Here is a 70381-nt window from a genome sequence, read left to right as displayed (position 1 = left end):
GTTCGTCACAATCTCCCACAGATTTCCCTCACAAGGGGGTGGTTGTACTTGGTCGAGGCAGTTGCACTGCAAGATTGATAATTTTGGGAGACTTGTTACTGTTGCTATATTTCATTGTGCACCCAGCAATGTTCTTTAAGTTGTCTTGTTCCCTCCAAGCAAGCCCTGAACGTGTTAAAACCTAAATTTGTTCTCTCTTTAGGTAACTGCCTGGGAGGGTGGTTCCTGAAGGCCCTTAGAGGTCTGCGGTGACAGACCTCTGTGGGGGTAAATCCTAACAAGGCTCCATGTCCTCCTGGTGTCGTTGGGGTTTCCCTTGGGTGACACAGTGCTGGTGCTTCTGCCTGGTGGTCTGGGAAGTGAAAGGAAGGTCTAATGGCTGCGTGTCTTGGGCTCCATTGGGATGTCTGAGCAAATTCTGGTTTGAAAACTGCTTTGAATCGCACTTGGGAACTGAAACTGAAGCTGCCCGTGTCGGTGGCTGGCAGCTCGCCTGGCTCAGATCAGCTGGCAGCTTTGTAGGCAGCAGGGATGCGTCTGGACCAGCACCCGCACCTGCCTGCTGCTGTCCCGGGGGGGGGGGCCGTGCGGGGGGGGGGCCGTGCGGCGCTAGGGGGCGCTGTGGCGCCGCGGAGCGCGAGTGGGGCCCACGCGGGGGTGGGGCACGTGGGTCCCAGCTGCGCTGCCCCGGGCCCGGAACTTTGAAGCTGATTTTAACAAGCTTTATTCTTTTGCACTTATTAGAGCTCTGGTACAAATCTGGGGTTCCCCTTCGCTCCCCCCGTCGCTGGGGGTGACCTGAGCGGCTGGGCAGCTGGCGCTGTGGTGCATGCTCCAGCTGGGCTGGTGGAACTCACAGGGCTGGGGCAAAGCACCGCCTGCCTTCTCCCAGGAGCCAGGCCGCTGCAGCCTGCTACGGAGCCGTGCCCAGGAGGCACAGCACCCCTGGGTGCCTGGTGGGTGCAGGTACGTGTGGCTCTGAAATATGTGCTCTGGCCTTTCTGCCCTCCAGTGTCCTTTCGTCTGGTCTCAGGGAGCCTCCCTGGAGCCTGCAGCCCCCTTGGGTGGCTGACCTCCCTCTTTGTCCTCTGTAGGTAAAGCCAGCTGCTCAGCTGCAGGCATTGATCCCATTAGCTTTGTTCCTGTTCCTCCCTTGGGTTGTGCTACTGCCATTGCTCCCGCCAGGGATGACTGTTCTGCACGCTGTTTGCAGAGGTGATTCTCCAGTTATTCGTCCTGTCCTATAAATTTCACATAGGCCTTGGTGGCTGGGGAGGTAGTGGCACTTGGACACTTCTCTTCGATACACAGAATTAACGTACTACATAATAATGTTGGGGATTTTGCTGGGGGTTATTGTTGGTTCCCACTTGCCTGTCCCTGAAGTAATACTGGCTGCGGAGGAGCTGCGTGGGCAGCGGTTGAGAGCCCTCCTGTTGCCTGGGGATCTTGGGCAAGTCCTTTGGCCTTCCTCCTTTTGCTGTTTTTGAAATAGGAAGGCTATTACTCGCCTTTTTTAAATACTGGGAGGGCTGTGGATAGAATGTGGATAAAAATATTTGTAGGAGTTGGGAGTGATTATATGTTATATAATGAGAGAGAAGAATTAAGAAAAATATATGAAAAGAAGGAATGTCTCTGTTTACATGCACTCACATAGGATAACCTGGGCTGTCGTCAATAAAAGGGCCTGGAGAGATCGATTTATGAATGTTGTTTATTTCTCAGTTTTTCTGTCAAAGTGACTGTAAAATTATTTTGCTTATGAGCATCCTTTCAATTTTATTCTGAGGTCAATGTGAGAAGTTGCTTGCCTGGAGGGGCAGTATCTTTGCATCACTGGTGATGTGGAACTTGGTATTGTTGTTTTCATATTTTTGTTGTCTTGTGAATCTGAATTAGCTCTAAATGCCACATGGATCTCTTTATAGAGATGTTGCTTGTGTTGGTGGTTTAAGCCTGATTTAGCACAATTCCTCTATATCCCCCAGTAGTTCATACTTCAACAAAGTAATTGTCTTGTGGTATGCCTCCAGTCCTTAAAGAACAAATATAATGACCATATCTTTACATTGGAAATTCAGCCAGACTGGATAGTTTAGTTTCAGATTTAGTCTGATTGTCATACATGGAGTACCTTTTTGTGCAGATAGGCTTTCAAAGTAATCAAGGTGTTGCCCAGTGTAGCAATTAGACAGTTTATGTATAATGAGATATTATGAGACATTGAAGAGGAGAGAGAGATCCAGAAGTCATGTGCAGTGATGCCATTTCTGAACAATTGGCTACTGTCAAAAGGTCCATGAAGAGTCAGGATCCTTAAAGCAGGAGGATGCCTTTACAGCTTGGGCTTTCAGTGTAATGTGGAGCCAGGTAATGCCATGAAAGTTCCTGTATTATCAGGATCTTAGTCCATTATATAATGTTGGTGTTTCTAGACAGTCCTTTTCTCTGGTCTCTGCCACCTGGACTGTTTTCAAACAAGGATATATTTGAAATAATGTTTTTTTGATTGTGCTTGTAATACCCATGAAACTGAAGTTTCGCGTTAGCTGCTATCCAGGCTTAGTGGAGGCATTTCTGCTGTTTAATCAGAGCTGAAGTTGATTACAACAGGAGGTGATGAGCTCATACACTCACAGGAGTGGTGAACTGCGTATTTGATTTTTTTTTAGTTGTTTTTTTTTTCCATTTGATCCAAGTGCTTTAAATTTAAGTGTGGTTATCTAGGTACCATCTCCTTTCAAGCTACCTCGCAAGAATTGACTATGATATAGGAACATCACTGTGGTGAACATCTTTCCCTTTTGCAAAAGAGTGTTTTGATTATTTTGTGAGCAATTAGTGGGGTTTTCCTGACTCCCCTGGTTCCTTGCATTTTTTCAAATAATATTTTGTCCTGCTCTTAAATTGCTTTGTAGGGGAAGAAACTGGTTTGAAGTTTCAAACTACTGTTTGAGGATCCAGGTGAAGGTTTTTATCTCTTTTCTGCTTCCTGCAAAGGGTTTGTTTAACCTGGGCCTCTAGAGCATGCTCCCAGCACCTGGATGTGTTGGTTTGCAGCAGTGTTAACTCAGCTAAGGTGAATCTTTTTACTCTCCTCACAGGAATTAGAGGTATTTCGGAAGAGACAACCACTGGAGTTCACAACCTGTACAAGATGAAGGCTAATGGGACCCTGAAAGTGCCAGCTATCAATGTTAACGACTCTGTCACCAAGGTAGTGCAGCCAGACCCCTTCTGCTGTTCTGCTGTCTGACTGGATTGGTTTCGGGTTGTTGTCAGTCCCATGCAAGTATTCCTCCTCTTGCTGAGCTATTCTTGACCTGGTGCTGAACAGATTTTCACCTTATCCTTGAAGTGAGCCCGTGATATCTAATGGGAGATGCCATTGTAAATACCCTGTTTTCAGAACATAAAGGACTTTTTTGTGTGTAAGGACATGCATTCTTCTGCATTTTAATAATGTGAAAACACCCTTCCAAGTCATGGCTCCTGGGATACAGCCAATTCCTGTGGCAAGGAGCATGTCCTCACTCTGAGTAGCTTAAAGCTCACAGGTAGGTGGCAGGTACCAGCTGGAAAAGAGAGCATGACCTACACGAGCTTGTGGCTGTTAAAAGGGTGGTTGATCTGGCAAGGTATCTCTGCAAGCAGCAGTTGCAAAGGATGGGGAAGGAGCTATTTATTCCTTGTGCAGCTATATTACTGCTTGTGAGACAAATTCTGGTGAACTGAGGGATGAAGGGGAATGGTGTTTAACGGGTGCTGGCGATTTTTGGATGCAGGTGAATTATAGTGGGGATTTCAGGTGTACTTAAGGTTTATGCATCTAGATGTTTTTAAAATCTAGTTGCTAAATCTATTTCAAGTTACCATGCTAGCATTATCCTATTGGACATGGAAGTTCTCACTGACTCTTTGGTCTGCTTTCTCTGCAGTTTGCTATCTGAAGAGTATCTCCTTTCTGTTCACAAAAATGCATCTGGCATTTTTATTTCATAGCTAGTGGGCTGCAATCCAGTTGGTCTTGGAAGAAGCTTGTTTCTTTGCATCTTTTCACCTAGATTTGTGCCTCCTGCATAATAACTATTAGTTTAATAGATTTGGTAATTCAGATGTTTCTAAAAAAGCCTCTTGGGTTGACCTCACTTATTCTAGTGCCAAACAAGTGCTTATTTTCAAGTACTGTTTGGTATCTATGTAGTAAAAGATTTGTACAATCCACAGTTACAGATCTCCAGGATGACATGCAACTGAGATGACACATTCTGCTCTCCCAGGCTGATATTTTCAGTTGGCATTAGGTTCCTATCCTAGTACTTGGAGAGACAGGGAGGCAGCATCCAGGTCAGCACTTCCCTCCTGCCACCCAAATATGTTTTGGGTGGTACAGATATCTGCATCTGGCACTCTGCTACCTTGCATGGGAATACAATGGTGTCTGAAAGGCTCCAATTGCAACTGTGGGGTTTGGTGAATAGGAATCAAATCTGACCATGCTGTTTTCCTCCATTAGAAGGCATGTAACGCAAGGAAAATCTGCTGGAGGACTAGAAAAGAGGATTACCAACAGGCACTAACTTTGGAATTTGGAGGACTGGCAACACAAATATTCTGAAATATTAATGGCAGATAGGCCTGTGATAACTTAGAGGCACTGAGTCATGAACGTCTGGAGCTGAAGTATAACTTCTTACACATTAGTCCTTGGCCACCTTCTGAGGCTGGGAGCAATGTGCTGCTTACCTTGTAACTTGCTGAGATAATGCATTGGGAGTCATAGCTGCAACATTTTTATACATAGACTTCTGCATTTTATATTATACAAATTTTACTGTTGTAAGCTATAGGCTGAAACCAAACTGTAACATCACCTTACAGAAGCTAGATGGTACCAGTCATAGCTGCAAGGTAGGTCCCATTTGTGCCCCTACTCACATCTAGGTACACAGTCTTAAGATTGCTTATAGCAGACAGTGCTATCTGTGTTAAGTGAAAGCAAGAGTGATTGGTGACCTAAAGCTGTAGAAAGCACAGAGCAGGCTTTGAGACCAGAATTTTGCTGTAAATGGTGAGTTCTTTATACCCATGCCTTGGGGAAGCATAGCACAACTTGTGTAGTCAGACTTTTTTTTCATTTTTAAATTTTTTTTAGATTCTTGGCTTCTGTAACTCTTCAGATAATCAAAACTGTTTATACAGCCCATCTTCCTGGTCAAAACAAAGGGCCCAAGGAGAAAAAGAAGGAGCATTCCAAAAATCAGTACAGCAATATGTGTTTGTGAGTTTAGGAAGATGTTCAAGTGGAATACTGTTTAACATCTGACTTGGCAGGGGAATTTTGCTTTGGAGATTGGGCTGTTAAGCTCATGTTAAATGTTACAGTAGAGGATGCTGTGTGATGGGGTGTTAGGAGCTGAAATCCAGGGGTTCTTGGCTGCAGTGACTAGTATTGTGAATGGCTTCTTGCTGGATTTTTCTAGATCTGAGCAGTGGTGAGGTCTGGCAGTGTTAGTGTAACTCAACCTGGAGGAAGATGCAATTTTCATCTTCCTGGGCTTCAGGAACCAATTTCTCATGGTTGATGTGGGCAACTTGCTGCTTCTGCAGGGTGCATGTGTCTTGCAAAAATAAGAATGCGTGCTAATCATTTGGCCAGCAGTTCTGGTGCTGTCTTGCCTGCCTGTGGCACTTGGCTCAGTTCATTGTCTGATAAACAGCAGCAGAGAACTGGTGATCATCTGGTTAAGGAACTTAAGACCTACCTACCTGTGTATGCAAGAATTGTTTGTGCTTTTATTTGATAAATTCAGATTACCTCTAACAAGCTTTTAACATGTACAAGCCCTAGTCAGTAGACACAACATATATACGAAATACTTCTCATGGGTGTGTGCTGAAGCCCATATCTAGTATAAATAACTATAGAGATAGAAACTGGATACGTAAAAATATCAAACCAGGTTATTTTTCCATCCCTCACTGTGGTTAAAGTATTTAGCTGGCTGTCAGTCTCCTGGTTTGTAGTACTGATATACAAGTCTGTTTTGTTTCTCTAAGGAATTTTTACTTGAGTGACTTTCATCTGTTTGAAACAGCTCCATTTTCTTCCTCAGAGCAAGTTTGATAACCTGTATGGGTGCAGAGAGTCCCTCATCGATGGCATCAAGCGTGCTACAGATGTCATGATTGCTGGAAAAGTAGCAGTCGTGGCAGGTTACGGTGATGTGGGCAAAGGCTGTGCTCAGGCTCTGCGAGGCTTTGGAGCTAGAGTCATCATCACTGAAATTGATCCCATCAATGCACTGCAGGCAGCCATGGAAGGTGAGAACTGAAGGAGATGCAGAAATTCATTCATCTGGCGGGGGTCTCTGTGTGTCAGTGTGGAGCAATACATGGTAGTTGGCTGAGAAAGTTTCAGTGGGCTTCAGCCCTGTCCCTGTTGAGGTGAAGGTGATTCCAGTTCAGCTGCAGGAATTCTTTTCCTGTTAGTGAAGGATTTTATTAGTGTATAGACCTAGAAGATGTGTTTGGGGTCAAGGATATAGAGACCATAGAGGGTAAGGCTCCAATTTCATAGTGCTGAAAGCCTGGTTTTGAACGGGTTCATTATCTTCAAGTTGTGCAGCTCTAACCTCCAGTGTGGGTTGTGACTTCACGAGAATATCTCTGCAGTGAAACATCAGGCTTGCCTTCAGTAGGTGTTCTTGGAGAGCAATGCCGTGTGCTCTGCCTTTCCAGCTGTGCTCATAGTGTGCTTTGGCAGCTGTGCTCCTTCTCTCATCTGGGTGCCTCATGTAATTGTGCTCCTTAGTACCAGTTTATCCCATTTCTATTCATACCTGACTAGAACCTGGAGGTGTTGTGTGTGCACTTCCCTTTGAAAACTTGACCTCCTGAATCCAGTCTGAGTGCTGTGGGAGATACTACACCTATGGACAGAAGAGGTTGAATGTGTAAATCTATGGATTGGAAACAGCTGAGGGATAGATATTTTTGTGCTAAGTTGGTATTCAGTAAGGCAGGTATGCCCACTACCTTGCATCCTCCATAGGTCAGGTGCTGGCACAGATTTCTCTCATGCATTCTTTCTCTGTACTTTTCTTCTTGTAATATTGTATCTGATTTCTATAAAGTGCTGGTGGTTGGATGGAGGAATAACTTTTTTCTCTTTTTCAGGTTATGAAGTTACAACCATGGAGGAGGCCTGTAAAGAAGGCAATATCTTTGTTACCACCACTGGCTGCACTGACATTGTTCAGGGCAGGTATGGTCTAGCCACTTGCTTTAGTGAAAGCATCCCTGTACAGTTACCTTTTTTTTTTTTTTTTTTTTTAAATACAGTCATAACTTGTCAGCAGTATGGTGAGGGTTAACACACAAATTCTGGACACCAGGGTTTAACATCATTTTAGTGAAAATGGGGCTTTGGCCTTTCAGTTCTGTTGGGTGTTGGCACATTGCAATTGCTCCTGCCTTAGTGTCTGATGATGGAGAAACAAAAGGTGTAGAGGGATATATAAACTTTAGAGAATGAGAGCATCAGGGCTAAATTTGTGTTAGGGCAGATAAATGTGAACAGAAGAGGTAGGTGAAGGTTGAAAGTGATTCTGTCTGTGAGTACGTGTAGCAGACTTGAAACTAGTCTGTTCTCAATAAACTGCCCTGCTGGTTTTTTGGTTGCCACTTCTTAGATCTCAATTTATAACCCCTCCACTCTTCACAAACTGATTCCTGTCTTTGCCATTATGACTCCCCATGTCGTAGTGGAAGATCAGATTAAGTGGGAGCAAGTAAGGCCATTAGTCTCCAGAGATGTAGAACTGCTGAAAACTTTAAAATCATGAAGAAAAATTTCTTTTGTTTAGGGCAGAGAATAACTGCAGATATTTCATTTTTTAATCAATTAAACAAAATAGCTTTACTTTCCATACTGGGAAGATATTTCCTCTCCAATAACCTCTTTATGTTCCTTGGGAAGTGTCCTTCCTCTAGAAGCTTGAGAGGTTATTTTCCAGTAGACTTCACGTGCCTGGAAGATTACCAGACCCACACATCTTGTGAGAGTCAAATGCAGTCGGTGAGCCAGGCACTTTTCATTTCTCCTTGAGCAGGGCTATGGACCAGAGAATCTTCTGGTGCTGAAGAAAAAAAATTTTGTGCGTTAACTTCTGATATGCTTTTTTTTTTTCTTTTTGCAGGCACTTTGAGCAGATGAAGGATGATGCCATAGTGTGTAATATTGGTCATTTTGATGTGGAAGTTGATGCAAAGTGGCTGAATGAAAATGCAGTAGAGGCGGTGAATGTTAAACCTCAGGTGAGACAGCCCTTGCACAAGCTCTCCTGCTAGAAAGAAGCAATAGCTAATCCGTGTCCCTTTCCAGAAAGGGAGTTATTTCTCTTCAGGTACTCTGTGTTTCTAGCTCTCTGGGAAGCCAGTGTTGCTCTGGGCTGATCAGAGTGGAGATTCTGCTCTGCTCTTCCCCAGTTAACCCGGAACAAGCTGCATGTTGTATTCTTGTGTTCGTATTAAAGCAACCGGTTCCAGCCAGTACCCAAGTGTACAATGTGTTCTCTGAGAGGCACCTGGTATGGATGCATCTTTCTCCGTGTGTTTCTTGTTCCTACTTCCTTGGCAAACAGGAGCCTACCCCTTACTGGTGGTTGTGTAGACAATTAATTACACCAAGTTCATTCCTTACAGGAAGCCAGCTTTGATATTTGGGGTATGGTGAGGAGGTATGGCAATATGCTTTCTTTGTTAGCCCCCAGTTGAAAACAATGCCATAACTCAATTTCAAAAAGCAAGTTGGATGATGAATACAGAACAGACCATTAGAGTCTGCATAAAACTTAAGAACAGAGCCCATAGGCTGCCTGGCAGCTGATCTGAATTTCCTCTCAGCAAGATGCTTGCTCGTGTGCTGCTCTGCACCAGAACAGTCTTGGTCCTGGTGCAGGGGATCAGGATTAGAGTGAATCTCAAGGGAATGTCTTTTGGTATTTTGTCAAGGTTTGAAAAAATTCACACCTCATTATTTTCAAAATGTTTATTTTTACTTGGAGACTGAAGCCTCAGGAAAGCCTATCTGGAGCTCTGCCAAGCTGAGACTTCTTTCCCAGACTTAGTGGCTTCATTTTAGAAACCTGTATAGACCAGAAGTCTTTGTGTGGGCAGACAAGACGAGATGTGTTATCCTTGCTTAGCTTGCATTCCCACCATGTGTTTACGTCAAGCTGTGGCTGTAGGTACACAGGAAAGTAGGGATCTAAAAACTTCAGCTCTTCAGCAGAAAAAGCAGAGAAACAAAATGAAACTGAATTAAAGCTGGTTTGTAACACCAGCAATGGGGGAAGAACATCATAAAGCAAATCAGGCTTTGTCTGACTTGGCATGGGGCTTCCAGTTACCTTTTCAAGAGGGAGCGTGCTTACCAGCAGCAGGATTCTGGGACAGGTTTTCTACTTTTTTAAAAACACCACACCCAAGCATACATCTTAGATCTCAGTCTGGTCTTCCAATTTTCATAACTCCCCTGTGGCTTATTGGCCACCCACATCAAACTCTTCCTAAGCAGTTGTGAGAGTATTTTCAATATTCTGTTTGCTGCTAGGACACTATGTGGGCTCAGCTAGTTATGAAGTTATACCCTCAAGTTCTCACTACATTCAAGTCTGCTCTTGCCCATGACCTTAGGGTGGAGCTGACTTTACTCAGCAGCTCTTGTCCTAGAGGAGCCTGTAGCTAGCTGCTTGCTTGCTGGTAGCTTGGATTTTAAAACTAAAACTGGACTGCTCAAAAAGTAAATGTTTTTGAAGGCTAAATTGGATGTTAATATGGTAACATGCAAACTACCTGCACGTGGCCATTCAATGTGGCTCTTAAAAGTCCATATGAAAAATTGTCACTGTTGGCAGAGTAGTCCCTTTTTCTTCATTTACCTTCATATTGAATGTGCCTGTCTGTCACAGATGTAATGGGCACAACGAGATGTAGTCTAATCCAAGGTATGAAAACTCTTAACAAGTTTATGATTAAAACTAGTGTATTACCTTTCAAAAAGGGTGGAATTGGGGTCAAGGTTATCCATATGGTTTAATGCTGAAGACCTACCTACCTTCTGACCTGAACTCTCTGATCTATTATATAAACTGCTGGTGTCACAAGCAGGATGTTCAGAGTGATGCAAAGGAGATACCAGCTCACAGAGCAAAAGCTGTGAAAATAGCTGCTCAGCGTGATGTAGGTGCCGCGAGTGTGTTTGCCTGGAAGTCATTAGCTAAAGTTTGTAAAAGGTGTCTGACAGCCCAGAGTGGACTACCTCTGTCTCAGCCTGATGCACAGTTAGCTGAAGCTAAGAGGATTTGCTGGTGGAAATAGCACTTCACCCAGGGGCTGTTCTGGTACTTTTCCTTACCCACCTACTGGTTGCCACTGGAGCTGGGTTGTGCCTGGAGGTAAATCTGATCTTACATGGCCATGCAACATGTTCAAAGCTTTACTGAAGTGAGTATGGCTTATGGATGTGTACATTGCTAAGCCAAATAAAAGCTGGTCTGTGACTCAGGTTAGTTCTTGAGTTTTGTTGACTTCTAGCAGTGAATCTGAAGCAGCGTTTGAATCTCCAGTTGGATTCTTAGGGGTGTACTTGATGCTGTAGGTAGCTACACTGTGCTAGTGGTATACCCCTCTGCTCCATTTTGTGTCTGCTTCAATTTCTTGTCACTGAACACTTCAGACCTGCATGATGAGTTAAAGAAGTACCTGCTGAGCAGGTGTGATGTGAACAAGTTGTGTGTAAAAGCTTCATTATTTTCATTCTCTGTGCCTAGTAGCTATGGATGCTGGGCAGTTGAGCAGGAGTGGACTAATACATATCATAAAAGCTCACTTGTTTCAGAAGGTGGAGAGGCAGGGACTGGGCAGCAAAATGTGACTTTAGAGCCCCAAATTCCATGCTTGAAACAAATTAAAAAGGATTGAGTAGATGTTTTCTGCAATGCGTGTTCTGGAAGAGTTAGGCAATAACTAGGTTTAGAAGCAAGCTCCCAGGAGGTATTCTGCAGCTTCCACCACCTGCATGGGCATTTGTCTGCATGTGCTAAGACCTTTCTCTGGGCAGTGGTGATGAGTCATTACAATAATTGATAGAGTTGTTCTTATACTGAAATCTGGGAAGGAAACAGCTGGTGTGCCACTTAGGCTGTTACTCCTTTCTCAGATTCATTGAAGGGACACTTAGGTTGTCATCTTGTCTTGTGGGGGCCTCCAGGGGAGGTCAGTGCTGTTTTAAAGGTGTGAAATCTTGCACTTACCTTTAGTGGAACACAGTTTTTTCACATCAGTGTTGTGGGTGTGGTATCCTATGTTTTGTAATATCAAGTACTAAAAATATTAAAATTTTTGCTAAGACCTGGCAGCTTTTTTTTCTATATCCTGTAGGAGGGGGCAGAATATAGTACAGGAACAAAAATCTCTAACCTCCTATGAAGACATCTGTCTCTTGCTCAGAGGATTAATACCAGAGCTGAGAAGTGCTAGGCTTCAGCTAGAGGTACCGAGTAACTGTGTAAGTGTCCAACATGGTAGTTTTCAGTACCATATGGTCTCCATTTACAAGTGGTGAGCTGGTGTAAGTAATGTTTAATACTTGGGAAAGGAAAACATCTTACTGTGCCATTCTCACTCATCTGTTGCTTTCCAAGTACAGTTAAGGAGGAAATAAGTTTTACTGAAATGCTGGCAGGTTGTTTTGAATATGGGTTTGCACTGCAGTCCTGCTTACCTGTGTTCTGGTGTTAGAGAGACTGATGTATAGCACAAGCTCAGCCCTAGAGGGGAAGAAAAGGTCAGGGTGGGATCAATGGGCTTTGGTTGTGAAAACAAATTATTTGTGTAGCAAGGTGTGGAGGGAAGTGTAAAACAGCCAGAAAGTGCAGAGCAAGCTAAATGCTGATGGGGAAAGGGATGAGGCATTTGTATAAGTGTGGAGATGAACTTAATACTTGGATAACTTGAATTCTACTTCTGTAGCAATTTCTTGATTTATGAATCAGCCCGTTTATGTACCTGTAGATGAAATGTGTTTCCATGGTGCTGACTTAAGCCTCTGCTGGTGCCTCTTCTACTTTTCTGTGCAAAGACATTAATCTGCATTTTCTACATTACCCTGTACACTGAATGACTCGTCAGCAGATTGCCAAACATATGCGGTTCTATGCACAAGCCAGCAGCTGTGCATGTGCAAATTGTGTGGATATTGTATGGATATAATATTTTGACACCTAAACCACCCAATTCAGACTTCAGAACTGAAATGCTACTTAACTGCTACCTTGTAGTAGTTTTAATCTGTAATATAATATTCAATATAAGTAGTGTTCTGCTTTTTGGCTGCTTTCTTCTTTCTTTCTTTGCTTCCACAATCTTAAGATAGCCCATATGATTTTTGCGGGACTGAGAGCACTGCCACTGGTGGTCCACAATGGAGAATCGGCGTCCATAAGAAATATTGCAGCTGCTCAGTGGAGAGCATTCTTATTAACCCTCCCTTGCTGTACTGCTCTTAGGAGATATTAAGAATGTTATTTAGGGCTTCTGTTTGAGGTGGTTACTGTCTGCATATGAAAACACAATCTGTTGTATGAACCCAAGAAGTAGAAAATAGTGCTGTGATTGAAGCATAGCTGGAGAAGGCAGGTGGAGGCACAGACCTTCTCTTAAGGCAAAATACCTGTTCTTAATGAAATGGTTTGTGTTGGTTTACTTGTTAAATCTCTGCTAAGGACTTGCACTAAGATGTTTTGTTAGGAGGTGCTGGTGTTAGAATTAAAGCTTCATCCCCTGTAGCTTTTAACTTACAGGCCAAAGCTTTAAGAATAAAACAGTAAATGAAGTGTGTTTTACTTCATATTAATATTGACTTCATATTAAAAAAACTTTTGAGACTAAAAGTATAAATACAGCTGTGGGGAGGGACCCTTGTAGGTCTTTCACAGTTGCTGTGCTATGACAGCATAAGGTAAATGGTTGAAAGCATTAACCTTTGTCAGAGTTGGTCGTTGATTATCTTAAGTCTTACCAAAGGTTTGCTTTGCTCCCCTGTGCTTGGTGTGACACGAGCCATAAATACCAGTGGACACTGAATATTCTTGTAACTCCTAGGGTGTATTGTCATTTCATTCTGGGTTTCAGTATTGTAACCTCCTGCATGGGTGAAAGCAGGGGAAAGAAGAGCTAGTGGGGACTGGAAAGGAGAAGCAGAGTTAACTTTAACACTGCAGGATCCCAATCTGGCCCAGACAGCTGAGGCACATGTTAAGTGACAATATCTCCTGAGCTGTGTGGGACTCTCACACAGAAGAAGGCCTGTCTCCTTAGCTCACCTGAGACTTGATCTTGTGTGCAGAGTCCTGTTGTCCCCAGCATAGCTTGGTAGTCAGCCCGAGTGGAGGACCGTGCCTTTGGTCCCCTGAGAGCAAAGAAGAATATGCCAGAAGCTGGGACAGCTGTTTATTATACTGTAAAGCGTTGGCCTTACGAAGTGGGAAGAGTTACAGGGGAGCAGTTTCAGCAGGCTGAGGACTCTGGCTCTTACCCATTAGATGCAAAGGCTCTGGGCGGTTGCATGCAGAGGTGTTTCTTCTCTCCTGTCTCTCCCCACCAGTTTCAATTAGGCATATATTGAACGGCATTTTACTGCTAGCAGCATGTGCCCCACCACAGCTATCTGAGACGACATGCATATGGGAAAGCCAGAAGAACTGGATAGCTGGTTAAATATGAAACAGATGCTAAGATTTATGTTGTGTGAAGCCCAGAATAGCTACAGGATTTGCAAACACTGGCTGGGAATTGAGGGAGGGGTGTCTCAGTTGTAATCAAAGTCTGTGTGGCAAGCCCTTTGCTGAATTGTTGATGTGGGAGGAAAGCCCACAAAGCTTTGCATGATTTAAAATGCTTTTCATCCTGGCATTGCACCGCTCTTGCTTTTTTCCCACCCAGGTGGATCGCTATACCCTGCGCAACGGTCGTCACATTATATTGCTAGCAGAAGGCCGACTGGTCAACTTGGGCTGTGCCATGGGTCACCCTAGCTTCGTCATGAGCAACTCCTTCACCAACCAGGTGCTGGCGCAGATCGAGCTGTGGACCCATAGTGACAAATATGCTGTCGGAGTCCATTTCCTGCCGAAGAAGGTGAGCTAGAGCAGCAGGAAGATGCAAGCTTTAAGGAATCCAGCTTCAGGTGTGATCGTGTAGATTTGTTTTATTGGTGCCTGAGTTAATTTTGCTACTGAATGTTGTTGTTGCAGGGAGCTTCTGTCCCTCTGAATGCTTGGCTTTGGTGATGCTGAGTCAAAGTGGGCTGTTTCTTGGGGTTAATCTGTTGTGGAGAACTGGGACTTGTCTGTCCTGTGATAGGAGTGTCCAGTTACCTTATAGCTTGATCTGGGGCTCTTCCCTAAGGTGGTGGGAAACCCTGTACTGCCTCAAGGTATTCGGGGAGCTTCTCCCAACCAACTTGTTCCTTCTGCTGAATGTCAGCTTCACAGCAAGCTTCACATGCCTGTCCAGCAGCCTCAAGTTGAGGGGCAGAGTTGAGTGTGGAGTGAATCTAGGAACCGCTTTTACTGTGGTTGATCATCTGGGTCCCATTTGCACCTAGGCAGAGCTTATCACAAACTGGTCCTAATAGATCCATTAAATACTAATGACAGTTCCCTCAGGTTTCCCTTTAAACTTGTCTCTGCATTCTTTGTTCTTGGAAAAATCTGGATCATGTCACAACTCGCAGCTGCCTTTTAAAAAACTAACCTGGTTTTAGTTTTCCAAAACAAGCCTGAGAATTTGAGATACGGTCATTGAAAAGGATGCTGGACTTAAATCCCACTGCCTTGGAGTGCAACCAGGTGTGAGACTAAATGTGGAAATATTTTCGTTTGGGAAGTAAAATGTGTATGTCTGGGCTCTTTTATGAAGTGTTTGCTGAAGGACTTAAGATTCCAAAACCATCTGTTAATGATCAAGCAAAGCACACCAGAAATACAACGTAGGAGTTGATCAGCAAGCTGACACACAGTCATCTTCAAAGGAAAAGTTTTGTTGACAATTATCTCCAAAATGATAGTCCAATGTTGCTAATAAAATGTAGCTTCATCCTCTTCCTAAATAACAACTTTTAGTAAGGACACTTGATCTGGAAATGAGAAGTAATACCCAGGTCAGTTAGTTACAAATGGAGTTGCATGTTAGTGGAGCATATGGCAGTGGTCCCTTCAGGTTCATATACTGTGACAAAATGCTTTTTTTGCCATCTGTGCTCCATAGAAAATTTCAAAGAATAAAGCAGTTGCCTTGTCAGAACTAACAAAATATGGGCAGAGGAGCTTTCTCTGGTAATTTTCTGGCTAGTACCTTTCCGTTTTCTGTGTAGTAGCTTTGAGGTACAAATGAAGAATTGAAGAATTACCAAGTACCTTACATTGCACTTTCTTTGACTGCAAGGATATCACTTTGATGATCAGCTATTACAAACATGCACATGTTTCTGCAATGTGTGTTCCCAGAAATCTGGGCAAATTGTTGTGTCCATGTTTTGGACTAAATCTGTCCATCCTTATACTCGGCTATCTGATTTTAAGGTAAGAATGTCAGCTTACCTTCATCTAAATTTACGTACCTTTTTATCTAAATCTTGAAGTTCCCAAGGTGAAGCAGTTGTGAAACATCTGTGCTGCAGTTTGAGAACCTGATTTGGGAAGTGTCGGGACTCTGCTCCTTTTCAAGTGGTGTGTTGGGAGAGGGGTCCGCTGGAGTCAAGAAATTACTCAATATGAGTTATGTATCTTGCTCATCCTTATTAGCTTCTAACACTTCTTATATAGACTCGATACACAAGCATGTTCCCAAAGCAAACATATAATTGGTTATTAGCCCCTAAGCACACGCTGCTCTCACACCACTAATTATCATGATTAGAACAAGCATTCTGTCCATGCAGCTACTTGAGTTAGCTATGTTTTAGCCTTGCGGTTTGTTACTCCCTTTATTCCCATTCCGCTCCCTATCTCCCTTGGCCTTGCACCTGTCTTCCCTAACAGCTGCAGCTTGTTACAGCCACAGCCTGTTAGCACAACAAAGTTACTTGGTCTCAGGATTCAAGAATAGATCAAGGCCACTTTCTTGTTAACTTCAGCACAACAACTTCAGCACAATTCTAATTCCAGGCCTGGATTGTGCAGATCTTTAGGGATTCTGTGGCCACGCTTCTGCAGCCATTCTTCTACATGGGTGCAATCTGTCTTAAACTTGCTGGAAACACAGCTATCAGATCTTCACGTGTCAGTCTAGTCAACCAGATACATATTCAATTTTTAACCCTCCTGGGTTTTTTCTGTCAGGATCTACTAAGCTTAAATACTTGTTTCCCTTTGAAACACAGTCCTTCCAGTTAGCTTTTCTTTCATGATTTTTCTGACACTTACGTAGCATTTAGTAGCTTTCATGGTTCACTTCCACATTCTTCAACCACTTCATCTTATGTTTTTAATTTTGTCTTGTACATCTCTGGCTGTGTTGGCTCTCACAAGATGTTGGCAGTTCCATGTTACTTACTGTGAGCAGGCTGAGCTGTGGTGACTTATGCGCTGTGTAGATGTAGCTTTTACCTGGCTCGTTACAGTGGGATTACTTCAGAGTAGTTCTTACCACGCTCCCTTTGAGTAGGAAATCTAGCACTAATTATTGAATCATTTAGGATGCGCTGATTCACACAAGCTGAAGATCTGGCCCTTGAATATTTTGTTGATTTATTGCCCTTCAAACATGCAACCTTTCACATCTATTGATTTACTATGGGGGAAATATTGCCAGTCTTTCCCATGCTGCTGGAATTTAGATTTACCTTGTATCTGTTTCCTTAGCAAGGATTACTTGTATTTTGCAGTAATTACAAATGGTGGTCACGCTTGTTGTTCTGTTGTAACTTGGGAGCACCCAATCCCTTCTTGCTGGTGTCCTTTCTATCTTTGAATAGCCTGTATGGCTGCACGTTCCCCTCTGACATAGCAGCTAGTTTGCCATTTTACTGTTCGTGTTCTGACTTTTCTGTACCTATCTCTTGTAGCACTTAACTGTCTTGTAACTTCACACTTCTTTCAATCCCTTGAGTTTGCATGTCTGCCTGACATCTCTGGGATAAAGCGAGTATATCAACATTTCTGAGCTGGTGTCCTGCAGCCCACCTTGTCTTTATTCTTCATGACAGTGCGAATAGATACTAGTGTTCTTGCTGATTTACTGATTCTTCATACATGTACCCCTAAGATAGGATATCTGGAAAAGAGATGCTTTTTTCCCCCCAGTATTAGAACTTACCTGAAATTGTAAAGATTATAGTCTAGTATGTCCAGGTGTCTTTTGTAGTGGAAAAATGACTAGGCTTTACCATTCTACTACACTGGATATTATCTCTGATAGTTTGATCTCCATTCTTGTTGGATGGATGTGCATGTGTAAATGAGATTGAAATGAGCTTGATTATGTAAAGTTGTCTGTCTCATTAAGCTAGACTGACTCCCTCAAAAGTATGGGGCTTTTCCATCTGAACATAATTCTGTGCTCAAAGCAGATGCTGATGTGCCCAAGCAAGTGAGGGATGCTGGCAGGAAAAGAGCGGTCGGTCTGTTCGTCTGTGTCAGCCTAAGCTTTCCTTAGGGCTGCTCTTGGTTTTCACATACTTATTTCTCGCTATTGACCATGACTTGCTGAACTAATAGGATTCTGTTCTGCTAATGTTCCTGTCTCAATATTTTGTTTTCTAGTTGGATGAAGCCGTGGCTGCTGCTCATCTGGATAAACTGTGTGTGAAGCTGACGAAGCTGAGTGACAAGCAGGCCAAATACCTAGGCTTATCAAGAGATGGGCCATTCAAGCCAGACCACTACCGATACTGAGCAGGTGGCACTACCCAAGACCAAAGTGCAGGGATACAACCTTCCAAAGCTCTTGTGGTGCTGGGCGTCCGAGAACATGCCCTTTGCTGTACCCCTCTCAGTGCTGCAGAAACCCCTCCCCTTACAGAGGGAGCTTCAGGGCCTTATTTGTTAGTGAAAGAGGATCACTGACCTTGGGATTGGCTACTTAGCTAATGCCATGGTGGAAAGGATCCTACACACCTTGTACTGGCTCCGAATGTCCCAATCGGGGAGCAGGCAGAAGACTGCTAAATGACAAGACTAAGCATTTTCAAATATGTGACTGACAGCCTTTTGAACAGGACTAACCAATAAAATGGGAAAAGGTTTCTATCAGGGAGATGCTTAATGCCATGCCCTGCTCAAATTAGATGAATCCTTTAGGAGGCTAGCAGGTCAGGCTTCTCTCCCCAGAGGTTCCCTAGCTGAAGTGCATGTTGCAAAACTGGAGGAAGTATGGAGAGTATAGTGTAGCTCGTTCTCCTTTCTGTAGAATCACTTAATCTCCTGGAGACTTGGAGCTGGAGTCTTTTTCTGGGTGAATTTACTCCATTGGTTTTGGTTAGAACAAAGAATATTCTGTGCTTCTTCCACACAAGGAGGGGTGAGGCAAGAGTGACTCTTTTAGCAGCCTTCTAGTGTGTTGTGAACAGCTGGGAAGCCACTGAGGGATGTTGGTTAGGTTTAGGGACCTTGTTTAGTCCTCTGAAAACACCAGCAGCACACTTCTATCTACCCCCAACTTGATTTTTCAGTCCGTCATGTCTGCTGTATCTTGTTTGTCACTTAAAGTGCTTTTATTAAGATCTGACTGGGGCCTGACTTGTTTTGTATGGTGAGATGCTTGGGTTTGCCATGGATTTTGTGTGATCTTTAAGCTACTGAAAATATCTAATGTATCTGCATGGGGTTTTCTCAAGGTTGAGAGCCAGTGCTGTGGCTAGCCTGCATCACATAGCTGAGCTGGGAAAATCTGCTCCCAGGTTATTTCAATATTTGAAGGGCTGAAACTTACAGAAAAACACTCTTGCCCTCTGCCTACACAGATTTTTATCTCCCTTTGTCATGGAAGTCCTCTCTTGCCAGCTGTCCTTTTCAGTGGACCCCAGACCGGGTCTGAAACAAGCATCACTGCAAGAAGGAAGAGAAGTCCCTAATGAGGTCTAGCACAGCATTTTTGTAATCACACTCATGAAAATCTGATTTGCTTGCCGAAAATACAGAGCAAGCTGACAGAGTGGCAATTTGACATTGAAACATGGCCTTGAGTTGATAAAATGTATTTGGGATATATTCTGCTAGATGTGTTTCATTGGTTGGAGAGGAGTAGATCAAACACGACAATAATAAAAACACTGCAGAATTTCTGTTCCCCAGCTCCCTGCAGTGCAGGTTGTGGTTTAGTGCTGCCTGGAGAAGAGAAGCAATGCCCAGTACCTGTCAACAGCGTGCTCTGAACTGGCAGCACTAATGCAAGATGGCATTGAGATTTTTGTTCAGCTGTTGTTGTGCACCATGTAGCTGTTTTTAGGTACAGCTTAGCACCTTTTGCTGGATGGGGGCATTCGTACCCCTTCTATGGTATGCGCTGTGCTTTGGTGAAATTCATGTGTTGCTTCAGTTTTGAACTCTTCCCAAGGGCAGTTTTGAATACCCTTTACAGTAAAGTGTGCAGGTTTCGCTTCTGTTTCTGAAGCCTTTCAGAATCGGTGGAAGACTTTGAACATGACATCAGGGTGTAGCAGCAGCAGAATTCCTTTAAAAAGATGTTAAATTGTTGTTTCATGTCCTGGCTCCCTGCTGATGTCTCAACAGGTGTCTGACCTGTATTGAAGGAAAAGTGTGCCAAGGGGCCAGCAACATCCTGGCTTGTATCTGAAAGTGTGGCCAGCCAAGGCCAGGGCAGGTGACCGTCCCCCTGTGCTCGCACTGGTGCAGCCCGCATCTGGAACCCTGTGTGGCGGGATTGGGGCCCTCGCTGCAGGGGGGATGCTGAGGGGCTGGAGCATGTTCAGAGCTGGGCAGGGGGCTGGGGAAGGGTCTGAGGCACAAGGCCTGATGGGGGGGCAGCTGGGGGGGCTCAGGGGGGACCTTGTTGCTCCCCACAGGTGCCTGGCAAGGGCTGTGGGCAGGGGGGTCGGTCTCTGCTCCCAGGTAACAGGCGACAGGGAGACAAGAGGAAACAGCCTCAAGCTGCACCAGGGAGGGTTCAGATCGGGCACAAGGAAAAAGTTCTTCTCTAAAAGGGTGGCCAAGCACCTGCACAGGCTGCCTGGGAGGACAGTTGAGTCCTGTCCCTGGGGGTGTTGAGAAGACCATAGATGTAGTGCTTGGGGACACAGTTTAGTGGTGGGCTTGGCCGTTAAGTTTATGGTTGGACTTGATGATCTTAAGTGTCTTCCAACCTGAATGATTCTGTTAAACACTTGGCCTTATTGCTTGCTTGCTTTTCATTGGCAAGAGATCACAACTGTTACTGAGAGTTTCACTAAATCATTTACTACTAATTCTTAAGCTGTTTTCTCTTGTCTTTTTATTTTTAATCTACACACAATTATTCAGTATTCAGTCTAGCCTGAGGTCAATCATCTTGTTTCCCTGGATATGGGTGGTCAGTCCCGCTGTGATTACTCACCGGGTTTTAGGCTGGAGCTGGTGAACGAGAACGATCCCACCGAGGAGAGCCCAGCACCTGCCGGTATTGAGGCTTGCGAGTGCCCCCTCCCCAGCACCGACACCCAAGCACCAGCTCACGGGTGGCACACATCTGGGCGTGGTGAGTCATATGGCAGTGACAGAGTCCAGCTTTCCCCCCGTGGGGCGGCGCAGCAGATGTGCCAGGGAGGGGTGAGGCGGGAGCCGCGGGGTCCCGGGCGCCGTGCTGCGAGCGGAGACCTTCGCGGGGGAGGGGGCGAGAGTGCCAGGCGGGCACGAAGGCAGATTTCATACTGGGCTTTGTGAAGCTCAGCAGGTCCTGTGTGGGTGAGCGGGTGGTGCACTTACCTTCGCTCTTGCACCCAGCCCCCCTGGCTGGCGCGGCGCGGGGGCTGTCCGGGCACGGCTCCGATGAAGCCCTTCGCTTCATCAGCCACTTCTTAATCCTGTTGGCGGGCTCATTTGAAAGGCAGAAATAAAAGTGAGATTTCCAGCTGTGCATAATGAGATCCAGTCTGGGAGAGTGCACACGGTGTGTCAGAGGAATGCGGAGAGGTAGCGTGTGCTCTCTTTCATAAGCTAGGAACTGACGCTGATTACAGCTTCCCCCTGCCCCACTGTCCCCCAAATACTGGCCGAGAACTGGGAAATGCCAGAGTCTGCTCTAGTTAGTATCTTTTCCTCACATGTAGCTATCTCTAACTATTAATTTAACAGGGGGTTTGAAGTAGATCAGGACACACCCCCCACCCCCCACCCCCCGTAATTAAGTAATGCTAAACCAGACCTGACTGATGCTTTTCACACCGGGAGAAGTTCTCGTTTAATGCAATGTCCAATTTCACTTTAACGCCTTCAGTGGTTTCCTCCAGCCCCTGCCTTTGGTGCGGTTGGGCTGCCCCAGGCTGGGAACAGGCGCCATTGCCTCGGGCAGCCTGCCCCTGCAGGTGGTTGACCCTGGTGGTAAAATGAAATTAATGATGAAGGATTGTACTCCTGGTCTTTAGACAGGTCCTCTGACTTGGCCAAGAAAAGTAATCACCTATTTCCTCAAATGTCTTTCAGATTACTTTTCTTTTGAAGTTTTTGGTACTGTCACCAGTGAGAGCCCGATTCTCTTTCAATCACGGCCGCTCCTGCTGCTGTTTTCCCTCCGCTGGCGAGTCAGCAGCACTAAGAGAGTACAGGCTGTACCGATTTTGCCATTTATCTGAGCTAGATGCACAAGTCTCCGTGACGTTTAAACAGCAACTGATCTGCCACACAGTCTTGCTGGGTCCTGCTCGTTATTTTTTGCCTGGTGGGATGCTCTGTGTGATGGGGACTGGGAGGCGTACGGAGCCCCGGGGACCGTGGCACCAAGGGCGGGTGCATGAGTGTTCTGCTGTGACTGTGATTCATGACTGAGCTTGTTCCCGTGACAGTGCTTCTTGATATGAAGCTTCTTAGAAGCTAATTGTGGTTTTTAGCCTCTGGGGCTTTTTCATTAAGATAAATCAAATGCAAATGTACACTGCAAAGCCTCAGTAGTTTTTGTAGTAACGTTGCTTGCCACTGTACAACTTCACACAACTGTAAGAAGTATCAATTACAATTAAGTATTTTTTTCCTTTTTTAAAATCACTAACCCTTCACGAGTGCTTGTAGTTTGCACGCCAGCTTAGCAAAAGCAAAAACGAACAAAAGACTGAGAGAAGAAAAAAACCAAACCTCCTGTGGACAAATACTTCTAGAATTTAATAGGATGGAAAAAGAAAGGGTGTAAGGTTTTGCAGCATCCTTTCGACTGGATGGGGACTGACATCCCTCCTGCTTGTCCAATTCCCTGAAATTCCATCGTAGAGGGATTAAACTCTTTAGAACATTTAGAAAGTCTATAGCAAAGCTTTTACTTTTTGTTCCATCTGTAGAGTCCGGGGACGCTTTTCAGCAGACATGTTACTCCTCTGCTTTTGGTTTCATCAGCTGAGAAATCATTTCCCAAAGGGAACATTAACTGAGCCACATCCATAGGCATGTGTTCCTTTTCCCTGATGGAACAGCAGCATTTTAGAAGTAAACTGCACAGCATCTCAGTTGACTATTGCAGATGTTGGAAGCACCTTAAATGCTCAGTAATCAGGCTGACGCCAGGGTTTTGTCTTGAGCTGGTGCTTATTGCAGGTTTCTGCTTTGCATGATTCACTTGATTTCCACTCAGAACACACACCCGGTGGTCCTGTTTTTCCTCCCCTTTGAAACTTGCTTCCTATGTGTATTTTATGAATAATGGGATACAAACTCCTTTTGGCCCTTTTTGGCAGTCAATGCCTTTGCCTGTGGTGTTGTCTGACCTGCTGCTGAGATGCCCTTTTGTAGATACAGAACGACATCTCTGACCGAGCCTTTGCACTCAGAAGAAAGCAGTAGTGATGGAGGGATGCTGAGCAGTCTGGAGAGGATAAAGGGAAGCAGACTGTCTGGTATGCTGACATAGTGCTCTGAATATTTGGCTCCTAAATGGAGAAATTATTACAAACTGAATCACAGGACCCCAGGCTGCTGAATTACTTTAAATGCATCTGCTACAGTTTCCATTCTAGAAGACTTAAAGAATTGCTGTCTTTCACCAATAAGTTGAAACATCATTAGCCTTTAATGAATTGATTTTTTTTTCCTTCCAAAATGTCACAGTTGTTTGTTATGGAACACAAGGAAGAGTGAGAATGTATATTCTCATAGTTGATTGCTGGCTATTACTGTTATAAATTACCTAATAATGTTGTTTACCAATTGAGGCAGCTATGTGGAGTGAAGGGGAGCCCATATGAGATCATGAAAGATATTTAGCTTAAGAACCTGCCAAAACCAGCAAGGATGCCACAAGAACACTGTTATTAGCTAAATCCACCTGATCGTAGAGAGTGAGCGATGAAGGTGTTTATTAAAGTCTATTAAAGTCAATAGAAGATTTCCACTGATTTCCACAGGGGCCTGAACTGGATCACGAGGAAGGCTGTGTTTTTGTTTTTCCCTGCCTTTATGTGTATTAAAGGAATGCCACATGTGAATTGTGTTATGACACCACTGCAGCCATTTCAGGAGTCCCGTATTTCAGATGATGATTTAGTCTCTAAGGATTTCCTGGATAGACGTTAAGTGTGTATATACCATGCAACAATTGTAATATTTTTTTTCATTTCACTGAAAAATCTTGCAGAAATGATTAAAGCTTCCTTTTTCTTCTGGGAGAGGGATTTAGCCATCTGCTGGCCATCTGCATATCATCTGAAAAGTTTCCCAGTGAAATCTTTGTTTTACCTCAGAAAGCAATCTGCGTGCATCACAAATCTCACAAGGGCACTCAGAGTGATGGATTGCTCCTTCAGGCTGCTGGGTGTGTCTCTGCTCTGGTGCTGCTGCTCCAGATGGGGACGGTCTTCTGTGGGTCCCATGTCACATGTGCCAGCCTTGCACGGGTGCTCCTGATGTCCCTCATGGCACTGGGCACTCACGCTGATGAATGGGGCCTTTTGGGAAGGTCAGTTCCCAGGGGGCAAACTTCCATATCCCTCTCCTTAGCTCCTTCAAATATAATTGTGCCAGAAGCAGAAAATACCCGCCTTGATTCTGGAGGACCAGAAAAACCTGAACTAACCCGGTGTGCCAGATTGACATTTGGGTGTCTTGGCCCCTGGATCAGGGTGATTTGCTGGGGAAGGGGAAGAAAACCCCACCAAATCCTCTCGAGGTATAAAACTTCCCTTGCTGTTGCTGTATGGAAATCGCCAAGCAGGGTCCTGCTGCCAGCAGGGTCCTCAAGCTGCTGCTGGGTCTGAAGGAACTGAGAGCATCGTTACAGCTTGTTGGGTCGGCCCCCAGCAGAGCATCTCAGCATCTCTTGTCTGGAGCTTGCTGGGGCGGGCGTTGTCTTTTTTTTGTTGTGTTCAGGAATGACATTAAACATGTTACGAGTGTTGGGATGTCACAACGGGTCCTGTAGCTGGCTGAGTGACTGACTTGGATGAGGAGCCACAGGATTTTGCTTCCTTTTTACAGCCTGAAGGAGCTACCAAGAGTGAGGCAGGTCTGCTGTGTGTGTTCCCGTGCTTTGCGCCATACTGGCACTGATGGACTGGAGCTGATGATGCCATTGAAAAATACTTAGTGGAGTCTGGATACTGGCAAAAGGAGAGGTGAAATGGCTCCAAGTGGAGTTTGTGCGACCAGAGATGGAAGCAGTGCTGGCGGAGGGCCAAGGCGGAGCGCTGCCTGTGTGTGGGCACACCTGTGATGCCCCCAGCTGCATTACTATGACTTGCTAACTGTAGCCTTCAGCAGCCTGGGGGATGGCACTCGTTGCCTTTGGTGGGCTGCCCATCAAAAGCAAGATGGGACTTTGTCTCATCCCCACAGTTGGAAAAGCATGCAGTGGTTTGCATCTGACATGGGAAGAAATTATTTCTTTTCAACTGTTAAATGTACTACAATAGATCTAAGGTTATGGTTCTGTTTGGAAATGAGCAGCTGTTTGCTGGGCATTTTCATTTCTGGAAGTGAGGTGTCTGGCCGAGCTGTTTCAGGTATTGCAGCAGCAGCTGGGATTTGCAGTGCAGTGAGCACAGTGGGCCATCCCACGTGTTTCCTTCTGCACGTCAGATTGCTGTGTGGGGCAGGCTGTCCAGAAGGGCAACAGTTCAGAGCTCAGAAGTAGACAGAAAAAAATGTGAAGTGCTCATTTTTTTCCCCAGCCCTTATTCTGCAACTCAGATTCATGTCTTTCTGAGTTAAATAGGATGCTGGATGTGAACAAATGCTGAATTGGTCTATTTATGTGTTTATAGAGTCACTTCTGGCTATAGAATGGTCTAATTCAACTTGAAATGCCTTGGAAAATGTTTTGATTTAATGTTTTTTTGCATTGGTCTTGGATGTCATCTATATGTCTACACCTATACAGTGAGTGACCTCAAGACTGCAGCATCTCATGAACAGTTTCCCCCACAACACTCCGAGAAGCGTTTGCTGTAGACTAAGATGATGTGACTTTTGCAGTGTAAAATAGAGCTCCCACAGAGTCAGCTTTGGGCATAGCATGTACAAGCTTTTTCTTGGCTCCTCAGTTTGATTATACAACTCTCCATCTGGTTCTCCCATAATTCATTTCATCATGAAGTTAGCACTATCTCTGCATCTCAAAGGACTTCACTGGATCTTTCATCACCCTCAGCCAAAGCAGCATCACAGGTACTATTGGCTCATCTATAAAACTTGGAAAAAGTTGTTTTCTACCTTTCATCAGATCTTTCTTTCTGTGAGAATATCCTGAAGACTGGTATGGGGAGTTGGTTTTTTTCCTTCTGGAGTCTCATAGAAAGTTGCAGTAATTAGCTTGGGAAACTGTGAGGTGTTTAGAGCTGGTTTGATATAGTCATCGAGATGTTAATTGGACCATTTGCTTTATCCATCAGATAAACTTGGATTTTTTTTTTTTTTTGTTATGGTCTAAGTGTGAAAGTAAGCAATCAAGCCAGGACTTTGGATGGGAAAATACAGTATCTGTTTTAAATTCACACAAGGTAAGCAGTATTTGGAGAAGCTAATAGTGATTTATTTGTGCTTAATCCTACTAAGAAGTAATTAGGGTAAAATTTCCCCTAGTCTCTAGGAGCAAAATGACTGTCGTGGAGCTTTACCGGTCTGTCTTTAAGCTTGAATTCCAGTAAGTTTTCAGTGGAGACACTTAGGTATGTGACAACTAAAAATTAAGCACTCCGTCTTTGTCATGTGTATGTTTTATCGTCTGTGCACTGGTGACACTTCAGGTACGTCCCTTAGGGAACTCTTATGCTTACAAACAGCTCCTCGACAGCAATATCTGTTCAAACAAAATACAGGAAGCGAGTATTAGGTGTACATGTTTTACTGATTTCTGTATCTTAAAAAAACCTCAAGCAACATGATCATTACCCAGAAAAGTAAAGTCGTTAAGGCTAATAACCATTTCAGAGTATGTGATTATATATATTCTTTGGTGTGATAGATAAATGGCAAAGAAAGCATAACTCCTTTCTAATAAATTCCAGTTACGTAGAAGGCTTATCAATAAACCAAATTACTCAAAATGCACTACATATAAATGCTATACCAAAAAGTATGTGCATATGTGTTGAAAAGCAAATACCCTCACTGTCGTGTGAAAGGATCTTTCCCTTTCCCTCATTGCGGCCATGCAGCACCCGGTGCTCGGTGGCTCTGCCTTCCCCGCCCCCCGCCCCCAGCTCCTCGCTGTGGGCTCGGCCCTTCCCCTCCCAGCCGACAGCCCCGAGCTGTGGCCACGTCTTCATTAATGCCCTGGGTGACGAGGGGGAGCATGCCCTCAGCACCTGCAGGTGACACACAACCGCGAGGAGCGGCCGACGCGCCAGAGGGACGTGCCGCCGGCCGGGGCTGTGAGGGTCTGGAGAAAGTCCGGCAGGACCCTCCGGCAGCTCGAGGAGGAGACGCAGCCCTGCACCTGGGCAGGAGTGACCCCGGTCCCCTGGCCGGGAGGCAGCTTGGCGGGGAGGGACCTGGGGCTCCTGGCGACACCAGCTGAACGCGACCGCAGGCGGTGTCTGGCTGCGACAGGAAGACTCTTGCCAGCGGGTCAGGGAGATGATCCTTCCCCGCCGCTCACCACTGGTGAGGCTGCACCTGGAGTGCTGTGTCCAGTTTGGGGCTCCCCAGCAGAAGAGACGTGGACACGCTGGAGAGAGTCAAACATTGGGAAACTTTTTTTTAATAGTGAGGGTGACGGAGCACTGTCACAGGCTGCCTGGGGAGGCTGGGGGGCTCCTCCTCGGAGGTATTCCAAAGCTGTCTGGACATGGCCCTGGGCAAGCAGCCCTGGGTGGCCCTGCTTGAGCAGGGGTTGGACCAGATGACTTTCAGAGTTCCTGCCAGCCTCAACCATTCTGGGATTCTGCAAAGCTGGAGTGGGAGCTGCTGTCTAGAGAACAGCTGTCTCTTTGATTTCTGGCTCTCCTTCCTTCCCTTTCTTCTCCTTCTGCTCCCCTCCACCCTGGTAAAATATAAATTTCTCATCAGTTGGTAAGAAAATGGTATTTTTTCCATATGAGTTGTTGTTGTGTGATTATTGATACGATTTTAGTGTGAACCAACAACAACTTCTCATAGTTACAAGAGTTTGGAAACAACTTGATGGGAACCTAAATCTTCACCTAGTAAAAGAAGCGGCCCAATTCTGTTTCCTAAGCCCATTGTAATGTATCATTTTCCCTTCTCATCCTCTTTTTATCATAATGGAATGGCTCACAGGTTCCTGAGCCAGGATATCTGATTAAAAGACATATACGTTTAAAAGAATGCAAGCTTGCATCATATCTGACAACTGATGTATTTTATAAAAGATGAGTAACACAATGACATCCTGTCCTTATTTGGGCCCTTTTGTAGATTAATCTGTCATCTGTATACATCTCTAAGATGAACAAACATTTCTGTCAAAGTTTGAGCTATGTTTTGAGCTCTGAGGTTTGGGCTGATTATTATTAGAAGAAAAAAACCTTCATCTGGCTTGAGCCTTTTCGGAGTGTCATCTGTGTCATCTTTGCCTGCCTGCCTAGAAGATTTTTATAGCCTTCATCCATGTTTAGAAATAAATCAGTAAAGAATTTTCTTCTCAATTAGACATGCAGAGAGCATTAGAAAATTCAGGATTGGGATTAGAAAATTAATGGTTAGAAAATATCTGATTGTGAAAGCTGAAGATCTTTGGTGTGGACATGGGTGCAGCCATCTGGTTGGCAGGTGGAGTGAACATGGAGGATGCAGTTTTAGCCCTGGGGGTGCACGCGGCTCCTGTGGACACTGGCAATAGCAGTGGGATGAAGGGAAAATACTAAAACCAAGAAAGGCCCACAGAAGAAAAAAGTGTAGAAGATGGGGGCAAGGAACATTGTGGATACAGAGCAGAGGAGGTAAGAAGTAAAAGCTGGAGTTTGGCAGATGAAGAGTCTTCGATGTTGGGGACAGCTTCTGGGTCTGCTCCCCCCGGCTCCCCCGTGAGCACGCACCCCGCTGCTGGCAGTGTAACCACAGGTTCCTTCCTGTGCCATCTCGGGTATCTCAAGGGTAAGGCAGAGAGCTTCAAGAACAAGAGAAAGATGTCTTCTAGACACCTGTTTGCTTCACCTGTACCTCTAGAGCTGTTTATGAGCCTTGGAGGATTGGTATGGCGTTCGGTAAGTTTTTTGCTCCCTCTGGGCGCGGGTTGCATGCAGCACATGGAGGCTGCCAGCTGGATTCATGCTTGGGGTAGGTGCTGGGAGTTGCCCGTAGTAAGAATGGGCGGGGAAAGACAGACTGATTGTAATGGCCTTCTTCAAGAGTACATGTGGGATACACATTCATTTTTTGCTGATCTTTCCTTTCTTCCTCAAAGTCCTGAATCCGTGTTCCTGTGGGAAGCCAGTTAACCCTGAAGCCTGCGTTTTCAGTGTGATGTTTTGGCGGTGCTGGGAGCTGGTGCTGGGAGCTGGTGCTGTGTGGTCCCTGTGGCAAACCCAGGCTCGTGTCCTTCACTTCACTGCTCTAGTGAGGCTGTTTGCGTGCCATTGGCACAGGTTTTTTAGTGCTGGTTAGGCAATGCTGCAGTCTGTGGTTAATGCAATCCTTAAAAAACCCACAAAAACAAACACCCAAAATCCCAATCAAACAAGAAACCCCCAAACCAACAGGAACCAAGAATTCTTCTTAAATGTAGGTCAGTTTTGCTGAAAATTCCTCTTCAATGTCCATCTCCTTGGTTGTCTGCTCCCTCAAAAAACTTCCTATCTATGGTAGCATTAACCCCATGAAAAAAAATTGCCATTGTTTGTTTGGTTTTAAGAGGGGCAAATCCAAGCCTCCAGCTTCAAAGCTCTCTACTTTCATTGCTATACACATGGGGCAGTTTGCAATATATGCTTGAGAAACTAAGAAAGACAGAAGCCTTATTGCGTTCCCAGTTTGGCTTAGCACTTTGGGTTTAACATTAGACATTGGCAGATGGTCTGAAAAATACGGCATTTGCACAAAGCACAGTAGTTACAACATGAATTCAAGTGCGGTTTGCAGGTTTTGAAGTTTGGCACACAGTCAGCAGCTGGTGTGGGCCTTGGTTTTGGAGATATCTTCAGCTCAGCATTTTTCTAGAAGAAAACACATGGAAATTCACATAAAGGTGACATGGGTGTGGGTCAGGATAAAGCATAGGTGCAATGAAAGCAAACTGTGAGAGGAGCTGGCTGGAGATGAGCAGGCGGTTGCCAGCAGTGAGACCTGTGTTAGCAGCAGTGCAGAGGTGTGGTGGGACTGGATCACGGGAAGCACTGGCTGGGGACCAACCTCCTGAACAACATGGTAAACCTCCTGAGCCCCCCATTCTGAGCAGCTGGAAACGTGACTGGCTAGAGCATTGGGAAATGCTCTGTAGGGAAGCATGTGGCAGCAGTGAAGGAAGGGATGGAAGAATCTGCAAAGGTAATGACGTTACAAGTAACATAAAGTAAGGAATTACTCTTGGATCCCCAGACTTTTCAAAGGAAAGAGTGAAGCCTCCCTACCAATCTGTTGGAGCTACTGTTGGAGCTCGGTAACTCTGTGCCACCAGATTTGTGCACGGGAATTAACTACAGACACGGGTAAGTGAGCTGAAGAAGATCTCTCAGCCTACCCAGGGAGTGCCACTCATCTGTCCGTGCTTTGGAAAGGTGGAAAACTTGGGGTTGGTCAGCGTGTGCCTGGGACCAGGGGAGATCGCTGCAGCCCTCCAGCCACAGGCACCCTACACTTCAGCTCGGGAGTTCCTCAGGAGTTTCAGTTTTAAGGTAAAGTGTTAAGTGGTCTCTAAGTGCTTTAGGAGCCTTTAAGCCAAAATACTTTGGCAAAGTTTGGTCACAAGAATATCCTGCTTTGAGCTGAAGGAACTAAATGGAACTAAATGACATCCTTTTGAGCCTGGGTCATCCCAGGAGTTCAGGAAGTGTTTCTAGGAGGGTTATTGGCACAGGGAGTCAATTAGAAAGGAAAAGGACCTTGAAACGTTTCTGCTTGCAGCAGTGACTGGTTTGGCTATAAATGGCTATCACAACACATTAAAAATAAAGTAAAAATGCTATTTTCTACTCTTCTAGGCAATCTCTGAAGTACTGGACCCTGTAATACTTTACATTCGAGACCTATGGGTAACGTCACATTGAGGAAATCCATCAATCTGAATTTACTGATCTGGTAAAATCATTAGCTAACATTTTCAACCAAGTACCAGCTTCTTTGTATGCCTCTGCTTTAATGTTTCAGCACCTGCAGTTAAAACCCAGCAGACAGAAAGCCTGTGCCCCTGGGCTGCAGAGCCTGAGGGTGAACCCACACAGTGCGGCTGGGAATGGTCCCTCTTTATGGCAGATGCCTCGATAAATTTACAAATAATTAAATCAGCTCAAGGTTAAAGTAACTTTTGTGTAAAAGAGGTCTGTAAAAACCAAAAGCGAAATCATACCCAAGACGACCCTTCAAACCCAAACAACCACCTCTGAGTAATCTAAGATCACACAGTTTTCTTTCCACCATTAATGTTTTGCATCTGTTTTTACAGTATTTAGAGCTTCAAATTGTATGTCAATTATTTAAATTGGGGTATGGCAGTAAAAGCCTTGCAAATGAGCACACTGAGGAAAACTGCAGAAGTAAGAAACCGCTCTAATTCAGCAGAGTTCTCTGAACAGCCACCTACCTTGGAGGATTTCTTGTTCTCTGCCTCTTTCCTGCTGACTTTCTGGGATCTTTTAGTTAAGTCTTCAAAGAGAAGAGCACAACATAATATTAAATCAATTTTACATCATGTGTTATTTAATTGAGATGCTTAATAGTATTTTTGTGGGAGAGAAGGCAGACAACCTGCACAGCCACCTTGTCACCACGCACGTCGCCTCTAGGAGGTGACCCCCCTGCACCAGCGGGTCCAGACGCACGTGGGCAGGGGGCTCGGCGAGGCAGAGGGGTGCTGGTGGCAGGGCTCTGGAAGGGCTTTTTCACACATTGTTTGGTCAGGTGTGAGCAAGAAAAATAATTTCAGAGAAATAAAATTAAAGGTCTCTGTATAAAAGGTAGGGTTACTTATGCACATTAGTCACATGAATAAAAATGGGAAAAACCTTTAGAATCCTGTATTTTTTTTCCTCTTAATAGTTGGTGTTACCTGCATAGTTTTGCAGGCATTAATGAGCGTACGCTGGTTTTCGCAAGCAAAAACCTCTTTGCTGATTTGGCATAAACTCTTCATCTGTATGATCCCACCTTTCCTTCTTCATTTTGGTCCTTTTTCACCCACCGCCTTGTTTTACAGAACATGACTTGCAAAGGCGTTTCATTAGTGTGCCTGTAGCTTTGGAAGGTTTGTGAATATTTGTAGAGTTGAATCTTGGATCTGGTAAATTTAGCGTGTGTGTGTTCAGATTATGCCCGATGTAACTTCTTTTTTTCTTTAGATCAAATCGCTAATATTTGTGAACTTCCTCCTATTATCCCTTGAAGTCTAATAGCATTTACTGCAGTTGTTATTGTCATTATTATCATTCCAACTCTAACGCTGTTTATTACTACGTATAAACTCCGTGACTAAGACTTCTCTTGGGATCAACCCTGCAAGACTGTTCAAGTGTGAGACACTTCCCAGCTCCCTAATCTGGTATGGTATGTTTAATATCTTTATTCTGTGAGTGTGAGGTCTGTAATAAGTGCTACCTGTATGTAACAAAAGACTGGGATGAAAAATTTACATATGCCCACCAATGAATGATAGACCCTTGTCTATTCTAGTGTTTGCTCTCCATATCTTTTTGAATATTTAATGATTGCCAGGATTTACAGAATGAAGAATACATATTTTAGGCTATTTTGGGGAGTTTCATTTATTATCCTTTTGTCATTTTAGGTAGGGTTATACACTTCTAAGAAACAGTGGGAAGGAAAACTATACTTCAAGAACATAAAGTTATTGCCATTTAATAAGAGCATGTCTTTACGGGGCCTTGCTCTAACTAGGATTAGTGGTTTGGATCCAGTTCCAGCTGGCAGATTATGCCAGCTTTGTTATGCTGCCCTTTGAAACTTTCTGATTCTAACCAAGATGCTTGTAAGCCATTTAATTCTACATGAATTTAATTTTCTGCAGTACAATTGTACAGGATTGTCTGGATTGCTCCATCTAGAAAACTGTTTCAACAACATTCAGTGAAAGGTTATATGAAGTGACCGAGCAGAGATTTAAATATTGGCATGATGTAAACATGCTTTGATTGTTCCGGGGAATTTGGTGAAGAAAACGATGCTCAGTGGGCAGATGAGAGGGAGATGCAGAGATGCCTTTTTTGACAAGTGAATGCTGTAGTTGTCTCTTCTGGGTTGGGTAAAACCCTTGCTTTTCCCAGCTGGCCTCTAATCTCATATTCCTCTACCTACTGCATTTCCAACAGCTGCCCAGCGGGCCAGCTCCTTATACAGCTCGGCTGTGACGATACAGGACAACATAACAGGCTTGTGAAGATACTGATAGCACGCACCGCTGAGCCCTGTTGATACAACTGCAATTTGAAGAGCTATAAAAAGCGTGTATTAATTAATGATTGAGTATTTTACCAGCCGATGCTAACAAATTCTCTGCTTACCTTTTAATTCCATCTTGGTTTTTATTGAATTTGAGTTGGTACCACGAGCACTCTGATAGATTGATTGATTGATTGATTGATTGATTGATAGGTGTGTAAACAGCTGATTGCAAATGAATTTCATTACTCAAGCATGGCTATGGCAACATTTAAAACTGGAGCCATAACATGACTGCCTGCATCTCTGCTGTGTGTGGGCAACCAGAAGGAACTGGACTTGGTATAAAGAAATGTCACTGGGATAGGAAGGTCTATCCAAAATGTTTAAACTGATCTGATGAGAAATCTTTCTGTTGGCTAATATAAAAATAGATTATGTATATCAGCATGACAGATTATAAGCAATAAATTATAAAGAAATTGATATTATCAGGAGGGGAAGGGTGGCTGTGGTTATCTAAACACTCGCGATATTTGCTTTAAATCGTGGATATTTGCTGAGCATGCTGCTCAGATGAATGCGGTTGGCAAAGTGATATGGCATGGCACTGCCCACCTGCCATGTTTAAGGCACAGGCACATTTTTGTGAGAAGATAAGTGAAATCAGCTGAAGGGAATGCATTTTGTATCTCTGATTTTAAGTGGAATAATAAAGTTATTGGAAGTGTGAGACTGAAGGCATCTAGGATCACAAGGACTATGAGATGGAATAGCTTGGGAAGCTGCGGAACAGCATCAGCTTTACTAAGCTTGCAGTTAAGCAACCTTGAGTTAACTCGGGATTCGAAGGTTCAGCTTTCATTGGAAATGCATGTGTGGGGCAACTCCTTCTCCTTAAAGAATTATTGTCCTCAGCAAGCGTGCAGAGAAAATACAGGCAGCCAGGTAAGAACCCAACCTGCTTTAAGCAAAATTCCTAAAAGCCTGTGGAAGAAGCTAACCACGAGAAGCTTTATTTTTGATCTGTTATATTTTTGATACAGTTATGGATGATGTTCTGCAGCTAATTATCCTTTCTTGGAAGGAAAAAGTTGGCTTAAATTACATTGAAAGAGTTAGGGCAGACACTAGGACAAAAATTTGTGAATGGGTAAGCATTGCCCTGACAAGGGACTGCCCTAACAGGACAGCTGCTCACCGGCCCGTAACAGCAGCGACATCGCTGGTCCTGTCCTGGGTGAAGGGATGAGCCCTGGCTATCCTCTGCAGTGCTCTTTTCTTCCCCTGGTTAAAAATTGTTTGGCATGAAAGTAAATGAGATTGAATTTATATTTAATTAATACCTTACACTAAATGAACACCTTAGAGAACTGTTGAGTTCTCAGCCACAAGAGCAGATCCTAAAAACCCCAAAAGTTAGGTTGACTTCTTCTCTTTGCACTAGACTTTCTGGAGTACTGGAAGGCTAATGCCCGTATTAACGGCAGAACACTTCTCTAACATAAAAACACTTACAGTATGAGAGGAGCTGAAGCAAAATCTGTAAGATGAAACAAATTTATGTATTTAGTTAGTTGTTTAGTTTTTTGCTCTAAACTGTGGTTTGCCTTGTTGCCGTTCTTAGCTGCTGTGGCCGTGTTGCCACTGCAGCTCCGCGTACTCTGAGGCACTGGGGTGCAATTGCCACGCTGTGGTCAGCTGGCCAAGCAGCCCACAGCAACCCACGGCTGTGTTTGCTGCAAACCTTGCTGATTTGGCACCGAATGGCAGGTTTTACCAACCGACTATGGAGATGGGTGGGAGATCCGAGAGGTGCATTTTGTTGCTCTTCGAGAGGCTGCATTCCGTCTTCTCCTCAATCACCATGTGGGAAGCGGCAGCTCTCAGCAAACTGTAGCAGAGCAATAGGCTTAGGAAGAGGTTCTTGCTTTCCATCCTGTGGAGGAAAAATTCCATTGTTATGAAAACCAAATTGGTCAAAACCTGCACACAGGAGAGACGCAAGGATACAAATCTCAGCAATGGCTTTCTGTCATGCTGTGCAGCTTTAGCAATGTACCTCTGACAATTCCTTTGCTTCCAACCCTTTGTCTCTGATACCAGCACACCTAAGATTGCAGTTGTCCGAGTGGGAACAATGCTGCCTTAAATGTAACTCTCACAGATGGCCTTTGTTTTCTAACACCCCCCACCACCCCAGTTCTTTTCTCAAAAGGTTCAGATTTCCCAAAAGCTGTGTGTTCTTGCCACTGAGGCTTAGTGCTGTGTATTGTGTGACCAAGGGGGGAAGAACTGCTGCAGTCACTTTTGCCTGGCTCAATCACATCATCAGATTTTTCCCAGAAAACCTCGTTTAAAAATTTGTGCTACAAAACCTGGAAAAATGACAATAATTTAAAACAAACCCACAAATTATGTTTCCTATTAGTTTTTGCCATTTTGAAACAAGTCATTGAAGAACTGTCTTGTTTTATTATACACTGATGTGGCTGCTCTGGTCCTATGGTAAATCATAGCCATAACTCATGCAAGTTATAGAACACCCAGTGCTGTAAATCATTTATGGGTCTTAGGGTTTAGTATGTACTTAATAACTTCTGAGATGTAATGAATTCTAGGGAATTTAAGCATGTTTATGGAGAAGCCTGAGCTCTGCAGGATGTGGCTGTGGGCCTTGGAGGAAAGCCAACGGCCCTGGCCGAGCCCCGCGTGAGCAGTGCAGCTCTGCAGGGTGCACAGTGCGTGTCCCCGTCCTGGTGCCTTTTTACGTGGTTGAGGTTGATTTTATTTCCATCTGCATTAGTTTTGTGCTGTGTCAGAGGTAGGGGAGCCTCCCCTGGGGCACTGCAGCCTCCAGATTTGTGCCTGGCTTTGGGGCAGTGAAAAGCCACTAGGAGCAGTAAGAAGAGGGAGTGAAACCAAATGTTTTGAGCTGTTAATCTGGTTGTAATTACTTAATTACCAGAGAGTTAAGATATGCAGAGTTGCTGCATTGGAAGAGCTTCAGTCTAACTGCTGCTGCTAAGCCGGGTCTGTGTGACACCTGCTTTTACAGCCTCCACTGACCCCACTCCCTGGAGAGGCTGCACGCTGCACCCCATTCCATGTGCTTCACTGGTTTCTCCAGCCTGTCCCACCGGCCATGCTGGTGGGAAGAGCGTCGACACCGCTCACCTCGCTGGCTGCAGCTGCACCGCCAGGACCCAGCCTCGGCGGGGTCCTGCCAGGGTCTGCGGGGCACCTGGGCTGGACCCCCGGTGATTCAGGGACATCTGCACAAGCTGCAGCCGAGGCGGATGCATCCGAGCTCAGAGCTTTCCAGTAGGGGAGATGAACATATAGGGAAGCAAGTGCTGCTCTTTCACCGCCCTCACTGTAAAAATTCCTTCCTTCCCTGTATGCCCAGATCCTGTGAAAATCAGCATACTTAAATGCTAAACAAGCTAAGATTTCTTTAAGTAAGGTATTTTATTTGACCAACTGCGCATTTGGAAACGTAGACCAGCTTTTGGGAACACAAGCCATTATTCAGTTCTTTTTGAATTTTAAGCATATGCCTAGAATATGAACATCAGCAGGGATAATCAGCTTGGTAAAATTAGTTACGTAAAAAGAAGTTCTAATTGGGACCTGAATTTTATGGTTATGACCTAAACAGTTATCTACATATATAAGTGTGTGTTAGAACAGTCTTTAGAAAGCATCAAGAAATCTCAGTCAGGTTTGGGCATCTTCTGTGAAAAGAAGTGGGGAAAATGATAAAAGGGTATCTCTTCTGCATTAAAAAAAAATAATAAAATCAGGCTAGGTTCCTGACCTAGCAAATGTCAGGTGGTGGTGGATGCCCCGTTCCTGGAAATGTTCAAGGTCAGGTTGGAGGGGGCGCTGAGCAACCCAGTGTGGTTGAAGACGTCCCTGCTCCCTGCAGGTGGGTTGGACTTGGGTGGCCTTTCAGGTCCCCTCCCACCCAAACTGTTCTGTGGTACACGGCATGTCTAGGACAGGTAAATGTAGACATTTGGGCTTTAATTTTTCCCCTGCTCTCAGCTGGAGTGAAGAGAGCAAGCTGTGAGCTGGAAGCTGTTTATATTTGCACATGTGGTGTTCATGCTGTGGGTTTTGCTTTCTTAAGCAACTTTTTAGCCTAGTCGCAGGATACGCTGTGGAACATACCTATGCCTTACAGGTCAGTGCATGCTGCCCATCTGGCGTACTGGCACAGCTGGCACATGACTGTCTGTTGGAGACCATGTCAACATGCCCCCAAAGTACTGTTTAGGTAAACTTCTTCTGTCCCAGAATGTTGTTTCCATTGTAGTTCCTTGGCTTTATCTCAGCAAAACTGCCAATGAATGCAATTGTGCCTGTGCAAATGCAACAAAATAGTAAAATTCTACAGCTTGCATGTGTTCGCTTCAGGGTGACATGCGAGTACACTCTAGTGTTAAAATGCAAACCTAGCTGCATGTGTTGATTTGAATTCTTGTGCACATGGGGGGCAGAGAGTGGGTTGCCAAAAGCACTTAGGTGGGAGGAATTTTACAGCCTTTGAGTGACTGAACCTGGAAAACGTATATATTGGTGAATATACATTTTATCTGAAAAAGGTAACACACCTTGGAGCAGCGTAGACTGCTAGATGTGTGCAACAGGGAACTCTGAACAGCGTTCAGAGAACACAGCAAGCAAATAACAGCATATGTGTAGTAAAACTGATGATTACGGATAAGAAACCTGGAATCTCCGAAAGCAGCAAGATTAGTAGCAGAAGGTTACAACAGCAAAGTAGACATTACTGCATAGAAAATTCTCATGGTGTAGAACCATTAAGAGCAGACACAGATGTTTGAACAGAATTTAGTCTTCAGAACCAAAGGAGAGAGGGGAGCAAACTAATCCAGCGGACTTTGAGAAAACAGATTTCTGTAAGTTCAGAAATTATGGGTAAAGCTCCACAAGAAACAAAGCTGAAATGAAAAACCCCCAGTATTCAGAAAACTAACTTGTGGTTAGAAAGCTACAATGAAACTGAATCAAATGATTAAGAGCAAATATCTGGTGATCTGTTAGAAAAAAATATGCTTAGAGCAATTGACACAAGTTTGGCCTTCTTGTTAGCTGTGAAAGGAGGGGATTACACATTTTTTCAGTTTGATTTTTTTAAAAATTTGAGATTTTTGAAGTTGTAACCATTTGGTGTGATTATTAACCCTCTAACTCTTGCAGCTGGAGGAAATAAAACTGAGTGGAACTTTTTGAACTGCTAAGTCCAATACATAGTTATCCTCCACAATCAGCGCGTGTCCATCTCTTTGTAGGTTCGTGACAAGTTGACCTATTATTGCAATTGTAGAGCCCTTCCACACCTCCCTGCTTAATTGCCATATAGAAATTAATTGTCCTTTTAATTTTCAGCCTGACCAGTCTGGGGAAGACATCAAGTACTTCATCTGTTTATATCTCCCTGCTCCATTGACTGCCTGAGTCACCCTGGCTATTCTCCGCGCCTCCTTGGCTGTGCGGCTGTGCAGTTGTGTGCCTGGGTGGCTGTGCAGCCGTGCGGCTGGGTGTCTGTGCGGCTGGGTGTCTGTGCGGCTGGGTGTCTGTCTGTGCGGCTGGGTGTCTGTCTGTGCGGCTGGGTGTCTGTCTGTGCGGCTGGGTGTCTGTGCGGCTGGGTGTCTGTCTGTGCGGCTGGGTGTCTGTGCGGCTGGGTGTCTGTGCGGCTGGGTGTCTGTGCGGCTGGGTGTCTGTGCGGCTGGGTGTCTGTGCGGCTGGGTGTCTGTCCGTGCGGCTGGGTGTCCGTCTGTGCGGCTGGGTGTCTGTCCGTGCGGCTGGGTGTCCGTCCGTGCGGCTGGGTGTCTGTCTGTGCGGCTGGGTGTCCGTCTGTGCGGCTGGGTGTCTGTCTGTGCGGCTGGGTGTCCGTCTGTGCGGCTGGGTGTCCGTCTGTGCGGCTGGGTGTCCGTCTGTGCGGCTGGGTGTCTGTGCGGCTGGGTGTCCGTCTGTGCGGCTGGGTGTCCGTCTGTGCGGCTGGGTGTCTGTGCGGCTGGGTGTCTGTCTGTGCGGCTGGGTGTCTGTCTGTGCGGCTGGGTGTCTGTCTGTGCGGCTGGGTGTCTGTGCGGCTGGGTGTCTGTCTGTGCGGCTGGGTGTCTGTGCGGCTGGGTGTCTGTCTGTGCGGCTGGGTGTCTGTCTGTGCGGCTGGGTGTCCGTCTGTGCGGCTGGGTGTCCGTCTGTGCGGCTGGGTGTCTGTCTGTGCGGCTGGGTGTCCGTCTGTGCGGCTGGGTGTCCGTCGTAGCGGCTGGGTGTCTGTGCGGCTGGTGTCTGTCTGTGCGGCTGGGTGTCCGTCTGTGCGGCTGGGTGTCCGTCTGTGCGGCTGGGTGTCCGTCTGTGCGGCTGGGTGTCCGTCTGTGCGGCTGGGTGTCCGTCTGTGCGGCTGGGTGTCCGTCTGTGCGGCTGGGTGTCAGTGCGGCTGGGTGTCTGTCTGTGCGGCTGGGTGTCTGTCTGTCGGCTGGTGTCTGTCTGTGCGGCTGGGTGTCCTGTGCGGCTGGGTGTCTGTCTGGCGGCTGGGTGTCTGTCTGTGCGGGTGGGTGTGTGTCTGTGCGGCTGGGTGTCTGTCTGTGCGGCTGGGTGTCCGTCTGTGCGCTGGGTGTCTGTCTGTGGCGGGGGTGTCCTTGTGCGCTGGTGTCCGTCTGTGCGGCTGGGTGTCTGTCTGTGCGGCTGGGTGTCTGTCTGTGCGGCTGGGTGTCCGTCTGTGCGGCTGGGTGGCGGTCTGTGCGGCTGGGTGTCCGTCTGTGCGGCTGGGTGTCCGTCTGTGCGGCTGGGTGTCTGTCTGTGCGGCTGGGTGTCCGTCTGTGCGGCTGGGTGTCCGTCTGTGCGGCTGGGTGTCTGTGCGGCTGGGTGTCTGTCCGTGCGGCTGGGTGTCAGTCCGTGCGGCTGGGTGTCTGTCCGTGCGGCTGGGTGTCCGTCTGTGCGGCTGGGTGTCCGTCTGTGCGGCTGGGTGTCTGTCTGTGCGGCTGGGTGTCCGTCTGTGCGGCTGGGTGTCCGTCTGTGCGGCTGGGTGTCCGTCTGTGCGGCTGGGTGTCCGTCTGTGCGGCTGGGTGTCTGTCTGTGCGGCTGGGTGTCCGTCTGTGCGGCTGGGTGTCCGTCTGTGCGGCTGGGTGTCTGTCTGTGCGGCTGGGTGTCTGTGCGGCTGGGTGTCCGTCTGTGCGGCTGGGTGTCCGTCTGTGCGGCTGGGTGTCCGTCTGTGCGGCTGGGTGTCTGTCTGTGCGGCTGGGTGTCTGTCTGTGCGGCTGGGTGTCTGTCTGTGCGGCTGGGTGTCTGTCTGTGCGGCTGGGTGTCTGTCTGTGCGGCTGGGTGTCCGTCTGTGCGGCTGGGTGTCTGTCTGTGCGGCTGGGTGTCTGTGCGGCTGGGCAGCGCGCAGGCCCAGAGGAGCCCTGGCAGTCTCTCTGCAAGTTCCCAGATCTCAGCCCCCAGTGAGCTTTGGAGTTCGGCATGTAGGGGCTTCCACCTGCAGCAGGGGCTCTTTGTCGTTATCTCCCACAGCTATCTCTTGATGCCAACGCTGGGCTCAGCCCTGTCCTGGATCACACTGAGCCTGCTAACCCCCTCCCGCAGATCCCTCGCCGGTGATGTAGTGCCCCAACAGCGTGCGTTCCCAGGGGTGCGGGGCTCAGGGGGTGCCTGGGGCGCTCCCTGAGGGCAGGACCCAATGGCCGTACCCTTCTCCTGGGTGCTATGAGCGCTGTCACCACTGTCACTGCACCATCCACAGAGGTCTCACGCAGACTCAAGCATGGCTCCCGCGTACCTTTGCTCTGAGGGTTAAGCACTGCGATTCACTGCTCGGCTGCTGAACTCCAGCACGTCTTCCCTGTTGGCAGCCCCCTACGCACGATGCTGAACGTGCTTCTTTCACTTAAACATAACTGTAACCTAACCACCTAACTGTCAGCAGCCATCACAGCAAAAGTAGTTTTATGACCTCACAACACACGGCAAGGATGAAATGGAGTGCGCTGGGTCTCCTTGTCACACATCCATCGCATCCCTTTGACCTTAAGTGCAGGGTCTGTACAAAAGGCTTTTTCCTGTGGGAAATATCCTGTATATCCCCATCTGCTACTGATCATCATAGGAAATCCTCAAAATAGTCCAAGTTTTCCTTTTCTTCAGTACAGCTAGATGAGTATGATAAATACCGTTGCATTGCCTGGAGATAACTTTCCTGGCTACTGCCAGACCTGCTGTTTGTGTCTGCTTGCATGGGCACATCTCTGCAGGGTTTGCTTGTCACTAGTTCCAATCGCTTGCATTTATAATTACCACAGCATCAGAGTTCTGCCAAACTCAGCTGTTCTGGAAGCCACCAGGGCAATGTTAATTCCACTTACCAATGGGCTTTGATATGGAATCAGGAATGCAGATTTACGTTTATGTGGATCCCTTGCACATAACAACTAAAATCATTGAACAAATGCATTTTACAAAAACCATAACATTTTTGTTCTGAACACGATAATGTATTTATAAGTGACAATGATTCCTGATCCCCCCTTCCCCTGCCCCCCAATATCTATTTTGTGTTAGTCAAGGGGTGGGGGAAATGTCACTATCTGATTGTCCCATTTGTGTACTTTTTTCTGGGCGTCTCCCAGTCTAACTTTACTTTTCTTTTAAACAATTGCCCATGGTTGTAGAAAACAGGTTCCATATTTCGAGAATCTGTTCCAGTCTGATACTTTGTTCATTATTTCATGTTCTACCCTTGCATCTTGACTTGTTTAAAAAAACTGAAGTGCACGGTTGTGGTGCTTGGGTATAAACAGAACCTCAGTTTGGGTAAGAAATGCTCCGTGTGCTGTCTGTGAAGATAGACATGGCTGTAGCTGACAAGCAACCGTTTTCAGACTTGAGGCAAACTTAGGTCCAAGTCTTTTTTCTTTCAAGGGTAATAGTTGAGGCTAATTTTATAGTTCTCCTCTAATACCCCTACTTAGTGCTATTGGCTAAGTTTGTCCTCCAGCCTACATATTTTCCCTTAGGTATTCCAGAAATTGCCCTGGAGCCCATACTGCAGGTGAAGCTGGGTGGTTACATGCCTTTTGCTCAGGGATTTCATCCATCAGCCTGCCCAAACTGCTGCCAGACAAGCCCGTGTTCCCACTGTCTGCGCCCACCACGTGCCGTGCTGCACCGGCTCCTCCCTGCCCTGGCTGGGTGGCTGTGAGGCTCGGCTTTCCCTTTGCATAAAACAGGTGTATATCCTTATTTACCTGCACAAAATGGTGTAATCTTAACTTGGCTTTAAACAAACAACTGGCACGAATTTCTAGGATTAAAATGTGTCACATCCAAATTTCGGCTTCTTTTCTGCTTCAACAGAGCTATAAAATACTATTGACCAAAGACGAACGGGCAGGTGGCATTGGAGGGCTTCTCTCAATTCATTCTCATTCCGTTTCTGTCTTTCAGACTCTTTTCTCTGGTCTTTTGTGTATTACTTTTTCATTCCCCGGTATAGGAGCCTAGCACAAAGGGCACTGTCTTTTCTCGAGCTTCTGTATACCAAACCCACAATCAGTTTACTAAAATGAATTGTATATGTTGTACAGAGGTAAGTGCACCAGAGAGACTTCTGTTGTGTTTGATGTAGTATGTTAAGTTTCTGCGCAATTTTAACATTTTTTTAAGCTATTGAACTCAGTTTACCCTTCTTGCTGCTTTTATTTCTATTTTCTGTCTACCTTTTGTTTTCTTTCATTTTCAGTGATCCACTGTGCCCGGTTGCTTTTGACACAGAATTTTCTTTGGACACATTTCTCCTACCTTTCATGCATTTAATTCTTTTTCCTTTTGCACTTTTCCATTGTTTCCCTACCTTGTCCTCATCATCTCCAGCTGGATGATCCTGAGGAATGAAGCAGTGAAACTGGATGAGATGCAACAGTGCAAAGGCCAAGTTCAAACACTGAAGCTTGAGGGCAAAAAAATTTCTGAAGTTAATGGCTTCTGGATTTCAAATGTTAGAAAGGGAAGAACTGGCTGTATTGATTACAGCGTGACCAAGAGTGATAATGTGATGCAGCTGTGAAAAAAGCAAATTCAGTCCCAGGGTTTATCAAGAGGAGTATTTGTAACAGAGCTATGAAAGCATTTATATTGTATGCAGATACTGGTGTTCATTTAGAGGATTGTGTCCAAATTTCATTGCCCATGTAGAACAAAAATGCATTTAAATTAAAATGGATGGCAGCAAAGAACCATAAAATCATTACAAAATGTCATTGCTTGAGATAACATACGATCTAGCAATGTCTCCCAGGATAGTGTCCTAGACACCCAATTTCTTTATACTCCACTTGACATGACTTCATGTGGAAGGTGGTGTGGGCCTTCATCCCCTCATACATGTTGATGACAAATATGAGAACATTTCATTTACATTTGTGATAAGCCTGAACATGATCAGGCAAAAGGATCTTGTTCTATGCCTAGAAACAATGCTTTAGCGTCAAATATTCTTGAATTTTTTAAGGATGCCTGAATACTAATACACTGTTATCACATCTAACTGCATGGTTTTAAAAGCACCTTACGAACATATACCATTCCCTCATTTCCTTGGTTGCATCAAACTGGTTTACTGTATTTTTGGTAAAAGTAAAATGAGCTACAGTGAAAATTGCTTCAAGCTTCCCTCTTAACTTTGAAAAAGGAAGGCATTTCTGAGAGTATCTGAGGCATGTTCCATCTCTAGTAAACTCAGTCATACTGACTTTGAGCTTTAGTCTTCTTGTGTCAGAATCCCAGAATCCCAGCACGGTCAGGTTGGAAGGCACCTCTGGAGACCATTTAGTTCAACCTCCTGCTGAAGCAGGTTCTCCTAGAGCAGGTTGCACAGGAGGAGATTCCAATTAGACCTCCTCCATTAGACTGGTGTCTAATGTTACCTGCTCCTTCGGTAAAGCAAGAATAACATAACAGTCATCCTTCAAGTCCTCAGGTCCCGGAGGACCTCGGTAACTGAATTCTGCAGGAGCACAGCTATCAAACACTGGGGGAACGGGGTGATCAAAGCCTGATGGAAGGCAGTCCTCAAATCCCAGAGCACTACAGTGCTCAGATGCTGCATGGGTGCTGTTCCTGAAGTTTTGGGCACATGCATTTCATTAACTGAAGCAGAAGGCTTTACAGTTTTCATGTTTTTGAGTACCTCATATATATATATAAAAAAAGCAGCAATATGAAACTGATGGCATCCTCTACAGTCTGTTCCTGTTAAGAATAGTCATAATTTGATCAATGGAAGAAAGCTGACGCTTTCCTTCATCTGTGTCTCATAACCATACACACAGATGCAGTTGCAAAAGTTGTATGGGCTGCATCGACCCTTGCTATGACCTGCAGCCGCTTGGGGCTGCTTGATGGCTAAAAACAATTAAAGACAAACGAGGCACACAGCCAATCCAAAAAGATTTGCAATGTGCAGGACTATGCAATGACACGCATAATTTGGCTTGTATATGTCTAAAAGCCCTGATTTACAGATGCTGTATGTGTTATTTTTGTAGAAATATATAAATGCAGTCATTTTTAATTCTCTGTGTGTGTACGTAGGGAAGGGGATAGCTCAGCACACTCTTTCAAACCACCCTGTGTTTATTTTTCTCTCTGCAGCTACACTTATCTATTACCCCCCCTGTAATTAGGCTGTATATCACACTGTTTAGACCAAAACCACTTGAGCTGGGATGGGTTGAAAAGGAAGAAAATAAATTTCCATCCTGAGGATGTTCAGCTGAGTCCACTGGGCCGTCATAGCTCAGATTTCAGGATGGCAAAAAGGGTGAGAATCACTCTTTATGGCAGCTAGAACCAAGACTCACTGGGGCTCAGAGATCAACTGTGTTTGGACTAAAAAGGAAGAGTCTGATTAGAAGAAAAACTTGTCCGTCACAGTCACTATAACTATAAATTACTTGCTTGCTCTTCCTTCTATCGCTCATTCGGAGCCACCCCTACCTGCTCAGGTGCTGCATTCTTTGCTCAGGATGGTCAGGACAACAAAAGAGGTTTGAATTACAGGAGAAAAGGTTGAGATGAGACATAGGGAAAATCTTTGCAACATTGAGGATAGGGAAGCACTGGAATAGCTTGCCTGGAGATAATTACTCAGTCTCCAAAGTCAGAGACATTTAGGAATGAATTAGACATATGTCTGTCAGTCAGCCTGCTATGCCACTTTTCATACTCAAAACTAACACAGATTAAAACCCCCCACCAAAGCCAGACAAAACTACACCTTCTTTAAAACTACCCAGTGTGATGGTGCCTATAAAGCAAATATGGATCTGCGTCCCAGTTGTCAGACACACATTAGATGCCACAACTGAGGATGGAGTGAATTTAAAAATTAAAAATAGAGTGTAATAACTGAAATACTTAGACACAACTAATGTCAAAAGAAGCAACTCTGAGTGATGGGAGTTGTTGTGCTGCTCAAGTGGAAAAGGCACAGAGAATCAATGATTTGTCTGGCTATTTGTAGTGATCAGTATGAACGATGAGGTGCTGGTGACTCGTCTCATGGACGCTGCCTTGTAACAGAGCCTACGACGGATTTAGAAGTGACTAGTAAACTGATGGTTTATAAGAGCTCTTGAGAAAGTAGCTAGAAGCCTCTAGCTTCTAAGAGTGGATAAACCGCGCTGCTAAATATCTAGGAGAGCGCAAAGCCGTAATGAAGCTACAGGCTCACAAAAGCAAACAAGGCTGCTGTGATCCATGGCCTGACTTCTTCCATGACAGGCTGCAGACCTTTCCTGGATTTCACTGCTTAATTCTTAATTAAACCAAGTGATAAAATGTCTGGTACTTTGTTACTCTAGATTTGTTTAGTTTCAGTTTCTAGGACCTGCATCCTTCTAAACCTTCCTCTTCACTGTGGAAAATGCTTTTGTTTTCATTTTTTTGCCCCTCCTGAGAGGTAGTTTCCTCATATTCTCCCAGCTCAGATGAACAGGCTCAGCCCATAGAATTACTAAGTATAAATTACTCTCCTCCCAATTCTTCAGTTATCTACATGGCTTTTCTGTTCAATTTTCTAATTTTTCATTAGGAGCAGAGGTAGTATTTCTTTAGTGACCTTGCTGATGCCAAATAATTTCCTTACTCCACTCTTTTTTTTACTCCACTCCACTAGTTATTTTTTAATCAAGTTCTCTATTTTCTGCTTCAGTTTTTTTCTAGGAACCGAGTCAAGCCAAAGCACATATAATGTCCTTATAGTCCAATTAGTCATTTAGGTTATTAGCAACTATCTAGCTATTCCATGTCTTATTGAGAATGAGCTTCCCACCCAGCTTCACCAGCTTAACAATTAGCACCTTCTTTAAACTGGTTGTCTAGCCTTCCCCAAAGGAGCAACTGATTCCACCAGTATGGGGTGAAACTGGGGTTGAGATTGGGTGGGCTGATCGATCCATTGATCAGTCAGTCAGCCTGATGATTATAGAAGGAATCCTGGATTCCTGCCTTAAGGACTACAGGGGGGAAGAGCACTCCTTTCCCAATGCTGAGTGTGCATCTCAGTTGTGAGAAGCTCCCTGTTCATCAGCCAGCATGTCACATGCTTGAAGGCAAGTTATTTAGACCAGTTGCTTTAAAAGAGCTCTGATGCTTCTTCTGATTGACTGATAGAAGGGAAAGTGTTTTTAATATCTGGATTTACTTCAGTAGTGAATATAATATTTTTTTCTTGAACCTTTCACTTTTTCTGTGTTGTTATTTCTGGTTTAAGTTCAAGTTGTGCTCTCATGTATGAGACGCATAGCATTGTTAGGGGGGTTTATTATTTCCAGTGCACTCTACAGGCTCTACTTGGAATTTGATCTGCCTGCCACAGATTATCATTTTGCTTCCTGTTTTTAAATGATTCTAATCTTCTTATTTATTTTTACTAACATCTTCAGGGACAGGACTCTGTTTGAAAATGTACTCCCACCTTTGTACTGGGATTTAGGGCATGTTATAAAGCATTCTTTAAGGGTTCTGGGCTGTCCCTCATCTTCTGCATGTTTAAGTCTTTCTCCTAGCTTGTTTGGGAGAAATATAATTCTTTCCAGCTTTATGGAACTGCCTCTAGGAGGATAAGTATGTTCTCAGAAGATGAGAAGCCAGTGAAGTGTCTGTCTTTGAAGACTGTAGGAAAGAGGAAGCCATGAAACTGTTGTTCCAAGTTCACTTTTCAGGGAAACAACTTGTCCTGGTTTCAAGCTGGGATAGCGTTAATTTTCTTCCTAGTAGCTGGCACAGTGCTGTGTTTTGCATTTAGGATGAGAATGATGCTGATAACACATTGATATTTTAGTTGTTGCTAATTGGTGTTTGTACTAAGTCAAGGACTCTTCTGCTCCTCGCCCACCCCACAGCCAGCAGGCTGGGGGCACCAGGAGCTGGGATGGGGCACGGCCGGGACAGCTGACCCCCACTGACCCCAGGGACACCCCAACCATGTGGCATCACGCAGCGCATAAACTGGGGGAAACTGGCTGGGGGCTGCCGCTCGGGAACTGGCTGGGCATCGCTGGCAGGTGATGAGAAACTGCACTGTACATCACTTGTATGTTCTAATTATTTTGTTATTATTATTATTTCTCCTTTGTTTTCTGTTCTATTAAGCTGTCTTTATCTCAGCCCGCGAATTTACTATTTTTTCCCTCAATTCTCTGCCCGTCCCACTGGCAGGGGGGAGTGAGTGAGTGGCTGTGTGGCATTTAGCTGCCTGCTGTGATAAACCACAACATAACTATAAGAAATACTTATCCAGGACACAATTATACAAAGTACTATCCTGTAAGAGCTTACATGCTGTTTTATTAAGAGGCATTACTTTTCTGGCACATCCTTCTGCTCTCTTCCTGTGCATGACTAGATACAGGCTTTACAGACAGGGGTGTGGGAGATCTCCCATTTGTATTCACTATCAAGCCTCTGTTGTCTTTGGTTGTATTCTGTTTATCCATTCAGGAAAAAAATGGCTTTTATGTCACAATCCAGACATCTAAGAGGTGAAGTTGTTGGTTTTTTTAGGAGGGTATGAGTTGTGAGATATTTGATCTGTGACTGGTGGAGGCTGATGGTGGATTAGCTTCAGAAATCCTTTGGGCAACAACAGTCCTTCTGGCAATGTGATAAATAAGATCAACAGCCGATTTATATCTGATGATAAAACCAAAATAACATCACGCTCTGGCTTTTGCTGCTGATTAATTTTAAGCAACTTGCTTGAAAGTCAGAGGACCGAGAGTTTCACAGAAGGTAATGGAACAGGGAGAGGTGCTGAGTGCCGTGCAATGCCTGCTTGTGGTGGATGGAAAACCAGGTGAGGAATAGGAGATGGAGCGTTGGCAAGGGTTCCTACTGTGCAGTACGTGCATGGAAGATGGGTACAGCTGTGGTTGTCAGACTTCCTGATCAGCCCAGGATGCTCTGAGGGACTGTTGGGGTCTCAAGCAATCAGCCGGGTCCGCAGCCTCGTCCCCGCTGCTGGTGCCTGAGGTTGGTGCTGGTGCTGCAGCTGTAACCTGGGCTCAGGCTGTGGGGGAGAGCTGGGAGGTGCCCCCTCAGGGACTCCCTGCTTCCCTCAGGTGCTGCAGAGGAGGCAGGAATTTCTCCTTAGCTGATGGCAGAAGGACCTGCAAAAGGGAGGCTTGAAGGGGCTATGGCTAAAGGGCTATATTTAAGAAAGAACGATAAATGCCTTTTATTTGTTTTCAATGTGGAATGGAACTTCTAAATATCCTACTCTTCTATTTGACATCGTAGACTAGAGGGTTCTGGCTCGTGTTAATCTTTGACTGGTAAGAAGCACAATTTCTGCTTGAAGGTGCCCGTTGCACATTGGTGACACACGCCAGCCTGGCACAGCTCAGAAGGTGCTGAATGAGGGGGAGGGCAGCCCCTTCTGGCGTGGCCACCGATGACTATGGGGAGAAATGGACGTTTCTGGACATTCCTTACACATGCAGGCAAGGTCGTGTTCTCCTGACTGCGGCATGGGCGAATAACGGTTGGAGCCATCAAAGCATGCAGCTACTTAATGCAAATTAATTTGTTGCACTTATATGCTCTTTTAGAAATTAGGAAATAGACAATAAGAAGATCGATTTGCATCGCCCTTGTCCATGTAGGAAAACCTATGACGTGGACATCGTGTACCATATGGAAGAAAGATGTCGGAGCAGTCTTGTGTATCTATGCAAGATCAGCAAGAGATCTGGGCTATCTCTACAAAGTGCTGCGAGGCACAGCTTTCTTCATGGAAGAAGGAAAAGCCATCTGTGGCCCATAAGTGGGAAATGAGGATGAAGACAAGTATCTGGGAGATGTTAATTGATAAACTACACATAGGAAAGCAACACACATTCTAAGAATGAAAAAGTTATGGACAAACATCTAAGAAGAAATGAATATTGTACATTCAGAGTGGGAAGTTTCTGCTGTTCTGGAAAACAGTGACTCAAAAGGGCTTGGGAGCTGTGGTGGAAATGAGCTCACGGTGTAACACGGTTGTCAAAAGTGCTAATGGAGTTCTTTAATGAGAAAATAGGACTAATGGAGGAAGAATGCTTATTTGGGATTGGTATGGCTATGTCTGGAGCATGCTCCAGGAACACCACTAACTGAGTGGAAAGAGTTGGGAGAAACCATTAAAATGACCGAAGGAATGGAAAAATATGTCTAAAAAGAGCTCTCAAAGATCAATCTCTTTAATACAAAAGAGAAGCTGTAGAGTCTCTCAGTTCCTGAATGTACTTGGCAGGGTTGGAGGCGGGATGTGATGACAGAAGGGTTTGCCAGCAAGATGACAAAAGCATAATGAGATGAAGTGACCAGAAGTAGAAGCCGGGTCTAAAAAATTTCCCAGATCTGAACTATTCTGGCTCTACTAACAGTTCTACTTTAGACCACCCAAAGGCTGATTCAGGTTTTCTACTACAGAAATTTTAAAAGAAAATAAATATTTCAGTAAGAAAAACAAATTCTAAGCAAAACTGCTGGAAATGACATGGTCTGTGTTACATGCTAACTAATGATTAGGTGTTCGGTTTTATTATGGTCTTCCAAATCCTGGAATCTGTGCCGGGAGGTGGCTGGTCACTTCAGCTAGGGCATGCTGGGGACACGCTTCTCACCCATCATCTGGGAGACAAATGCAGTAATTTCACAGTTTCCCTATCAATTTAACCTACCTCTCGATTTCCTTATTTTAAAGGGTATTGTTTCTTTTTTTTTTTTTTTTTTTCCTAAATCCTGAGATCTCTGAAGCCTCTTTAGCTCTAGGAAAATAAGTAAAATTTCTCTCCAGTGTCAGGCTTTGAGTCAGACCTACTACAGCCCGTTCTAAACCCTTAGAAAGCACATGCTGGAACAATGAGCTTTGAGTTTCAATCTGCAAACGATAAAAAGCTCAAGGTGAATCCCTATATAATATATACACAGATATTATTTAGGGGTATGCCTATATATTGAAAATATGTAGTGATGTACTAATTTTTTTCATGTGTTGTGTCCCCTGAAATGCAAAGCTTATTGCTTTCAGATGATCTGTGCGACATTGCTGCCATTTCATGTTTTTTAAAAACAAAACAAAAAAAGAAAGAAAGATAGATGGGAAATAAGTCTTTGTAGATTCTATATGGCTCGGGCTCAGAAAAGTGTCAGTACAGATTCTTTCTAACTCATGTTTTTAGTTGATCACAGGAGTGAACTAGATCTGCTCAGCCCAGAGCTTTGTCATTTTATCGCATGTAACAACTGATGATTCTCTGTGGGCCATCATGGCCGGTTCCCCACAGTGGGATCAGTCACCTTTATGGTTTTTTCCTTTAAGCAAACATATTACAGCCACCAAGAAACAGGGGTGCTGTTCCCAGGCGCAGCCTTCCCGGGGGTTCCCCTGGCAGAAGGTACCTGCTGCGGCCCCAGCAGCGCTCCCTGTCCTGGCTGGCCCCGCGATGCTGCAGGGATGCCTGGTTGGGGCACCTGGAGAAGGACCTGGCAAAGCCCAGTGCCACATGTGCTCCACAGGAAGGGCAGGCGCGCTTGTGTGTGTCCGCTCGGGCCAGGCTTTGTTTGTAACTGGGATACTGCTATTGACAGGCTGAACACATACTTCATACTTTGCTAAACAAAATTATCGCGTTGAATGGATTTGAAATGCTGAATTAAATGCTATTATGTCTTCCTAGTTATTTGTAGGTGGGAATGCATCACAGATATTTTTCATGGCATGAGCATTTCAAAATGCAGAGGGGAAAAAAGTCTAGTGAGTTGCTTCCCGAGTAGAGCACTGGTCAGTGCTGCCTTCTACTTCCTTGTAACTTTAATTAAATATACTTCTTTGAAGACTAAATAAAATTTGAATGACCCACGTGAAAAAAGATTGAAGAGAAATAGTGTGATTTGAAAAACAAATTTCACAAGCAAATGCTATGCAAGAAGTCAGTGGGCTTTTTTCATTAAATTTGCTGGTTTTAGAAATGTTGTTAAAAAGTAACAACGTTATGCAATATTTCTTCCGTGCAACTATGTATGCCACATGAGTGTGGGCACTTAATTAATGAGGAGTTAACTATCTAGTCAATGTTTTTAGTGGGTCTTTATTCTGCAAAATACTGGAGGCTAATTCCTGTGTGTAGCTCTGCTTGTGAGTCCACTTGTGCATCACAAGCTAAAGGGAATACTAAAGATGCAAACCTGTAATGAAGCTGGCAAAATTCTTCTGCAGTTTTCATTGAACTGTTTTTTTCCATGTACAAGAAAAATCAGATTTCCCCCCTCCCAAGTTATCTTCCCTATCTGTGATCACTTGTGTATTTTTTGCATTTGGGTTGGAATGTTTGTGAAAGCTTTCTGAGCCTGCTTCAGCAGAGGAAAAAAAAATTTATTCTGTGAAAAGTTCTGCAAAAAGATGCACAGGGAAGTGCAGGTTTGATATTTGGAAAGCTGAACCGGAGATGTGTTCTTAAAAAAAACAAACAAAAAAACCAAACCCCACAAAAACCCAAAAAATCAAGGCAAAAAAAAGCCCAAAGCAACACAAACCATAAAAGTTGTACATTTCCCACCCCCAGCCGCCCCCCCCCCCCCCAGCTTCAAAAGACCTTATTTTAGAGAGACTGTGACTAAACCAGCCCAAAATGTAGGCTGGAGAGACTTCAAACTATTGAAATAAAATGTACATAACCTTGGGGGGGGGGGGGGGGGGCAGATCTACAGTCAAATAATACCTCTCGAGAGCCCTTCCTGCCTCCATCAGAAATGTTTCTGGTATTAAGAGGATAGCCCACAAACTGTGAAATGCCAGAAAGCAGCAAAGGCACATTTGAACACAACGAACTACACTTTTCTTTCATCATATAGCTGAAAGTCAAAAGAAAGAGAGCTGTATAATATACAAGGAGAAATAAAGTAGGGGAAAAAAATGTAGATGAGAATGTAGGGGGGAGAAAAAGATGAGAATGTGGAAAGCAGTAAGAAATGCATCTGTTTAAGAAAATCACAAATGTAATAAAATGAACAATGTTACTGTTTGTTTTCTAGTGACTGCAGTCATGATAAAGTTGATAAAACACTGTAGGAATTCAGGGTGGAAGAAAAATGTTGGTATTGCAAATGGCAATTACAAATTATCTTTACATTTCGTATCTTGTTAACTCTGTAAAGCAACTGTTGCTTGCTAAACTTGCACAAAATTATACAATATTATGAATACTAATGGAGGATTAGACACTTGGGATATCTGTAGTGTAAAGTTACCTTTTTGTGACATGCTAGAGAGAGAACTTACAGGGCAAATTAGTAAAAGAATTACAGTCCAAAGTTTGAAGAGAAATATTACCACTCCCAAAACAAATCAATTCTAAACCGTTAAAATCTTTCAGGAGTTACAAAAGTTTCAGCAAGATAAAGTTTTTTTCTATTTCAATATTATATAGTAATTTTATTTACCTCACTTGGATGGGGAAACAAAATAATTTAGCCAGCCAAATAAAGCAGTGTAAAAATACAGCATAGGAAATATACTTTGTTAACATTAAAATCACACAATAGTGTATAGAGATAATACAACATTTAAAATAACATCAGAAAAAACTTAGATACAAGTAGACTAGACTAAAGAGCAAGATTTGCAACAAAAAATTGAAGAGCCAGATACATCAAACAGAATCAGAACAATCTAAATCACTGGCAGCACTGAAAAAAGTGTTTGAAGTTGAGCAGAAAACTGGAGCAAATAAATGCAGAAGAGCAAAAAGGTAAAATATCAAAGTTCAGAGAATTTTAAAACTTTACTGCGTCCCAGACAGTGAGATAGCTTTGCAGGACTGAGTAGAGTGTAAAGGAGGACAAATATCTCCAGTGCCATGGAGCAGTAAAACACAATATTTTAAGTCCAAGCAACACATTGGAAGTTAAATGCCCTGTAGAAGAGGTTAAATATTTAGGTCCTACCGAAACAGCAAGCTGTTGTCCTATTCATCAGGCCCTAATGAAAATCAATGCAGCTGGTCTCCCTTGTTATGCTGATCTTCAGAGAACATAGGCAAAGCTTTTGGAGTTGTTTGTACTCCCATTTGACTGCAGTGCAGCCTGCTTTTAAATATCACCTCCTCCCGAAAGCAATGAAGAAGCATGTACTAAGTTTTAGCTGACAAAATTATGACTAGGATAGACAGTCTATTCTTTTCTACTTGAATTTCTGCTTTTTCTCACTCCTTTCTTTTTATTTTCTTTTTTTTTTTTTTTTTGCTTTCACTGTTTCACTCTGAAAAAAACTGGTGGAAAGTTGACCCTCAGCCCCTCCTTTTTCTCCCCGTTTGAAAGCCACAGGGAGAGTCCTGATCCAGCAGTCCTCAGGCAGGGATGTTTTCAGCTGATAGCAGTGAGATTCTTCTGCCACTCAGGTAGAAAAACATAGATCAGAGGGAAACAACTGAAAAGACCTGCTGATTAAAAAAAATAATCTGTTGTGCTCTTTAATAGTTGTTTAAGGCTTGTTACTGCAAGTTCCCCTACCTGACTGGCTCACTCCCTGGAAAAATTATTCTAACTGCTGGAAATGTGCCCAAGCAGCTCCCCAGGCATGAGAATAGCGGAGTTTTTAATCTCTTAACTGTGCCCCAATGAGGTAATTTTGCAGCGTAACTAAACGTAAGGACTTAGGGGAGGAGAGTCTTTGTTCTAAGCTTGATAACTGCAGGTATGAGGCCCAGATGAGTTAACCAGAAGGTGGACACAATTATTCAAAACACTTCAAATGTCCTCTTATAATTTCAAGGGTTTAATTATACATTTCAGTGGTATGTTAATATTTTTTGTTCACTATTTTACAACCATGTGCGTGTCATGTGTGCCATGAGGGGTTTTTTTATGCCTACGTAGTTAAGTTCTGTGCGGGGTGTTAGATAGAAATGAGTAGTTGTGAAGCTATTGAGCCACTGACAAGACGGCTTGTGTTTGCAGCCTAGGGCACCGAGAGTTTCAGATTGGAATAAATGTCAAAGCATGAGTGGGTTTTTGGAAGCTGGATAATCAAACTTGATTTAACAGCCTCAGGAGTATTTGTATAAAATAGGTGATGGAGGGGGGAAAGGCCCCGGTATGAAATAAAACTGCAGCCCCTTTGCATTTCTCCATAATTAACAGGTCTGGTTTTATACAGTTTTTCAGTGTTCCCTTAGATTCTCATCAGGACTGTTCCTGTGTTGGAAAAAATACCTCTTTTGGGAGGTCTTTGTGTTACTTTTTTTTTCTTTTTTTTTTTTTTTTTCCTCAGCAGGCCTCCCAAAATGGGGAGGTTAGGGTGAGGAAGATGATACTGGGGTAACACAAGCTGACTTTACAGAACTTGAAACATTTGCAAAAAAAACCGTGGGGACATGAGAATTTCTGCTTTGGAGTTGGAACCGCTCCTCACAACCAACATAATGGAAATTTTTGTAAACATCAGAAGTTTAAAAATTATTTTTTTTCTACCACTTCTGCTTTAAGGCACTAACAGATTGTGAAGTTGCTTTTCTTTTTTTTTTTCTCTTTTGAATGCTGGCTAGAACGCAGCATACTTTTTGCCCTCTCTGAAAAGTGTTTCAGTGTCCATCTATTTAATCACAGATTTCTTCTGAGAGGGAGCTAAGACACTGCAGACTGTTTCTTTTTAGTAAATTATCCCAGCCCTTCACTGATTGCAGACATTTATTTCCTTGGTTTAAAATACTGTGCTCTTGTGATTGTCCTGAATAGCTGTCATGACTGATCTCCCAGGAAACTCCTGTTGCGAGCAGTATTGTATGTATATTCTGTGAGGAGGGTGATTTGATTTTATTTTATTTCCTCTCTCCGTTAAAAACTATTCTCTCCACTTTTTTGTACTGGGGTTTTACTTTTCCAGTGTTACAGCTTCAGTTCCCTTCTTCCATAGTGAAACAGAACAATGAACAGACCATGGCCGTGCACTTTAAAAGAGGATTTGGTACAAATATGAACAGTAAAGACTCCAAGGAGGCGACAAGCACGTAACTATGGCCTTTAAGTAAGTAGGTAATCTATTAAAGTAAGGGAGATTATTCAAATGCTTAGAAATGACCATGGGCTTGTATGTTTTCCTGATTCAAGGTCAATTTTTTGTAGACATTAAGTCTAAAGTAGTTTTATTTAAGTCATAATGCAACAATTCCAGATATAAGTGGAGCTGATTAGAACTGGAGGATGAAATCAGACCAAAAATCAGCTTTTCACATCAGACTTGTATAACCGTATCATATGGCTATGGAAATGCAATGCCAAGGAGTGTTAGCACTGCAGTAAACTGATGGCACTAATGTGGACTTTGATCATTTAAATTAAAACCCACTAGGGTGAAAAAGGGCTGTTAACATCTTTTTGCTTCAAACTGAATAACTTTTTAAATCAAAGAAAACCTTCTGCACCCAAGATGTCTCTTTTTTGCTAGAAAATTTAAAGGAATGTGTTTGTCCTTTCTCTGCCCTGCTATTGTCAAATGAAAATTTCTAAGTGCTGTCAAAGATGTAGTAATTAAGAATGTAGTATTTACATCACCACACGAAAAAAAACTAACTAAACTCCACATGTGTAATGCTCTTGGAATGTTCATTACTAAGATCTGTGGCAGTAACAGTGAAAAGATGAGATCAAGAGATGAGTTTTTAACGTAAAACTGGCTGTTTGCAGCCAAGCCTTAGTGCTTTGCAAGCCAGTGGGAATATGCAAGGGCTCAGCCAGGTGACACCCAGGTAATTAGCTATTTGTTGAGTGTGCATAATGATGTTAGGTAAGGCTGGAATACCTGGGGCAGTCTTACATGCACAGCCCGTTTTGCTTGTAATCCTCTGACCAGCTGGTTTCCCTCTTTGATTTGAAATGTGCGTAGAAGACCTTACCTAAATCTTGTGACAGCAATTTAAGGAACTAAATTAAGGAACAACTAAACAGGTTGCTCACCTGTTGTTATGGACACACGTGGCAGAGACTGAAAGGTTTTCAGAAACTCTCGCGTCTGGTGTTAATATATGAGCAAAATTATGTGACAATATCTGGGGATTTCTGTTCCTACTAAAGGAAACGCACAGTGCTTAGCATCTTTGTACACGCTTAGCATTTGATTTATATGAAATATAAATATTATACAATTAATATAGCCTGTGTAATTAATATATTAAGTATATATTACAGAATATATAAAATACATATTAATATGTAATAATAAATATATGTAAGTATATAAATTAAATGCTTAGCATTTGATTTATAAACCAAAAAGCATCCAAGGCATTAGCTTGGATCCTGGAGCACTCTGGGATTACCGCCAACAGAATTCCCACAGGATGGGAAGGTATGTCCAGCAACCAGAAATGTGGGGGTGGAAAATGAATCTTCTGTGAGTTACCTGAACGAGCTTGAGAAGCAAAGCTTAAGGGATCAGATGGAGATGAACACAATGAGCAAAACAGCTGCGTGATGTTCTGAGCAGCTTCTCAGAGCGGCTCTGAGAAGAAACCTAGATCGGTGGGAGGAGGGCAGGCTTGCCGGAGCAATCACATGTTTCCAAGGCTTTGAATGGACAGACGTTTTTCCCTCATCCTCTGCTCGAGTTCTTCACTTTTGTTGGGTGATAAATATGGGGTGGCACACTTAGTAGTAGAACTGGTTGAATTTTAGAGGGCTGAAATGTTCTCCATTGTTAAAATTGACATTTACCACATGAAAATCTTTAACAGTAACCAAATTTTCCAACTGAAAGAATTTAAATTATAAAACTTTATGTGCTGATATCTGCAGGGGAATTTTCAGCATCAGCAATTTCCTTTCTTTTGAAATGCTGTTCTTATTCAATTTCAGAAGCTTAAGTTCAAAATATTCTGATTTTATGTTTTTTTCCATTTGAAATGAAAATTAGATTTCTTTTGTGGGGAAATTTTTCACTAAGCTTTTTTTCAGACACTGCTGTTATCTGAATTAGTGCCAAATTCTGCTCTTAGCTTCTATTCATCCTTGGGGCACCAGATTTACATCGTGTTATATTGCAGGCATTTATGGGATGTAATTAATTTTTTCATTTAAAAAGAAAGAAATCCAAGGGATTTGTTCTGTGCTGCTTTGAAATGAACTCAGCTGTCACTCTGGAGCATGGTTTAGGTTGTCAGACAAGATGCAGGAAGCCTGGCTTGCATTCACGGTCCCAGCATATGTAACCTCGTGAAAATGTGGTGTGGGTGCGTATTGGTGTCTTCTCTTCTCTGTTTCAATCTCAGTCACTGTTTCATTTTCTCCCTGTTTGACTGGTTATATTTTCTATTTTTGTATGTTTACACAAAAAAAAAAAAAAAAAAAAAAAGTATTGCCTTTCCTTCTTCCCCTTATTTCTTCCTTCTTTCCATAGTTGGCACCATCTTGGCTTTTCTTCTTCTCCTGTGCTGTCTCAGACTCTTCTATGACATTTGTCTTTTCCACACTTCATTTTCTGACTGTTTCGTTTCCTCTCTCCGATATGTTTCCAGGCTCTCTTTTTCTGTCTTTCCTTTACACCTTATAATTTATTTTTATTATCCATGCTTTTTGCTCTCTGTCACTTCCCCCCATTTTGTCATCCTCTCCCATCCTCCTCGTAATTTCTCCTGGCTCCCTCACCATACCCTTCATCACTGTTTGTTACTCCCAACGTACCACAGCGTGACACCCAGACTCTTCCATGCCTGCTGCTACCCGCACCTGCGTCCCTCCTCATGTGCTTATCTCCCCTGTAGCGCTGTTAGTTGTGTTAGGATGGTGATGAGACAAGGAGGTTTTTTCCTGTTCCTGTAGGGATCTGGATACGCATGTGGTTTGTTTGCCATTCAGGCAAGGATCTGTGTGCATACCTCATCTGCAAAGGCCATTGAATAGTCTGCTGGATAGTTACAGATCATACTTTTTAACTGCCTCACACTACTTTGTAATAGCATTGAGGTCTTTCAGGGGTAAATGAGACCAGAACTCCTCTTGGCAATGGCTCTTTGATTTGCAGTTATGTTTTGCGTGACAGAAAGCAGCTTGATCCATCCTGGTTTTCCACATTTATATGGGGCAAGAATGTAACAATTCCCATTTATTGGAATATATTTTTTCTCAGTTGCAAATGCTTTCATCAGGAAACCATTGCTATTCTGAACACCTTTGCACCTTGGCTTAAGGTGTATTTTCTAAGGATGAATAGAAAGTTAGCCTAAATAAAAGTGCTGTTATTTACAAGACTGTCACCAGTTTGAGTAGGAAGAGGTTCTCTGCTCTGTGACATGTTAGTATGGACAGGTAATCTAAAGGTAGCTGCGGGAAGGACAGTCTGAAGGGACAGCACAAAGGACTGCACATGACCGTGATGCTCGCTCTTCAGAGGAGGAATAACGCACATCTTGGGCAGCGGTGCAGTGTGCAGACAGGACACCCTGCCTGAGCAAAATCAGGTTTCTGTGTTGCCGTACTTTAAAGACTCAGAGCTGTAGAGGAATGAAGGCAGGTTAATGAACATTGATAATGTACAGCTGTGGGCTGGCTTCAGGAGCGGTGGGTTGGCTGATGTAGATCAGGTGCAGCTGTGGCGCTTCTGTAAGAAGTTGGGCAGCCGAGAGAGGGAGAGGAGGAAGAAACAGAGAGAGAGAGAGAGTGAGTATATGTGCGCTTGCGCCCTGGATGAGGAGAAGGCAGCAGAGGGACTGGTCTGAAGAGTATGCTGGTGTAAGAGTAAAATACCTTGTTGCAGCTGGCTAGTTTGGAGAGTGCTGCGACAAGAAGCTTTCTGAATCAATTTAAGACATGTCTAGTTAGATATTTTCTGATCAGAAGTTTTTATAGTTTTCAGCTACAGTGTGATCTGGGAATGCAACTGTGAAATAACTAGCAACTAACAAAAATGTTTTAATAGAAGGAACATCAAAGTGGAAATTCACAGCTTATATAATTAGTATTTTAAAATGGAATAGATTATTATAGGCAAATATATCCTTATCTATACATGACAAAATGATAAAAGTAATTAAAAATAGAGTAATGAAGTGCCTGAAACATCATGATAGGATAAGGCTTGAACAAAACAATTGGCCATGAAAGAGTTTCTTTGCAGAAGAGCTATCATCTCTCAGTGAGGCTTCTCATTCCCTTACATACGAGGTCCTGATTCTTCCTGAGAACTGATCACTTGGTTGAACAGATTATATCTGATCTGGTTCTTGTCTTTTTATGGGAATAGATATAACAAAAATCTCAGAAATACCACGTTTTTGCACACCTGGCTTTGCAAAAATTAGTGGGAAGCAGTTTAAAATTATTACATCTCTTGCTGCTGGTTCTGTGGAGTTGGGCTGCTATAAAATTAGATTTTTCTTTTTTCTGTAATAATTAATGGAAGAGATGGGTATATTTGGAGAACATTTGGAAAAACCTTAGAATTTGGAGAAGTGACACGTGAATGATGCAAGTGAAATCAATCTGATTAATGCTTTTGAATAAAAGATTGTGAATAGTCGCATTGCATTTTGGTAAAACCATGCTACATCTTTCCAGAAGAATGTCTTTTTTTTTAGGCTTGAGATGTCTAATATTTAATGGTTTATCTTCAAATCTGAGAAATAAAGAATGTTACTTCACTGGAAGCAATCACAAGGTGTAAAATCCCCCCACGCTAGAGGTTAGTACTAGATTTACCATTGTTTACACAACGTGAACCCGCCATGCTGCCTTTTTCTGCTGCCACACTGATGTGCTGTGCTGCCGTTGCTATTACTGTGGCGTGGCGTGTTCCTTCTCGATGCTGGGAAATTCCTAATGGAGGTTGTCTTTCACACTAATGATCTAAACCCTTTCAGCAAGGTTTGACCTTATTTCTTTACTTGCCCTAATTTTCAGAACATTGTGGCCAATACGAGATATGACTTTGTTTTGCAATTTAAATACTTTATTTCTCAGAGAAGAGCAATATAGAGAGTATGTTGATCATAGAAATATTGAAAATGTCAAAGCTTTTGGACAGGAACAATACCAGGCAAAAGATTAATTAAAAAACTTAAAAAATAATCCATACCATCTTTCATTATGTTTATTTAATAATGGCAACCACCCATGAACAGTTAATCCTAACGTTTTTGGTTTTCTTTCACACTTAATCAGGAAGGAGTTTAACTGAAGGCTAAATATTTCAAATTTGGGGTATAAACTTACCTGGTTTGCTCCTGCTTTCATAGAAACAAGCGGTAACACTTTAGATGATATGTCCTTAGTTATAAGTTTCTTTTCTTGCCTGAAAAATAAAGACAGCAAAGGCAAACCAGGTAGAGCATTAGGAATAATGCCAGGAAGAAGGGAGAGTGATGTAAATGTGAAGGTGGCAGCCCTGCGTTAATTACTGCCAGCAGTACGTTCTAGATATGCTACTTGTCGCATCTGTTTCAGCTTGGATCACGTGCGTCTGTGATAGGTTTTCAGGACTTTAAGTTGTAAATGTTTTTAGGGAAGGGATTTTCATTACTCTTTGAAGTACCTGCTGTATTTCTGATCACTGCAAAACTAATATATGGTGCATCACTGTGCCTCAATATGTCAAATCTATGCACTACATACATACACTCTCCTACGTAAAATGAGGTTTGGGAGGTGCTTTGATATTTACATTAAATTCTTACATTCTTTGCATTTTAAATTATAGGCTTTAATGACAGTCATGACCAACCTATGAAAGGAAAAATAATATTAAATAGCTAATTCGCGTTCTACATCCACAGCTTGCTTGGCCATGTTACAGTCATAAAAATTTTCACACCTTAGTGATTTACTGTGCTTTGAGGGATGTATCTAAGCACTCAAACAACCTGTGCTGTTGATGTCCTAAATAAATTTTAATTGTTCTACAGCATCTACTTTCTCACTAAGCACAGAAAAGGCTTTACAGTACCCCATAATATTCAATTAACATTCCTACATTCCTGTCTGTTGGAACAACGTTTTGTATCAGTTCTCAGCTGTGCTGCTGACTGGTTTAGGATAAATGGTATGTTTTTTGTTGCAAAGGAGTTTGAAAGGGAGGGAAAAAAATCCCTCACAAAACCAGCATTACAATATTTTTTTCTTCCCTTTTATTTTTTTTTCTCCCACTTAAAATTTAAATCTACTGGAAATGAAGACTATTGATCTAACTGCCCTACAAAAAATTCTCTGAGCTTGTCATCCTTGTTCAACAAATGGAGTGAATGTTTTCAGAAACTTGCCAGAATTAATCTTAAATTGTAAAGCTTCTTTAGTGTTTGTGCAAAAGCCACAAAACTGTGTGCACGTGATGTCAAGCTTCACATTTAAAGACCTGTTCATTAAATTCTTCAAATATTCAGAACTCCCACCTTCTTCTTTTCTATACAAGAAAGGCCACAGATATCTGATCCTTGTTAATACCATTAGTGTCTTTACAGGTTTCAAAATTATATGCACATCATAAAATCTTGTATAGGTCTGAATGTGCACAACGTAGAATGTTTATAAGAGTTGCTGGTAAAGGTAGAGGTTAACAAAAAGTGTTGGAAGCAGCTTAGAAAAAGATCTAGCATTCAATGAATTCACTCCTGAAACAGCAAACAAGTTTTAACTTGCCACAATGAAGAAACTACTTTTCCCCCTATAATATCGAGAATTTGAGGCCAGTATGAGACAAAACTCTAAAAGCAGTAAAAGTATGTTTCACATCAAAAGATATTTTTAAGTCTTAACTGTCCAGTTTCTAAAGGCAAACTGGTAATATAAAATGCAGAAGGAAAACATTATCTTGCCCATAAAGGAAAGTTGCACAAAGCAATATTTTAACTACAATTTGTCTCCTTTTTTAATATAGTTATCTTTTATTTCGCAAAAACTGGTAAGTAGTTATTGCTCTTCATGTTTCAACTGATCGGTGCTGCTATTTTTATAGTAAATGGTATCTATTTATGCATGCATATAAGCAGAGTATCTAAAGCATAGATTTCTCCAATGCCTGTATTTTCGTTTTATCTTGCTAAACAAAACTGTATCACACCTACAGTTCTCGCTGGAACTATATCTTCCTAAATATTTTGCTGCAACTTAGGAAAACGGTAAAAAAAGAAATTTATTTCTGAATAAAAGCAAAAGATCCTGTTAAATAACAAATAACTTACTCACCCTTGTCATGTAGCTGAGGAGAATGTACTTTCAGCCAGATTTGAAAACCGTAGCTGAAGCGCTGTACATTGACTGGCAATCCTGGCTTTTCTCATTGCTAGAAATTTCACTGCAACTCAAGTGAAGTTAATCCTGCTGAGTCCTTTGATTTATCTAGAGCTTCCTAAGTAACTCAGGTTTTAAGGCTTTTCTATGGATTTATTTTTCTTAAAAATAACACTCTGAGGAAGAGGTGACTAAAAGCTGCTGTAGCATTAAGGCACCCTGGCATTGTAGGATCAGCCTGAGGGCAGCAAGAAACAGCAGAATATGCTCAATACGTTTTGTCCAGCCGCGTTAGAAACGAATCTCCAAGTGCATTCACCACGTACCTTTCTTACAGGCCTTCTGCTGTCTGTGTCTTTAATGTTCTGGTCCTGCTTCCTTCTCATACAGACCAGAAGTTAACCTTCAACCAGTGAATTAAAGATGTGAGGTCTTGCTTATATATAATATCCAAGACAGATCGGCAGGGGTGGTACTTTGAAAGGGTTATAATTTTTTTTTCCTCCCTCTCCAACGCAATGTCAAATGGGACTTACAGCTGTGGGCCCGCGTGGGCCTTGTGCTTACGCAGTAAAAGCTGATGTGCCAGGTACGTGAGACACAGGAGACCCCGTGTGCGGTTCTAGAGGAGCAAAGCGCTGATAACAGTTTAGTTTTTCTGTGTACAGTCCTGTTTCTACAACTGTAACCTGCTCATTCCTCATTGTGCACCTTTGGTATTGGCAATTATTAAAAGGTAAAAGCAAAGGCCTGAAGGCTATACTCAGTACTGTCCTGACAGCAGGTTACTTCCACAGACCCATCGTAGGGGGAGGCCTATTGCTTTGGTACCCGCCTTTCTGGAGGCGTGAAAAGGCAGAATGTTTGGTCTAACGGGGCTTCCAGGTTTTCCAAAACCCCTCAAAACCTAGGTTTAGCTAACCAGCTGTCTCCCCTCCTCCTGAGGCATGAGGTCTCATGGCCTCCAGAGCCAGAGTCCCCTTTTCACCACACAACGGTGAGCAACGGCAATGGAACCTTTGAGCATCCAGGGCTATAGTCAAGCCATGGAGCACTGGGTTTCTGCCACATGAGTGGGGGTTTAAAAAAGGTCAGTGAGTTTCAGGGGACTGTAAAGAAGGCAAATGCCTCTTGCTGCCCCTTTTGCTGGGTTCCCTGGCCAGGAGGTTCTGATTTAGCCCTGGTGCTCCTCCACCTCGGATGACATTGGCCAGTAGTACAGTGTGCAGCTGCTTCTCTTTTGCCCCCTTCTACAGTTGGAAACCTCTTTCTCCCCCAACAGAAGAGTGTTTCCCTCCCTCCTGCTCCCAGGGCACACACAGATACCATATGTGCTGCAGCTCCGCCAGCAAATTGCTCAGGAAACACAGGAACACTGGCTGTTAGGGAGGGAGGAGGGAGAGCGCAGCCTGGACCTAGCTGCTCCTCTTTTCCCACTCCTAGAGCAGGGGAGCCTGCTCTGGTAGCATGTCATGGCCTGCAGGCAGGTGTGTCAGGGTCAAGCACTGCAGACAAGGGTCTGACCTGGCCATGTGGAGTAGCCGGGTGAGCTGCGAGGTTATGGCAATGGACACCCAGCTGTGCGGGGCCTGGCTGCAATGTGTGGTGGGTGTCGTGCTGCTGCGGTGGTGGTGCGTCACCCGTCCTTCCATGGAAAGTGTTGTCAGCTGTGTGCTCTACAGCGACTGTGTCCTGAGCCGGGGCTGTGCCTGGGCACGGCTGACTGTGGGCTTCAGGGATGAGGCCAAAAGCCTCTTGAGTTGGGGAGCCTGTGGAAGAGCCCACGGCTGTTTGTACAGACTGATTCTTCAGGTGTTCAGATTGTACAAGCCATGCTCACGTAAAAGGGTGCAGATAATGCTACAGGAATTGTACTCCTTTCTCCCTTTGTCTTCTCCTCCTTGGTCATCGTCCTCAATGTGTGAGCCAAGGGCTGGGAGGAAATGCTGCTCTTCACAGCGGCCAAATGGATCTTGTATTGATGAAATCAAGGGGATGATGCCAGGACAAGGGGAGAGGAAGAAGTCTGGAGCTACAGCATCCAAACAGATTCCTGCTTCCCTGGTGGCTGGGGATGGCATCTCAGTGAAGTGAGTCCTGCTTCTGCAAGACCTGCTTGGCTGATGGTCCATCTGCCTCTGCTGACGGGGCTTGGGGTAGGTTCTGCTCTTACACTGCCCTTTCTGCAGCTCTGCCTTTCTCAAGTGTACAGTTATTTAAATGAATGGAAATTTTTGTTAAGCAATTACTAAGCGTGAATAAGCATTGTACAGTCTTAAAAACCTTTTCCTCATTTTAACTGCACGTAAAACTTGTTGATTTTTGTTTTAGCTAGGGGCATGACAGCAGGACTGGGCTGAAAGCACCGCACATGGAGAGCTGGGCTTTTTCACAGTCCAGAACGTACCACACAGGCTGCGAGAGCATGTCAGTGGATGCTAAGTGTGGGGACTGGAATTACACATGTAAGCAATCTATTCATTCAAGTTTTCCCAAGAAGAAAATAAGAAAACAGAACAACTTGAAGCAGATAAACACTTAAAGTTTGGAACCTTAATAAGATGGTGGAATAACGTTTTGGACATTATTTCAGTAAGGAGAAATTTCTGGGGTCTTTTTCTTAAGGTTTAGGGCAGTGCAGGCTCTTGGACATATGATTCTCAACAGCTGGAAGTAAGGCTCGCAGCAGAAGAAAATGTTCTCTGTTATCTAGTTACAAAATTTTTTGGAACAACTTTTGTTAAAAGCTGTTCAGACGGAGAACCAAGAACAGATAACACTGAATTTACACTTTAACTGGAGTTTAATTTGGAAATGCAACAATGTAAAATCCTCATTTCATTTCTAAGGGAAACAGTGTAATTTTTCTTCCATTTCAGCATTATCCCTGCTTTTTGCTTTTGTTTTAGTTTATCTGGTTTGTGTCGGGCTGAACCTGGCCTAATGTATGGCCAGCATATAGCCTTGCCAGAGCCAGTTGGAGCCTCCTTACAGTTGCCTGAAACCTCATTTGTTTTAGCTTCCTGTGACAGTGATTACACAGGGAATCTCCCCTAGGGAATTTGGTTGTATATTTACAAAACGTGCGTCTTAAGTTGTATACTAGAAGAAAATTAAGCTGAGAAGGGCACTGTCATGATTTTGTCACTGAGGCAATTTTAAGCAAAATCTCATTTATTTTTTTTTTCTAAAGTGTTTTAATTCTGACTGTATTAAGATGCAGTCTCACTTCCCTCCACAAGCTATATTTTTTTACCACCCCCTTTCACACAACGTAATTATATTGTTTAATTTTTCTGTTTGCCTAGAAGTAATAATTTTAGTATTGAGTAAAAATATTTAATTTTGAGGGCCAGGTCTTCAGGTGATGGAAGTTAATAGGTCCAAATGCAGTTGACATTTTAAACCATCTGTAAATTTTTACCTCAAGGTTCTTTGTAGCTGGTGCAGAAACTCCTAATCCTCCCAGTTTGAAAAGTCTCACTGCAAATGGGCTCAGAGGACCAGCTTTGAAACAAGAAAAGACTAAGTCTGAAACAAAAATGTCTTTTTTTTTCTTCTTTTTTTTCAGGATGACCTAGTTAACTCCACAACCCTATCAAGATCTCCAAGAAAGTTTTTGCCTTTGTGCTTATGTGAAGACTAAATGGTAAAATCTTTATGGCCAGGACACCCTATGTTGCCTATCTTTTTGAACAGTTCTTCTGGTATTTACCATCTTTGCCTAGCTTTCTTTTTAATTAGGGTGGGATCACTAAGATAAAAAATAATGTCTGAATAAAACATACCAGAAATCTTGCTGAGAATTATGCATATTGCATAGGAAAAAAGCAGCATAGCAGAGGAAACTTCAGTGCCTTCTCCTTGAACACCTTTAGCAGTTTGTTTCAGGACCCATTGTAGCTCCTGTTGGGGGGTGTGTGTGTGTATATTTCCTCTCGACACTGTAGAAGAAAAATCCTTTTTGAGTAATTTCTGCCTTCACAAGCCTGTGATATGAAGGTGTGTGTATTAGTCCGGTTGCCTGACACTACAGCTGGATTCTGGGCACTCGAGGTGAGTTCTGCAAGGTGGAAGGGCACCGTCTGGGTGAAGACACAAATGCGCTCCTTGAAACCGAGATGTTTGATGGGTATAGGTGTGTTTGTCAAATACATACTCTGGAGTACTTGCTGAGTATCTAATGCAGGTGTTACCGGGGCATTGGTGTGAAGGCAGGCTAACACTTTGTCCAGGGGGCCAGGTAGCTTCCGATATTCTCCCTGCAGCTGCGCTGCCCTAGCACTGCTCAGGGTTTCTGCCAGGTGAGTGCTGCTGGAAATTTCCTTGTCCAGATGGAACACTTCCCAGCTGCGTACCTATCCCTGGTGGAGACCAGGCCAGGAAGCTTCCAGGAGCCTCTTAGAGAGTGCTGGCAGTCCACTGTCAGGAGAGTTAACACAGGGGTGTAATGCACAGACTTGGTTTGGACAGCATTGGCTGTCCACGACATTGTGTATTTGGAAACACTAGGTACAAGTGTGCTTGCAGTACCATCGGAACTGAGGGCAAATTAAATAGCTGCTTTATTCTAAAATTTGCTATAAGACAAAGGAACATGGATTGTCTTCATCATCTTAAAGAAGATGTAGAAGTTAATGAGCTTGTGGGAAGTCAGATGAGAAGTAGATGTACTGAGGTTTTGATCTTTCCTCTGAACAGACGATGTCAAGCAACTGGCAGACACTGTTGCTGTTGGCTCCAGCAGAGATTTCTGTGGTTGATTGGCACCACAACACTACCAGGTGGACAAAATAGTTGCATCTTGGAAAGGGACAATTCATGAAGCCTTATAAAATAGTTGTGTAACTGTAAATGCCATGGGCAGAGCAGGCTGTGTAGCCCAGTGACACCTCCTGCACTTTGTAGCACATTCTCCTCCCACTGTGGCAATTAAGATTTAGTGCCTATAGCTCTAAATTAATTACCATATTCTCCTTTGCTTTATGCAGGAAGTAACTATTTTTTTACCTTTCCAATCATGTAATAGTTCTGCTTACATAGTTTTTCTCTCAATAATATAACATCCCATTCCTCTAGTCTGTGAGCTGCCCTTCCAGTATTACAGTGAAAGTGACTAAGAAACTTTTTTTTTTTTTTTTGTTCTTTCGAACTTCCCATCACATCAGTTTTAAAATCCTGGGATAATTTCATTGTGCCAGGGTGCTCAGGTCAGTATTCCTGGGGCTCCCCCCATGTCCCCTGGGACCCCATGTCTGCTCTAGTCCTGGCACTGGTGCTGGGCTGGGGGTGCCTGTGACAGCTCTGTCCTGCCTGTTTGCCTGCCTTAGGTGCTGTGCAGGTGTGAGAATAGTGGAGACCTTGAAGACAGAAGTAGAAGCAGAAGGGATACAGCTCGGGAGCCCTGTTGCAGTGTGGCTGTGGACTGGTGGGTCTGCACATGGCTGTGGTGGTGCTTGCAGAGTGTGGCACAAGGGTGGTGGCCCCAGCTGGGGTGTTGCTGTATCACCTGCGTGGCACAGTGCTGGTACGCTGAAGGCATCACCTTTTACCTCTGCAGGACACCAGGCAGCCGTGCCTCCCAAAAAGAGCAGGCAGGAAGTGCCTTTCTGAAGCATTTCCACATTTATATCTTCTATTCATCATCCAGTTCTTCTCAGAACCAGAGATCTTCTGTGAAGTGTGTTGTCTGGTTTTAGCTAAATGTGCTCCTCTTTGCCTCCCGACTAAAAGATAACCAGATGCATTCCCATAAGGGCTTTTTGAATGGGATGTGCTTCTCTGGATTTCCAGATGATTCCTAGGGTTGTAAGTCTTATTTATAACTACTGTCATCCATAAAGTTAAATTTCATTGAATGAGAAGTTTTACATAGCAGAAATGTGTGTTTGGTTTCTTCTGTGGCAATGGAAAAAATGTTAGCCATTGCCAGGAAATTATGATGACTATATGGCCAGTGGCAGGTCCTCCCTTAGTGCTTTGTTGGGAGCTGGGAAGAGCAAAAGGCTCACCTGAGGCTTGTACATGCCAGTTTGAGAGCTCAAGCCGGTCAGCTACAAAGCACATTGTTTCTCTTTCTGTAAATGATTAGAAACTATAAAAATAATATGATAGATTTCACTGAAGGGAGGTTTCTCAGTTTTACTGAGTGGATAATTAAAGCTACTGTTCTCTTTGTTGTTTAGGACAGGGTGCCTGTATTTAATGGTTGGACTCGATGATCTTAAAGACCTTTTTCAACCTAATGATTCCTGTGCAGAAATCTGGGAGTAACGCACAGGGAGTAGCAAACTTTGAGTGGGAAGAGGTGTGTTTGGATGGGCGCAGCTCTCTCCCTGGTGTTGGGCAGTGTGAGAGGAGGTGCTGCTCCCACACCAGCTGGGCTGCCTGATGCCTGGGACTCACTGGTCCTGCAGTGCTCCACCACAAATGCATTCATGAACAACAGACATCTTCACCTTGCTGTACATAAACGCACAGCCATTTCCCTGGCTGCAGGCAGTCCAGCTGGAAATACCTCTGCTGCACTGGGTGCATCGCCAGCTCTAGGAAATCCACCGCAGTTACCTAATTTCACCAACCTCTCTTCCCTATCTTCCACCAGAACTCAAATTGCAGGGGAAAAACAGGGCATGCAGCCCCACAGATCTGGGAAAAATAGATTACTTAGCAGAAGCTTCACTGGACCTGGTGAAGGTGAAAAAAGTGAAAAACCTTCACTTTTCACTATAAGCTCTGATTTTATTTAGGTGGAGCTTTACAGCAAAAACTTTTAGTTTAACTATAGTTAACTATAGTAACTATTAGTTTAATAGATTTGGTAATTCAGATGTTTCTAAAAAGCCTCTTGGGTTGACCTCACTTTATTCTAGTGCCAAACAAGTGCTTATTTTCAAGTACTGTTTGGTATCTATGTAGTAAAGATTTGTACAATCCACAGTTACAGATCTCCAGGATGACATGCAACTGAGATGACACATTCTCTCCCAGGCTGATATTTTCAGTTGGCATTAGGTTCCTATCCTAGTACTTGGAGAGACAGGGAGGCAGCATCCAGGTCAGCACTTCCCTCCTGCCACCCAAATATGTTTTTGGGTGGTACAGATATCTGCATCTGGCACTCTGCTACCTGCATGGGAATACAATGGTGTCTGAAAGGCTCCAATTGCAACTGTGGGGTTTGGTGAATAGGAATCAAATCTGACCATGCTGTTTTCCTCCATTAGAAGGCATGTAACGCAAGGAAAATCTGCTGGAGGACTAGAAAAGAGGATTACCAACAGGCACTAACTTTGGAATTTGGAGGACTGGCAACACAAATATTCTGAATATTAATGGCAGATAGGCCTGTGATAACTTAGAGGCACTGAGTCATGAACGTCTGGAGCTGAAGA

At 43.9% G+C, this 70381-nt stretch overlaps 2 protein-coding genes across 4 annotated transcripts; one reads left to right on the top strand and one right to left on the bottom strand.

Moving 5' to 3' along the window:
- Positions 1–2971: 2971 nt before the first annotated feature.
- LOC119154791 (adenosylhomocysteinase-like) lies at positions 2972–17981 on the top strand (the record flags this gene model as incomplete). Its single annotated transcript, XM_037402699.1, has 6 exons — positions 2972–3220; positions 6120–6327; positions 7183–7270; positions 8205–8322; positions 14011–14205; positions 17832–17981. Coding segments are annotated over 6 exons (990 nt in total), but the record flags the coding sequence as incomplete, so codon positions are not given.
- Positions 17982–29395: 11414 nt separating this feature from the next.
- Positions 29396–53977, bottom strand: LOC119155152 (agouti-signaling protein-like). Of its 3 annotated transcripts, none has more exons than XM_037403415.1 (4): positions 53724–53977; positions 34991–35145; positions 31396–31457; positions 29396–29812 (listed from the first exon to the last, which is right to left on the bottom strand). In XM_037403415.1, the coding sequence occupies exons 2-4, from the start codon at positions 35142–35144 to the stop codon at positions 29636–29638; spliced, it is 393 nt and encodes a 130-aa protein (XP_037259312.1). In that variant the 5' UTR covers position 35145; positions 53724–53977; the 3' UTR covers positions 29396–29635. The 3 variants fall into 3 exon arrangements, with proteins under 3 accessions (XP_037259312.1, XP_037259313.1, XP_037259311.1); XM_037403416.1 differs by lacking the exon at positions 53724–53977 and adding an exon at positions 35269–35323; XM_037403414.1 differs by lacking the exon at positions 53724–53977 and having other exon boundaries at positions 34991–35165.
- Between the last annotated feature and the right edge of the window lie 16404 nt (positions 53978–70381).

Source organism: Falco rusticolus, chromosome 10 (assembly GCF_015220075.1).
Source record: "Falco rusticolus isolate bFalRus1 chromosome 10, bFalRus1.pri, whole genome shotgun sequence".
Lineage (NCBI taxonomy): Eukaryota > Metazoa > Chordata > Aves > Falconiformes > Falconidae > Falco > Falco rusticolus.
The sequence above is the reverse complement of the archived record's forward strand: the minus strand, read 5'-3'. Positions and strand labels throughout refer to the sequence as shown.

Excerpts from the sequence above, each read along its gene's own strand:
- LOC119155152 (XM_037403414.1), bottom strand. The coding sequence starts at position 35,165 with ATGGAATTTTTCCTCCACAGGATGGAAAGCAAGAACCTCTTCCTAAGC. Across the intron at positions 31,458-34,990 it reads CCCACCCATCTCCATAGTCG|ACTTAACTAAAAGATCCCAG; the intron begins GTTGGTAAAACC and ends TTCTCTTTGAAG. Across the intron at positions 29,813-31,395 it reads AGAACAAGAAATCCTCCAAG|AAAAATGCTGAGCTGAAGAT; the intron begins GTAGGTGGCTGT and ends GTTTTCTTCTAG.